The sequence below is a fragment of the Dipteris shenzhenensis genome, chromosome 24 (assembly GCF_047967505.1).
Source record: "Dipteris shenzhenensis isolate YYH24624 ecotype China chromosome 24, Dip_SZ_1.0, whole genome shotgun sequence".
NCBI classification, from domain to species: domain Eukaryota; kingdom Viridiplantae; phylum Streptophyta; class Polypodiopsida; order Gleicheniales; family Dipteridaceae; genus Dipteris; species Dipteris shenzhenensis.
In genome coordinates this window covers 18607983-18680071 of record NC_141619.1, presented here as the reverse complement: position 1 = coordinate 18680071, position 72089 = coordinate 18607983, and the positions used below count along the sequence as shown (strand labels likewise).

The 72089-nt window shown below is 42.0% G+C and overlaps 1 protein-coding gene across 4 annotated transcripts; it reads left to right on the top strand.

Moving 5' to 3' along the window:
- The first annotated feature begins 46380 nt into the window (after positions 1-46380).
- LOC147886314 (protein kinase STUNTED-like) lies at positions 46381-52867 on the top strand. Of its 4 annotated transcripts, XM_087395744.1 has the most exons (12): positions 47881-47935; positions 48084-48393; positions 48571-48668; positions 48865-48986; positions 49168-49283; positions 49525-50418; positions 50560-50811; positions 50930-51090; positions 51211-51290; positions 51679-51826; positions 51911-52063; positions 52188-52867. In XM_087395744.1, the coding sequence occupies exons 2-12, from the start codon at positions 48279-48281 to the stop codon at positions 52452-52454; spliced, it is 2406 nt and encodes an 801-aa protein (XP_087251870.1). In that variant the 5' UTR covers positions 47881-47935; positions 48084-48278; the 3' UTR covers positions 52455-52867. The 4 variants fall into 4 exon arrangements, with proteins under 4 accessions (XP_087251868.1, XP_087251867.1, XP_087251870.1 ...); XM_087395742.1 differs by lacking the exons at positions 47881-47935; positions 48084-48393 and adding an exon at positions 46381-47079 and having other exon boundaries at positions 50939-51090; XM_087395741.1 differs by lacking the exons at positions 47881-47935; positions 48084-48393 and adding an exon at positions 46381-47079.
- The last annotated feature ends 19222 nt before the right edge of the window (positions 52868-72089 follow it).

Here is a 72089-nt window from a genome sequence, read left to right as displayed (position 1 = left end):
GCCCTGAAAGAGTAAGCCAAGCCACTGATCCCCAGGTCATATAGAAAGGTAGGCGAACAAAAGTGCTGAAAAGTCTTGCAATCCCCTTCCATATGATTCTCGCCTGTCTGTAATCCCATAGGTAGTGCTGTATTGTCTCCAAAGTAGAAAGGCAGCGAGGGCAAGAAGGGTCAGCTCCGAACTTGGATCTCCAATGGTTCATTGCTATCCCACCATGAATAAAAAGCCAAAAGAAGAGAGTGATTTTTCTATTCCGGTGGGATTTCCAGAGCCTCTGCCAAAAAATTCTCTGCAAGTCAGCAGAAATCTGAAAGTTCTCCCAATGAGGAGCTCTGATAGGCTTCCAACCCCTAGAGCTGAGTTGGAATTTCCTGGCATTACTGACCGTGTAACGAAAGAAGGGGATGCCCTTCTCTCGGTGCCCTTCATCTATCCATTCCCATTCCCCAGGGTCCCACTGCAAAAACTTAATTGGGACACCTCCATAGAGCCACAGCCTCCATGAGCCAAGGGCGAGGAGAAGGGGGTCAGGATCCAAGTACCACTATGAAAGAGAGCCATGCTTCATGAAGCCCACTATCCTGACTGGCTGAAACGGTACCTCAAACAAGATATCGTCTATGGATCTGGACAGCCTGCCCCCCCGAAGAAACATCAAATACTAAGGCATCCTCATGTGGGTCAAGAAAAGCAATCACCTGTAAAGGAACTCCCAATCTGGAAAATGCCCCCATCCAGGTGGAGCAAGTAATAGGCATGTCATCTGTGTCCACCCAATCCAAGGGCAAGGCTGCATCAATCTATTGGACTCTCCCTGCACTCCCTCTGAGATTAAGAACCATCTGGGCCTATTGGTCCGTAGGAAGCTTCTTGAAGGCTTTCCATGCTCCCACTGTAGATGCAGGGCCCCTCTCCCATCTTGGCCATTGCATGTAAGGAGAAGCTCCAAGTGGTTTGCCAAGCTCATCCAAAATCCTGTCATTCCACATGATAGGCTGCCTTTCAATCTCTTCATGGGTGGATGGGGGAATCCTGTGAAGAGTACTCCTGAAGCTGGCCCATGCTTTCAGGATAGTAGACCTACATTTCAAGGAAGGGGTGTGCCCAAATTGTATCTTTGATAATTACGAGAAGAAATCAATTCTCTCCTATTTAGAAATGCCAAAGGAAATTCTTTTACCCAACACGAGGATTCAATGGTTGATCATTGACTCCCATAGGACCATGATAGGTGCAACTATTCGCTAGTAATTTCAAAGCCCCATACAGATCCTTACGAGGCCAACCTCATAAAGATAGCATTGATAGAGTCCAACACCCCATGGAAGTTGTCATCTGAGATTGGGAAGATCGTTGCGATTTGAGCTAATGAGCTATAGGAGTTAAAAATTAACTCTTAGGATAGTCAAAATGTTGTGTATAAACGTTCTAATTCAACTGGTGCTACTTGTGGCCACTCCTCAAAAACCAACTCCTTGTAGGTGAGCATTCAATATAATGTTCTTACCTATGCTAAGACAACATTGTAAGAGGGACGAGAACATAGCATAACATGCTTAAGTTTGTTAAGGGCAAAAGCAGCAACAGCAAAGAGGAACTAGGGGGGGAGTCCTTAGATTATTATCATTAATACGTTGTATCTAGTTTATAGTGAGATATGAAAAGACGGAAGTTCTAGGACCAGGCGGAGAACTGAAGAGTCACGGCAACCGTCACAGCAACCGTGAAGGAGTTATGTGTGCCGGTTAGATAAAAGAGAAGAGAGCGATCATTCAGGGGGCTCATTGATGAGGATCGGAGCAAGGATCAGTGTGATCAGAAGAGGAACATTGTTATGTATCAGAGAGTACGGTGTTGTACTGCTCGGAGAAGTGTAATACAGATATTCTATTGCATCTATCTTATTGTTTTATCATGAATGATTCTGTCGATCACTGTTCTACTCTATGAATTTTCATACGCAGTTCTGAAGTTCGATTACGCATGTAAATCTGTCGCAGTAGTGCGTTTCGAGTTAGTCTTCAAAGTAGAGAGGGCTAACAAAGTTGTAAGAGAGATGAGAGTAAGGCTCTAAAGGATACCTTTTCGTATCTAGTGGAAGGATTGTACCTTCATCTATAATCACAAGACATACCCATGGTAGCAGAATATAACTTCACATGCATGTTTTATACATATGTCTTTCTTCAAGCATTAGAATTGAAAAGCCCGTTTCGAATGCCAAATCTTCTACAAAGCAAGGCCACTTATTGCAACAAGGATGGCCATTTCAATGATGGGGATCTGGAATTGAGGACAACAAAAATCAAATGTCGAACACTTGGTTGCAGAAAATTCACCTTATCATGAAAAAATGCCATCAAGAGAGAAAAACACAAGTTTCCTCCTCTTGCAGCAGCTTGTCATAAGTCTTCCAGTTCTTGGACATGCGGTTGCACAAAGTGAGGTAGTGGCTCATATGCCCCTCTAATAAGTGCACATATATTGGAATCTGATACAGCCTTTAGACACAGTCATAAACAGGGGAATTCAACCCGTATTTTTTCTTACTTTATGAAATCGTTCAACGGTCTAAGTTTGTCAAGTGTGTCTCAGTTACACCAAATGTATTTTGCTGTTCAGATTGATGCAGACTACTGCAGGGACTTTTGTATGTCTTTTTCCCAACATTTTAGTTGTGTACGAGATCAATTACTTCTCTTAGCTTGTACAGTTTGTCTCATGTATTTTCTGTTCAGAATTGTGATCCCAACAGATTTTACCTCATCATCAAACACTAAATTTCAGCAAAGTTTCCCCCAAAAAACCCACTTTATTAGACATACAGGAATCATTTAATATTATATTCCAGGTTTACATGTTGCAAAATAGTATTCACTAGATCTGTCAAGTAGCATAGCTGGTCATAAATATATAAAGTTCACTATCTTTCAAAAGCTATAACAAGAGACATCCTGATCATTCTTTGTCTGGTGGCAAACTGAAATGTAGATTATGATCTTTTTGGCCTGCCACGTCTCACAGGGAAGCCTAATTGATCGTGGCCCAGTTTGGAGAAGCGAAACTAATTTCCAATCTTTTTTTAATCCACTCCCCAAATTTCCACGTGATCTCCACCTTTTTCTCACTCTTTTCCTCTCCACGTCCTAGCTTACTATTTCACTTCGTACTTTTCCTCTCTCAACTATTTGTGGATTCCCAACTTACTATTTCACCCATAGTGCAGGCCATTTGAATGACAAAAGTCATTCAACTTGTTTTAATGATTGAGATTATATCTATCACATAAATTATAGCATTTTCTCACAATAGTGTATGCATGCTTTAAGCATTGGGTTCAGCTTGGATCCCAACTCGAAAGGAACTAATAAATCATTGAGGTGCAAAACACACTATATTTTTCTTGCAAGTGTGCAGAAGAGACCTAAAATTTGGAGTATAGATGCTCAAATGTATAAGTATGCCAATAAAGATTATGCACTCAAGGTCTTTGAAGCAATATGGATAGGACTTTACTCCTCCAAGAAAACCCCAAAATCCTTGAGGTTTGGAAAACATAATTAAATACTTCCACTGCCATAGGGCTTTCTTAGTGTTAGACAATAGCTGAAGCAGCTTCCCAAAACATTGAGACTCCATCGCTTCTCCACATTAGTGATATCAAGTGGCACCATGGAAATAGAGCTCATCCAGCTTAGACTAATCAATGAACAATACTACAAAATTGTTGGAGATATCATAGTCAAAGAGTGTGTTGGTGTGTAGTACTAGGTGATCTAGTACTAGTCTATGTGTGTGTGTCTTGTGTGAGTGCCACGTGTCATCATGGTACTTATCCCATATGCACTAGGTGCTAGTGTGTGAGTGAGTAGCCTATATGAGGCTTGTACTTCACTTGTCGTGTCACACTTGATGAATGAATGAAAGCCGCCTTCATGTCTTCATTGAGCATTATTTCCTCACACCCTAACTCTCTCTCTCTCTCCCCCTTCACCATGTTTCTAACATGGTATCAGAGCAGGTCAATCCTGCCCTAGCCCGCCGCCCTACCACGTCATCATCTTCTCCAACAAACCCTAAACCCTAACTCTGCTCAGCCACCTCTCCTATGCAACTTGCTCATTTCTGCCTCTAGCTGCCTCCTTCCCTCAGCCGTTTGCTTCCAATTCTTCCTGCCCGCCTCCATTGCCGCCTTCATATGAGACCTTTTGGAGCTTTGGGCGCTGCTTCACGACCTTTATAGCTTGTTGGTCCGAAGTTCCTGTAAGAGGCGCCTGCACATGTGGTTCCCCAAGGACGTTTTGGAGCTTTCCTTCACCGAAATCAGAGTTTTTGAGCTCCTGCTGCGTAGCTGCCTTCAACAGAGCATGTTCGGAGGTTTTCAACCCCAAGAATAGGCTTTTATTAGTGCTAATGTGTAGTCGGCCACCTGACAGCACTCTCTACAACATTTTGAGTCATTTGAGGGACTTTTTGAGCAGTCTTTTGGCTTCCAGCACATCTACTACAACCGCTTTTCAGACTAGTGTCCTCCTACACATTTCGAAGCTATTCTAGGGAGCTGCCCTGCACATTGGTGACTGTTGAGAGTTCACGCTCAACATCATGTGATCATGTGTGCATAGCACCATCACGTGATCATATGTGCATAGCACTAACCTTATAGAGTGCTATAAAGGAAAGGGTTAGATCCCCTAACCCTAACCCTAAAAGGGTTTGTATATATTCTATTTTTTCAACTAAATCTAGTGTACAGTTAATCATTTGTGGTGTGCTCTCTAGCTGTGCCCTCTCTCCTCATCTCCACTCTTCTCCTCTCCCCTCTTCATATTTTGTCATGGTATCAGAATCCCTCTTCGGTGCTAGTGGAAGGTTGGAAGAAATTCAGCTTGTTCGTCCCACTGGTATCTGAGGTTGATGCACCCTTTGGCATGACCATGGTGTCATCATAGATGCACGCACAATTCATGGACTCTTGCAAAGAAGTGCAATTGTTGTTCTTGACTTGCAATTTATATGAATCAGGTAACCCGTCCACAAGGAATCCCAATAATGTAACGAGATCCATCTTTGTGGCTCTAGTCTATGAATCCTTGAATTTATGGAGATAGAAGGTGAGATTATGTTTAGACATATCTAGGTCTTTGAATTTTCCTACAATATCATAATTCTCCTATTTCTTTAGGAATTCTTTCTTGAAGACTTCTTTACATTTGGTCCAGGTGGGGGGTTTTGGGCCACAATTCCTTCCTCCAGAGTAATGCTTTTTTGAATAAATACCATGCTACAAGTTGAATTTTATTATCATTAAAATAAGGGTGGAATTGGAAGTGCACTTGCCATTGTGCAACCAAGTGTCTACCACTTCCTTCATCCTGGATTTCTAATCTCTAGGATAGGGATCTGGTTTAATATTGGGACCCAACACTGAAGCTAAAGCATCCACGTGGTCAAAAGAGTAGCAAAGTTTGAATTGCTTGAAGTTGTTGCGTCAACTCCAAACGATTCAAAGTAACCAAATCAAACCTTGCATTAACAGTAGTCATGAAGTCATTAAAAGCATCCTTTGTAACCAGATCACCATAGAGGCCGTGGTCATCCCCAACTTGAAAATCCATGACATGCTCACCCTTGGGGATCTTAGGATCCAGTCGCATGAGCCATGAGAGTTTCGGGGTAGAGAAAAGAAGGGCTGATGTTGTATTTGAAATGAAAGATCAGCCTAGAGAAGCGAAGACAATAGGGCGAGGTGGCAACCAAGTGGTGAACTAGGAGCTACTAGAGAGACGAAGAAAGTGGCAAATGAGCATGGCTGATAAAAGAGATGGGGACGAAGTGATTCGGCTATGGAAATCGGTGAAGGAGAGGTTGATCACAAAACACTATTGTGCCAAATATTGGGCGAAATTATGAGGCTGGAGAAGGGTGGGCTAAAAGTTTTATAGGATATGGTAAATCCTTGCTTTTGGAAAGCATGGCTTTCCAGAAACTATCCCAATTTAGCCACCCATTCAATTTTGGAGTGCTCTTGCTCTTAGGGTTGCAAGGCACTCCAAATCTTGGCAAGCTAGGCTTGGATAGCTTCTAGCCTGGTCCTATTGTAGTAATGCTTCCTATTGGGGGGTTTTGAGTCAAGTCCTTTGAATTGTTGAAATCAAAGGTCAAGTCGGAATATCCATAAGCCAAGAGTTGAATTTTGACCCATAGCTTAGGATTTTGATATCCAAGACCTAGTCCTAATAATCAGGTTGAATGTCAAATTGATGCCATCATCGTGTCCCCAAGATGAGATCTGCTACTCGAGTATCCTCCCCTTTCCTTGTAGTGCCTCCCTTCAATCGAGCAGCCAACAAATGTCCTGCCATGGCCAGCCTATCCTAGGGATTTGCAACAGTCCCTACCTCAATCGGACAATCCTCTGCAGACTGTCTCCTCGGTTGGGAGTCTAACTCAGATCCAAACCCCTAATTGTGAGTCTATCTTGCCCTTCTTCTTTAGTGATTCATACATGCATCCTCTTCACAAATTCTCTCCATCCCAATCTTGATGAATTCCTAGGCCTTAGTTGGCGAATTCACAAGCTCCCTGATTTGAGTCATACATAGAAGAAAATACGTCCATACTTTCTCTGTATAGAGATTCGTAACTCAGGAGCTGGCTCTAATACCAACCGACATGAGCCCAATGCTCTAGAGAATCTGGCCCTGCAAACAAGCACAAAGAAACAACCATAGAACAACAATGAGGAATACAGGCATGCTCACCACCCAACCATGACATCTAGGACTAGGATGTCCCCTCCGACCCACAGGTTGAGCTGTTGGCTCTCTAGCACATCACCCGACTAGTTCCCAACCAGCCTGGTGTCCCATACCACCAGGTGGTGCCCTCAAGGGCCTTGGATCTATTGCTGGCCTTGGACTACGCTAGGAAGGAGGTGTGCATCCACAACATGATTTAGGATCCACACTAGCAAGGAAGAGCTAAGCTTGCTCTGACTTGCATGACTAAAAACTAAACCCTTGGGCTCCTTATATAGGCTTGAGCCCAATGCTGCTAAAAAAGCAAAATTCCTAATTCGCCTTGTGCCCTTGCACTCAACAAGAGAATCGCTTGCCTAAGCCTCACTAGGACGTTGTGGCTGTAGGGCCCCCCTTTGGGACACGTTAACATGCCCTTTTAGAGGCTGAGATGGTTCGACCTGCAAGTCTGCCACCTAGGCCCTTAGGTCAGCCTATAGGTTGGGGGGATCAACTCTCTAATATGGTTGAGAGCAGTACTCATGTGGGGCAAGATGCGGCAGCCTAGTTGGCCCGTATTGGGCAGGGGGGAGCCCCCTGTATAGGGTTGTGGGTGGTAGCCCCTATGAATAGTAGGGGTCGGCCCATTTACTGTAGGGGTCGGCCCACCTAATGTCAGGGTCAGCCTGACTACAGTAGGGGTCGGCCCATTTGGTTAGCCGAATAAGGAGGGGGTGGCTGCCTATATATAGGGCCCCCCTTCCCTCACTTGTGGGATCTCTTGTGGAGCAGTTGTGCTTATCTATACAAAAGAGGTTTTCCCTACCATATGTGCCTTCTCAGTTTTTGTGTGTGTGAGATTTTCTCTCTCTCTCTCTCTCTCTCTCTCTCTCTCTCTCTCTCTCTCTCTCTCTCTCCCCCCCCCTCTCTCTCTCTCTCTCCAGTCCTCCACTACACTTATCACAATGGTGACGTATAACACCATAATTCCTGGCCTAGTCCAGTCGAGGGGACCATGCTATTTCCTTCTTCACTCAAATGATAAAGAAAGGTTAAGTCCCAAAACTGCAGCTTGTAAAGCATTGACTGATGGTGGCAATCAAGACAAATGAAGCTTTGGACCTGCTAAAGAAAATGATAAATGGGTGTGATAGTGATACGACCCTAGCACTCCTAAAACCTCTGATCTGCAAGCAAAACTCAAGAACACACAAAATGTAAGGAATCTGAGTAGGCTGCTCACCACCCAACCATGACATCTATGAGATGCGATCTCGAATCAGGAGATGTCCCCTTCGAGCCACGAGCTGAGCTATTGGCATAATCTCCCAACCAGATCCTGACCAGCCTGGTGTCCCATACCACCAAGTGGCACCTAGAGTCCTTGGATCTACTGCTGGTGGGCCTTGGGCTATGCTAAGATGCAGGCCCGCGTCCATGACTCATCAGACCTAGCACCTGGGAATGAGACTTGCTCCCATCGGCTCTCTAAGAAGTAAACCTCTAGTCCCCTTAGACTCGAGCCCAATGTGCCAAAAATACTGAAGACCTCTAACTACTTGGTACCCTTGTACTCAATGTGAGAATCAAGCTTGCCTAGCCCTAAGCCTCCCCAAGCTACCTGAGCTAGTCTTGTGTACCCTAGTACATGTCAAATACCAATCTGTGCACATGATATACTTCCCCTCCTCTAAGAACTCACTTCTGAGTTCACTAAAAAACTCAAGAATGTCCTCTGGAGGTTCGGTAATGTCTCCCATGTTGCATCCTCCTCAACACGATCCTTCAACTTGATCTTGTATTCTGTGATAGTTCTATTACAAATCTGTCTTTCACGAAATTCAAGAATACTCTCAGGCTCGTGTGGAATAAAAGTCAAATGTGTAACTTCTAGTATTTTTTGAGGAGAAACAAGTTGATCGTCCACACCCATTAACTCTTTCAGTCTACTGACATGAAACACTAGATGTACTTTAACATCAGGAGGCAATTCTAGGTTTTTTTTTTCTAGAGAAAATATCTTCTATTGATGCTTGTAAAAAACGATCATACAAGTTGGAAAATACCATAAAGGTGCCAACCATGAAAATCAACGAAAAATTAAATGCTGGCTATTAGAAAGACACTCCTACTGTTAGAGATCATAGCTCATTGCCTAGGGATTCTTTGTAACAGGGGCTAACAATCAGGGTGGCAGACTATACAACCATCTGATCCCTCTCGGGGTAATGTTGTAGAAAATACCTACAAGCCAAGCGTTGCAGAAAAGTCCCTATCATGCAATGGTGGAACATGGAGAGCCTTGATCCCAAATGGCGCAAAGCGTGAAGATGATGTCCTGCCAGATGGCTACCAAGGTGGCTCACAGTGGAACATGGTGCTGGCCCATAACCCAGTTGCAACGAGAAGCTCCATGCCGTAATGTTGGCTACTATCTCCCACACGCTATCCTTCGACGAAGGGAGAGGTCGATGACTAGTGGGAGGGGTTGCCTCATGAAACTCAATGTTGTGAATGCACATGCCCTGTATGATGTAAGTTGGAGACACCACTTCAATGGGAAAGGCATGGCCACCCTCTGATAACCAAGCAGCCATGCCCCACATGAAGTCCCTTTGCATGCCTTGAAGCCTTGCCATGATCCAAAGTGCTCCTCATCATACACTCTGTGTTATTGGGCAGCTCCAAAGGTAGTGGGGGATCATCTCTAAAGTCCCAATTGTGCATCTATGGCAGTTGCCATCCACCCGCATCTGCTCCCAACCAAGGGCCAACAGGAAAACCTCCATGCACTATCATCCAGAAAAAGTAGGAGATCTTCCACGGTCAGAGATTGGCATGTCCAGGACTTGGATCTCACTGTTGAGATATCGAGCTTCACTCATGATATGCCAGCGTGACCGTTGTGTATCTATGTCACCGACTTGTTAGTTGCAGATACAGTTGGTACACCGCCCATGAATAATAGCTAGACGACAGCTATCCTTATCTACTCTAGTTCGTGGCTCAGTTAGTATGCCACCTTAGTTAGCTGAGTTTGGTTTGAAACCCACATATAGGGTTCTTCTATTTCTTTGTACTAGATTTCTTTTGGCTTACACAACTAAGAAGAGGAAAACTGTTTTCAGCTTCCACCTTTGTGTGTATTCCCCCATTGTGTATGTGAGAAAGCCGCAAGTGAGCTTCCTTCCTTCTCTCCCACTATCTTCACATGGTATTAGAGCCTGGTTCGTGGTAAGGAGCTCAAGAAAGCAAACCAAGTTCGCAATGTCTTGGTAAGAGGACCAGTGTTGCTTTCCTTTTTCGAGTTTGGGAGAAAATCTTTGCAGGTAGCACAGCCGGAAGTGCAAGAGTGCACTGTCTCAAATTGAGACGCCCTTCGCGGTGTGGCAAGAGGGTAGTATATGCTACGAGAGTGGGCGAAACCCTTGGCGACTTTATTTTTCTGATTCGAGGCCATTTTGATGCTCGTTTAAAAGGCGGAAGTTCTTCACAGGCACTCAAAAAAAGGTCCTGTTTTTGCTGTGCGACCACTGCTCTGCAGGTCAATGAAAAGTTGCTGCAAAAATTGCATTATATGCCTGTACGCAGAGATATTGGGAGTTACAGAATCATTCTTTTTGCCTGTTCATGCAAAATCGTCACTAGGAAGTGACTGTGTGGTCAAATACCACTTTCGTCAGTTTTGCAAATTTGCCTATGTGAGGCAGAAGCTGTGTTTTTTGCAGTGATAGAGTTTTTTTCAGTGTTTTGTAATGGCGTCTGATTCTCTTTCATAGATTGTCACTGAAAAGCTTGACAAGAACAACTTCCAAGCATGGAAGTTTAGAATGACAAATTTCCTTATGGGAAAAGGCTATTGGGAGTTCATTACAGGAAATGAAGAAGAACCAATTCTTCCTAATGTTCCCAATCAACAGGAAATGTAGGCATTTAAAGGATGGCATGAGAGAGCCAGAAAAGTTATATATTGGCTGTCTATCAGTATTTTGGATTCTATGATTGTGCATATTCAGGATGCAAGTACGCCAAAGGAGGCATGGGATACTTTGGCAAAAATGCAGCACAAATACGCAAGCCAGGAAAATGTAGCTCAAGCAGGAGTTGCACAATGTGCAGAGAGAAAATATGAGCATCAATGACTACCACATGAAGGTGAAGAAAATTGCAGATGCACTTGCTTCCATTGGGTCGCCAGTGGAAGATGATGATCTAGTTTCTCTGACCTTGAATGGTTTAGGAAAGGATTATGCACAGTTCCGGACATCCATTGCAGTCCGTGGAAAATTTCCTGATTTTGAGGAGTTGTTTGCTCTTTTAATTTCTAAAGAGCAGAGAAATGGTGGTGCATCTTCTTCAGGAGGAACTTCAAAAGAAACTATCTTCTACTCAAATGCTGGAAGAGGTAGAGGCAGAGGTAGAGGAGGCCGACCGTAGTAGAAATCAAAATGTGCAGCAAACTCAAGAAAACTAGTCCTATGGAGGAGGACATGGTAACTCTAGAGGCAGGGGAGCCAAAGAGGCTGTGGTGGATGGTAGAGAGGTCAAAATGCAAACAACAATGTTGAATGCTACTATTGTGGTAAAATGGGTCATATGGCTTAAGACTTCTACAAAAAGCAGAATGACATTATGAATGGAAAATTGCAGCAAGGCAATTATGCATCCTCTAGTAGACAGGGTGATGACAGAAATGAGCATCTGTTTATGGTGCAGCACATGACCAATTCTATGACAAGTACAGAAGAAAGAAATGATGTGTGGTATGTTGGCTCAGGTGCGTCAAACCACATGACAGGTCATGCAGAATGGATGCAGGATGCAAGGAAAATGGAAAGACTAGAATATGTGGAGACTGGTGATGATACTGCACATCCTATTGTGCGAATTGGTAAAATTCCTTTGTCTATGCAAGATGGGAAAAAGAAATACATGTCTGATGTATTTCATGTCCCAAACATCACCAAGAACCTAGTTTTTATTGGTCAAATGGTTGAGCAAGTCTTGCAGGTTAGATTTAATCCTCATGGATGCTTTGTTGAGGATATGAAAAATAATGGTCGCTTGATAGCAAAAGGAAAGAAGAAGGGTAGGATGTTTACGTTGGATGTGGACGTGCTTGAATTGAGTGCAGCAATGTTTGCACATGGGACTAGTGTAGTTGCAGATATTGATATATGGCATAAATGCATTGGTCATGTTAATGTACAGTGACTTAAATCAATGCAGGCCCAAAATATTGTTGCAGGATTGCCTAAATTCAAGGTTGCAGAAATGCATAAGGTATGTGAAGCCTGTCAATTTGGAAAATAGGCAAGGAAACCATTTCCTAGGCATGTTCAAGAGAGTAAGAAGCCATTGGAATTAATCCACTCTGATGTGTGGACTACTAAAGCTGCATCTATTGGAGGGTGTCATTATTTTGTCACTTTCATTGATGACTATAGCAGAAAAGTTTGGGTGTATTTTATAAAAAAGAAAAGTGAAGTCTTTGGGCATTTCAAAGCTTTTAAAGCTATGGTTGAAAAAGAAACAGGCCTGCAAATAAAATGCTTAAGGTCAGATGGAGGGGGAGGGTACCTCTCAAATGAGTTTGCAAGGTTCCTACAGGAGCATGGCATAAAGCAACAATATTCATGCAGTCATACCCCACAGCAAAATGGACTTGCAGAAAGGAAAAACAGGCATATTGGAGAGGTATCTCGTGCCATGCTAAATGAAAAAGACCTACCAGATTATTATTGGGCTGAAGCAGTTGCTATAGTAGTTTACATAATGAACAAGACTCCCACTGTAGCAATACATGGCATGACGCCAGAGGAGATGTATACTGGTAGGAAACGAGATATTTCTCATTTGAAAATTTTTTGTTGCATTGCCTAAGTTCATGTGCCAGATGAGTTGAGGTCCAAGTTGGATCCAAAAGCTGAGAAGTGCATCTTTATTGGTTATTCTCTGCAGTAGAAAGGGTATAGATGCTATAACCCTTCTACTCGTAAGTTTACAATGAGCAGAGATGTTGTTTTTGATGAGATGAGCAGCTGGTATAAACTAGTAAATGTGATTGATGATGTAGATGCACAAAATGGTAATGCTGCATAGAATTCACAACAGCATTCACAAAATATTAGTGGACCTATAGTGTCCTCTAGTAGTGGTTCACATACTTCACCATGGACAGGCAGATTGAGATCAGGAGATCTCCTCAAAGCAATGCAGATAGTGGTACATAGGTATCACGAAAAGGAAAAGAGAAGGTAGATCAGCCCATGTTTGATGTGAATGTAGGTCACTCTTATGTGGATGGTGAATCCAGTGGCTTAGAACAGAGCATTGATGATAAGTTGGGTATTCCTTCTGTTGTTACACCTGGAGTAAGGAAGACCAAGGATGTTTTGAGAGCACCTGGAAGTGAGCCTATTTTGCGTAGGTCTACCAGAGCTAGGTATCCTGTGGATAGGCTGAAATATGATGGATTTACAGCCATTCACTATGCCTATATGATCAAAGTTATACAGGAACCAGAACCCACTTCTTTTGAGCAAGCCATGGGAAAAGAAAAATGGGAGAAAGCTATGGATGAAGAAATGGATGCCTTGGAAGCAAATGCTACATGGGAATTGGTGCCTTTGCCTAAAGACAAGAATGCAAATGGCTGTAAGTGGGTTTATAAGGTCAAGCATAATGCAAATGGTTCTATGAACAGATACAAGGCAAGATTAGCTGTCAAGGGGTATGCACAGACATATGGCATTGATTATGAAGAAACATTCAGTCCGGTTGCAAGGATGGCAACCATAAGAGCAGTCATTGCTATGGCTGCATCAAAGGGATGGTCTTTACATCAGATGGATGTAAAGAATGCCTTCTTGCATGGTGATTTGAAAGAAGAGGTCTTTATGGAGCAACCACCAGGTTATATTCATGCTGTTCATCCTGAGTTTGTTTGTAGGTTGAAGAAAGCCTTGTATGGCTTGAAGCAAGCACCTAGAGCATGGTTTGACAAGATAGGACAGTATCCTGTCATTGTTGGCTTTCAGATTTCCAAGGCAGATTTCTCACTTTATGTGAGAAAAACAGAGAAAGGTATTATGCTGCTTGTCATTTATGTTGATGATTTAATCATCACAGGTGATAGTGATAAAGATATCCTTCATGTGAAAATGCTATTGAAGATAAGTTTGAGATGAAGGATTTGGGAGAGCTGTGTTTTTTCTTAGGCATTGAGGTGATTAGATCACCAAGTGGGATACAGCTCTTGCAGAGGTAGTATGGATTGGACATGCTGTCCAAATATGGGATGACAGGCTGTAAGCCTATATTTCAGTTTCTTTGGAGTAGAATGTGAAGATGAGCGCAGATGCAAGTGAGCTTTTGGAAGACTCTACTATGTATAGACGCAGTGTAGGAAGTTTGATTTATATGACTATTACCAGGCCAGATTTGAGCTATGCTGTTGGATTGGTAAGTCAATTTATGCAAGCTCCAAGGAAACCACATTTGGATGCGGCTAGACGCATACTCAAGTATGTGAAGTCCACATTGTAATATGGACTATTTTATGAGGCTGGGGTTCAGATATAGTTGCATGGATACACTGATGCTGATTAGGCTGGTAGTATTTCTGATAGACGATCTACCAGTGGATATGTGTTCTCTTTTGGGACTGCTGCAGTCACTTAAAGCAGCAAGAAACAGCCTACAGTTGCCTTGTCGAGCACAGAGGCTGAGTACAGGGGTGCAGCAATGGTTGCATGTGAGGTAGCTTAGTTGCATAAGCTACTCTATGATATGCATCAGTCTACAGATGGTCCAGTTGTCATTTATTGTGACAACATGAGTAGTATACACTTAGCACAAATAAACCAGTCTATCATGCTAGAACAAAGCACATTGAGGTGCATTATCACTATGTGCAGGAGAAGGTTTTACTAGGTGTTATTGATCTAGTTTATGTCAGCACAGAGGATCAGGTAGCTGACATATTCATGAAGGCATTGGGTGCAGAGAAGCTGCGCAAGTTCAAAGACCTGCTTGGTGTGTAGGAATTGGGATTGAGCTCGAGGGGGAGTGTTGAGATATCGAGCTCAACTCGTGATATGCCAGGGTGACCGTTGTGCATTTATGTCATCGACTTGTTAGCTGCAGATGCGGTTGGTACACCGCCCATGAATAATAGCTGGATGACAGCTATCCTTATCTACTCTAGTGGCTCAGTTAGTATGCCACCTTAGTTAGCTGAGTTTGGTTTGAAACCCACATATAGGGTTCTTCTATTTCTTTGTGCTAGAGTTCTTTTGGCTTACACAACTAAGAAGAGGAAAATTGTTTTCAGCCTCCACCTTTGTGTGTATTCCCCCATTGTGTATGTGAGAAAGCCGCAAGTGAGCTTCCTTCCTTCTCTTCCACTATCTTCACACTCACCTCTCGAGGTACCTACTGTGCTGCCCAATGCCTCTCTCTCGTTGATGAAGTCTAAGCTATTGCCTCCAACTGCAAGTGGTGTCCTATGCATGTAGTATAAGAGAAGAAGGGCACCTCCAATCTCTCTGAGTGGCCTACTCTAGATGTCCAGAACCACTCGTTTGGGTCCCATTGTACCTCACTAAGGGGACGTCCCTCCCATAACCATAAGCACCAGCGAGTTGCATCCAGATCTGAGATGCGAGAGGGGTCGATCGACCACTCCTTGCCTAGATGACCCACTACTCTGACCCTCTACCACCCTAACTGAGATCCAAGGCTCCATCCATCTTTGGATCTCCATCCGTCAAAGACTGCAGGAGTCCACCTGGACCCACACTGTAGAATCGGGCTCGATTGAGAATGGGAGGGAGGGGGCATAGTTGAATCTGAAGAGGTACCCCTGTCCCTGAGAACTGGCCCAACCACTATGCTGGTGTGAAACTCTAAAGTCTTGCTAACATCCACAGAGTACAGCCGCCAAATGTAGGGTAATCAGTGAGAGTAAAGGTGTCCAGGCTGAATGATCTACTTCAAATGGACAAGCTCAAGGGAGTTTGACACCCAAATACACTAAGGTCAATGATTACAAGCAATGTGCACATGGAAGGAGTATAGCTCAAACTTAGGGAGTTTGATCTCCAAATACCCAAAGTCTGCTCCAAAGTCCAGGGATTCAACGATTCCAGGCACAGGCTATATGTTCTAGCTACCACCACCAGGAACAAGGAGATGCACACTAGGAACAAGGAGATGCACACTTCAAGTCCACATCCATGGAAGTGCAAGGAGCATTCTTCCTCACATGAAACCACATTGCAACAAAGTGGAGGCGGCCTGCGTGACACTTGCAGATGACTCGTGCTATACATTGCTCCCAGGAGTAGCTAGGAGTGGAGACTCCATCGGCATATCTTCAACAACCCCATGACACGTGAGTCACCACCGAGATCCACTATATTTTTGGTGCCACTGACGGGGATAAAAGTTATGCTTTTGCATTTGCACTTGTCTTCCTTTGATATATTCCCATTGCACAACTCACCTTGGAGCTTGTTAGTGGAGTTGTAGGAGAGAAGAGAGGTGGAAAGTGAGAGAGAGGATGTAAATCTATTTTTTCTTATAGGAAAGCCATTTGTGAGCATGGGAATCTTGTCTTTGATGCTTTTTGGTATTTCAAGTTGATAGGAACTTAGTAGGCTTGATTGCTAAGGTGTGTGTAAGGTAAAAAACACCTCTGAAACAAATAAAAACAAGGAATTTTGCCAAGTTTTGAAGTAGTTTTGTATCCTTATAACTCACCTTTTTGGAGTTTTTGCATTTTGGCTTTCAAAAAGTGTTTTGTTTTTAAGTTTTTTTCATTGAGTAGGTAGATTAGGTAGTGTAGCATCCCCCCATCACAAAAAATCATGAGCAAAAACGGTAAAATCTTCAAAAATCATCAAGTCTCAGTCGGTGACACTGTGAGTGACTATCCTGCCGAGTCAGCGCTGTTGCCTTATCGCACTGACCAGATATCCCATCGATCGGTGCGCTAGTTATATCCCACCGATCAAATTGCATTGACCTGATGCCGTATTTCTATCCTATCGACCTAACCTCCTCTGCGATCTTCTTGCCCATAGCCTCCCCATCGACAACCGCATCCATAATCTAAATAACCAGATTGTCTTCAACCCCGACGTTGGGCCGACCCAGTTCCAGGACCTCTGCCTCTACCTCTACGTCTGCAAAATCTCCACGAGCATCACGTCCAAACTTACGAGGATATACATGCCACACATTTTTGGAAGTACCGCATGTACCTCACTCACCTCATGTCATGACAGCTGGACCACTATGCCATCCTCTAGTCAATCCTCACCACCAACCTCCTCTAGTGCGGCTGACCCAAGGGGATGGATCAGCAACAGGAAAGGGGGCATGTTAACATCCACATAGTACACCCGTCAAATGCAAGGTAATCAGTGAGTAAAGGTGTCCAGGCCAAATGATCTACTTCAAACGGACAAGCAAAAAAGGTCAGTGAGATTACAAGCAATGTGCACACATGAAAGGGAGTTTGATACCCAAACACACCAAGATCAGTGATTACAAGCAATGTGCACACAAAAGGGAGTTTGATACCCAAATACACCAAGGTTAGTGATTACAAGCAATGCGCACACGAAAGGAGTATAGCACAAACTCAAGGAGTTTGATCCCCAAATACCCAAAGTCCGCTCCAAAGTCCAAGGATTCTAGGAACAGGCTGTACGTTCCAACTACCACTGCTAGGAATAAGGAGATGCACACCAGGAACAAGGAGATGCACACTTTAGGTCCACATTCACGGAAGTGCAAGGAGCGCAAGCGATGTGCACTTTTCAATTTCACATCCATGGAAATAGCCACGTCAATGAAAATAGCCATGAAAGGAGTATAGCTCAAACTCAGGGAGTTTGATCCCCAAATATTCCGAAGCAAAGGCTTCCAGGCAACGTGCAAGGTTGTCATGGGTTGTCTTGCAAAAGTTGAGCCTCGACACTCCAAGTTTTGAGCCTAGTCCATGGGGTTAAAACCACAAATAGGTGAAGGTGTGAGGGCGTTGAAGGAGATTGAGCCCTAAATCACCTAAGCCTAGGAGGCGCGAGGCTAACACAAGTGCTATTTGGGAGCCAATTAGGAACTCCTCCTAATGCCAGGCTTGTCCCAAGTGCTTTAATATGGTTAACACAAGCGCTATTTCCATTAGTAGGGAGAGACGGTAAGAATAGCAATATGCCTTGGAACCCTATGGGCCCAAGATCCCTTGATTGTAAAGTGAGGGAGAGTGCTAAAAAGGAAAAGGGTTGTCCCTCCCTTCAAAATATGACTTGTATAAAAGGCCAAATGGTTGACTTTGGTCTTCATTGTTGTTTGCACCAAGTTGAATACAAGCTCCCTCTTCTCTTCTAAGAGAGTGTTTTGGGTGTTCTCTTGTTTCCTTCATAGTGCCTTTATGGTCTCACTCTATCCCCCTTCACTCCCTTCCCTTCTTCCCTTCCCCCTCCCTCCTTCTCCCTTCCTCTTGCTCTCCCCTTCCCTCTTCCTCTTCCCTCTTCCTCTCGTGAAACCACATTGCAACAATCCGGAGGCTACTTTTGTGACACTTGCGGATGACTCATGCTATACATTGCTCCTAGGAGTAGCTAGGAGTGGAGACTCTGTTGGCATATCTTTAACAACCCCATGACAAGTGAGTCACCACAGAGACCCACTACAAGGCCCACCCACCAAGACTCTAGATAGTTGCCTCAATCTTTGCCATCCTTGGGCCCACACCCCGAAGTTGTGAGAGGGTCTCCAATCATACCTCTATGTCAGCTAGTAGTCTCGCCCATGTCCTGAAAGATCAAGCTGAACCATTGTCCCACTATGCCCAATCAATGTGTAACCTCTATCCCAACATGCCACCATAATGATGTTGGACCTCCGGGTGCCATATTAGAGGATGTCGTGCAAATGCCTCAAAAGACTGAGGATTAGCTCGGATAAGATCCTCTACCAATCGCTAGAAAACTTTGAAGAGACTCAGGATCAAGGAGAGCCCTTCCTTATAAGGGGGCCTCTGAGAAGAGCCATCTCTGTGACTGCTGCCACTGACCACCTAGGGGGGTTCTGAAGGAGACTGCACTGTAGAAGAAGCTTCCAGGGGTACTTGGAGTGAGGCCTCTCACTACCAACTTGCCCAGCAATGCTCTGATCTGCATCTCTAGATCAATGATGCCCAATCCTCCCTGGGCCTGGGGTAGGATCACTCAGGCTACCTTGGCTCGGGTGTTACGTGTGCCATTCAATCCTGCTCATAGTAAATTGTGCACCAAGTGTCTCAGTTGTCCCATGCATCCCCTGTGAAAACACCAGCACGAGGCTATGTACCAAGCGGTAGCAAAGAGGACCTGATTAGCCACCAACGCCCTTCCTATAAGAGAGAGTTTGGCCGAGCTCCGGTACAAAAGCTTGCGCTAAAAACTCTCTAGGACTGGGGAGATCTGTTGCTCTACTGAAATATCAATGCCAACCTGGCAGCCAAGGTATCTCACTATCTACCCCCTCGGAATCCACCAGAAGCCTAGTGCTGAGCCCCAATCCTAGATCTCATGAACTGCCTCTATCACTACAAGAAAGCCAACTAATTTGGTCCAGTTGAACCTGGAGTTTGAGGCTAGACAATACACTACCAATGCCTCCCCAACTGCATCCAAGCTCCGAGCTGAGCCCTCTACAAAAAGGGCTGTGTCCTTTGCAAACTCTGAGTCCAAAAGCTCCTCCTCCTGTCGAATCAGGAGCCTCACCCCCATGAGTCTCTCCGACTGAGACCTTAGAAAATACCCTAGGGCCTTGGCCACAAAGAGGAATAAGAAAGGGGCAATTCATAAATTGCAAAATTTATTTGTAATTTTAGCTGGGTGATATGCAATAAAGTCAGCGTACCAATGCAAAAAGAGGAAAATTTTAAGTTGTTCAATGTTAATTATTGGTTTCCAGATCTAGGTTGCACCAATTCTATGCTTTTGGAGGCTATGTTGAGCTCAAGGTTGCGCCAAGTTCATGTTCTACGAGTTTATATTGAAAACAAGGATTTTCAAAAATCAGGGTTTTGGGCCCTATATAAAGGAATTGGGTCTCATTTTCATTTCATTGTTTTAAAAGTTCTCCCCTCCCACACTCCAACACCCCCTCCCACTTGCCCCTAATCCCCCATCCCCCTCTCTCACTGTCGCACCCTCTCTCCCTCTTTGTCCATCCCCCATGGCCAGGACAAAGCATAAGGCGAAGAAGCTCACTGCTCCAGTAGTTTCCTCTTCCGATTGGAGCTCCTCTAGTGATGACGATTCAACCCCCCTCTTAGAACATCCCCGTTAGAAGCTTCCAGTGTGGAAGCCACATAAGCCCCAAGAAGATACAGAGGAGACAGAATCAGAGAATGAAGAGACGCAAAAAAGACGTGAGGAGCAGAGGTCAAAGAAGCACGCAGAGCAGCAGCCACCTTGCCTTCCAGTCCCAAGGAGAGCATAATAGCCACAATGCCATCCAGCCCCAGGGAGAGGACAACATCCACCAGTACATCCAGGCCAAAGAGGTCCTCCTCTAGCGAAGAGATATAGGTTTAAACCAAGCATCATGGCACTTCGGGAGATACAAAAGTACCAAAAGTCTATGGAGCTCCTCATCCCAAAGGCGATCTTTGCAAGGGTAGCGCGTGAGGTCATACAGGACCTCAACCAGAGCGCAATGTCTAGGTGGTATAGGGCAGGGATAGTGGAGGCCCCTTGGCATATTTCGGTAGATGCCCTTCTTGGTTTGTAGCACACAGCTGAGGCCTACTTGACAGACCTCATGGATGATACCCAGTTGGATGCCATCCACAAGAAGAGGGTCATCGTGTCTAACAAAGATATGCAGTTCATCATATGCCTTAGGAAATCCAAGGGTACTTAGGGTTGTTTTATTTACTACACCTTGGGTGATGGCTAGAGATGTTGTATGTATTGCACCTTGGGCGATCAAATTCTCAATGTTGTATTTTGCTCCTATGAAAATAATAAAGTTTCCTTTTTTATATTCTTTGTAGTCTATGTCTTTTTCATTGCAATCTCCAATTTCTTTACATGCAATATGAAACAAATAATAATATTTTGTCTTTCTCTATTTAACTTACATACAATTCAAAGAAAGGAAATAATAACAAAGAAAGAAATCAATTGAAAATTGTAGTGTTTATTAATTCAGAAAGACTTTACAAGGATCTGCCCTTTAGGGAATGCTTCACTCTAGGGCACGCTTTATTAATTCAGAAAGAGTTTACAAGGATCAGCCCTTTAGGGCACGCTTCACTTTAGCCTACGCTTCTTTTTGCTAGGTTTTGCACCCTCTTTGGCTTGTCTAAGAAGAGTGGGTTGAACGATTTCTTTATCAATATCTTGGGGATCACTGACACCCGCTACTTCTACAATGGCTATGATGCTATAGAGGGGTCCAGATCGTGTGTCTGAGAACAAAAACAAAGCAACACTACACTTTATCAAAACAACACGATCTGCTGTGTGATGGATAGGCTTCATCTTTACCATCCGACTAAGGACCCTGAACTTCATAATATTCAATTTTCCTTCGAGCAATAATTGTCGATGAAAGATAAAAATGTGCTTTCAAACTTGGTTAATATAGTGACCAATTGAAGTCAATCCTCCTGCAGAAGGTTCTCTGCTTCCACCCTTGTGCCCTGCATATTCATCAACCACAAAATATCATGGAATAAACATATCACATCAATAACCTAAACCTTGATTTGTGATTACATGAAAACATATTTATGGCAGGATAAATCCTAGTTTGAAAAATCACCTAAAAATTTTAGGGTTTGAACAGATCATTTCTTTTTTGGATTTCATGGGACCCCATGTACTCCAAATGACCCCAAACTTCACCATATGACTTATCATGCCCAGAAGGACCTTGGAAGCACAGAATCTAACATCGTGCGTGCAACCAAGGCCAACTTTTTCATTTCTTTTTTGGATTTTATGGGACCCCATGTACTCCAAATGACCCCAAACTTCACCATATGACTAATCATGCCCAGAAGGACCCTAGAAGCACAAAATCCAACATCATGCGACTAGGGCCAACTTTTCATATGGTGAAGTTTGGGGTCATTTGGAGTACATGGGGTCCCATAAAATCCCAAAAAGAAATGATATGTTCAAACCCTAAAATTTTCAAGTGGGAATATTATCTTGTATTTTTGGACCTAAAAACTCACAATATGCTTCAGATGTTTTGAATGATCACATAGATTTAAAAGAATAAATTTTTGATAAACCCTAAATCCTAGTTTGATTCCCTGATGAACATTGGTTTTTTTGCATGTTTTTTTATCAATATTGCACAAATACCCTAAACACTCATGCACTCTATATGCTGGAAGAATATTATCGTGGAAAACTAGAAGAGAATAAGTGATATGAATCAAATAATGAAAATAAACCCTAAACCCTAAGCTATTAAAAGTACATACCTTTTCTGCCTCATCGCAAAGGGTATCAGCCATAGTGTCCAACTGGAATCCCTTTTGTGGTTTGTCTTGCACTTCATCTTTACTTGAGGTGCGAGCTTCTTCCTCTTTGTCCCCGAACAACTTTCTTTGCAAATCTAGGAATTCTTCATCGGACATCTAGTACTCTGGCTTGGCATCCTCAATCTCTTTTTGTGTGAGACGGGTTGCCTCTAAATCGCTAAGGCTGGAGTCATCATAGCATGCGATCTCATTGGCCTTGGCCTTTGGATCGATGGGAGCACTGAAGTCAATGGAATCATCAGAGCCATCATTTGCAAGTTGGTATAGCACCTCATCCTCACGAAGACCAGTTTCTTCCATCAATTCTAAGAGGGTAAGGTATTCCTCACCCTCGATAGAGATTGGATTGACCGATGTGAGGTGTGGCTTAGTTTGCTGCCTCATTAGGATTATATGTGGAGGCTAGGTATGCACGATTTGGATAAGCTGATAGGATGACCTGTCTCTCAGCTTGCTCTTCTACTAGGTCTATTGCATGCTTCTCATGTTCTATGTCTAGGTTCACCTCATCTGCTCCACCACTTGTGGATGGACCTGCTCCACCACTTGTGGATGCATAAGGACCCTATCCTCATCAAACTTGCAAGTTGTGAGGAGAATGGTAATGGGTGCATCTCTCTCTATCATATCATTAGGAGAATCCAAAGCATCCCCAAGGGGAAAAGCATACTCATAGAGAGAGAGAGAGAGGGACATTCTCCATGCAGACCTAGCAAGAGTCTTCTTGAAGTTAGGGCTTTCATCAAGAGACCTCAGAATGTCCAATGGGACCCATTGGTGAGGGGAGGTAGCAATCATGACAAATTGCCCATGGAGAAGTCTATCTATAAACTCAAGAGAGGGATAATTGGCAGGAAGGGAAGATCTCAAGTGTGATTCGAGATCGAGTGGCTTGCAAAAGATTGGGTAAATTTGGTCTGCTAAGGCATGAGAATGAGTAGATGAAATCCAATGGTCATAGGCTTCTCTAGGGGAACCCATGAGTGTGGGAGGATGCTTAGGAAGATGAAAAAGAAGCATGTGGAAAAAGAAGGATGCTTGGGAAGACAAAAAAGCAGACTATGAGAAATAGGATCATGAACAATGAATGTGAAAATGACATTTAGTAATGCACTTTATATAAAAGGTGCCATTGCCCTAAAAATAAAAACAATAAAAATAATTTGCTCCCCTTTGCTCTCTTTGCCCGGCCCCTTCCTCTCTCTTTTTGTATGTACTGTTAATTTCACGGCACAACAGAACAAAAATGAACAAAGAATAGAGAGTACACAGCAAACTGGAGATGAAAAAAAATTTCCTTCAATACTGAAATCTTTGTTTTTCTCAATTGCTTACAACCAGCAAAGAAATCAACAAAACATGGAAATGGAAGAAATCAATTGAGCCTAGCATTTCTTCCACCTGTAGTTGGCTTCATAGCATTTCTCACATCATTGAACATTCTATTTCTATATGATTCAATGATCTCTATGCTTGGAAGTGGCCACTCTGGACTATCAAAAGAAGGCAAGGAAGCAATTCTAATCGTCCATACTGGCCTTTTTGATTCGGCACTATGAACATTGAGTCATAAAAGAAGGTCCCATCCTTCTTCAATTTTGATGGTGTGACCTTCGTATTGAAGACTCCCAATCTCAGCATGGAGGACATGGAAATACTCCGTCTACCCTCAGTGTCGTAAGTCAAGGGATGCCTTCCCACACTTGCATGTAGCCTAGTTGGCGGTGTGCCAACTCTATTTGAAGCCGTCCAGCCATCAGACCACACATGGCCCCCATCTGGTGTCCAAACCAGGACCTACCGCGGATAACCGAGCTACTCAGATGCCTTCTCCTCATATGGAGGGCTTACAAGTAGAGTTAGCTGGTTCTTGCGTAGTTACACGAGAGTGGAGCATTGATATCTAACACCCCCCCTCCATGTCCACCCGCAAGTGAACTTACTTTTTCGGCCCAATGCCAAGTCGATGAAGATGCCTCTCCAGCAAGTCTCTTCCAAGAGCCTTCATGAAGATGTCCGCAGCATTCTCTGTAGTCGGACAGTACACCAAGTCGACCTCTCCATCCATGATGAGCTCGCGTACAGAGTGATATTGAATCTCAATGTGTTTTGTGCAAGCGTGGAACGCCGGGTTCTTTGCAATCACCATGCAACTCTGATTGTCACATGATAACTGCGTAGGCTTGTTCTGCACTGCACCCATGTCCCCCAAAATCCTCCTCAACCACACTGCCTCGCAAGAAGCAAAGCATACAGATTTGTACTCGACCTCAGTAGAAGAAAGAGCAACTGTAGGTTGCTTCTTGCTGACCCATGACACAACTCCAGATCCAAGTGAGAAATAGTACCCTGTCACTGATCTCATGCTGTCCACGTCTCCTGCCCAATCCAAGTCACAGAATCCGGTCAAGATGTTGCCCTTGATATAGGTGATGCCATAGTCAAGTGTGCCTTTGATGTATTTAGCATCTGCATCCCTGCAATGGTTCTCCCGGGGCTTATTGGAAAACCTGCTTAGTACACCAGTCGCAAAATTGATGTCCGGCCATGTGTTGCACAGGTAAATCAAGCTACCCACAAGCCTTCTGTACTTCGCTTCATCCACCAGTGGTGATGAATCCTCGTTTGAGAGCTTCACGTCAACCTACATAGGGGTACCGACTGTCAGCCATGCCAAATGCCTTCAGTATCTCTCTAGCATACTTCAGTTGTGAAATGAAGATCTGTTTCGGCTCCTACCAAACTTCAATCCCCAAATAGAAATGCATCAGTCCGAGGTCTGTTATTTCAAACTCTCTTCCTAGCAAATGCTTCGTCTCGAGATCTTCTCTTCATGGTTCCCTGTTATGACAAGGTCGTCCACATAAAGGACCATGATCATACACTTGCTTCCTTCTCTGAAGATATACAAATTTGCATCAAATGGGCTCCTCCTGAACCCGTTTTGCAGAAAGTAGGCATCAACTCACTGGTACCACGCTCGTGGGGCCTGTTTCAGCCCGTAAAGTGCCTTCTTTAGTTTGCAGTTTTTACCTTTTGAATCAGGGATCTCAAAACCTGGTGGTTGTTCCACGTATACCTCCTCCTTGAGATCTCCATTGAGAAAGGTGGATTTCACATCCATCTGAAACATGGGCCAACTTCCCTGGGAGCTAAAGCCAAAACACTACGAATTGTGGTTAGTCGAGCTGTGGGAGCAAAAGTATCTTGATAATCAAAACCATGTACCTGTGCAAATCCTTTTTCCACGAGTTGAGCCTTGTACTTATCCACCAACGTGCCATCAGACTTGTACTTGGTCGTGTACACCCACTTGGTTCCGATTACCTTGCATTTTGGTGGTCGATCCACAAGGTCCCAAGTGTTGTTCTTCATTATGGAGCCATACTCTAACTACATAGCCTCCATCCACCTATCATCGCCCTGTGCCTCTTCAAGACACTTGGGTTCATCAGCACGGATCACTTCTATCATCAAAGCATAGTTGACCAAGTGTTCCTACGCCCTTCTTTGCTCCTCTAATCTCTTGGACCGGTGGTGTTCGGATGGTTCCTCCTTAATGGCTGGAGGTTCTCTGCCATCCAAAAGCTACCTGTAGAACTGATACAATAGATGGCGCTGCCTCCCAACCATGCGCTCCTGTGAAAGAAGCTTCGATGGCGTGCTGGAAACAGTAGAAGACGGAGGTTGGATGCTAAGGAATCAGGGTTGCTGTAGCTAGTAATAAAATGGGCTTCACAAACTTACTCTTATATAGCCACGAGTCGTAGTCGGTTAGGCTCAATTGGGTGACCGACCCAGTCCGCCCAAAACGGTCGACTGGGGGTTGGAACCGGTGCGCAAAATTGAGCAACTGACCTACGTTCACCGTTCAGCCCAGATCCATCCGGGATCATCTAAGGCTCCAAACGGGCCCTACAACCCGAGAGTGGGTTGCCCCGGGAAATGCTCCATCTACCCTCAGTGCGGTCAGTCAAGGGATGCCTTCTCGCACTTGCATGTAGCCTAGTTGGCGGTGTGCCAACTCTATCTGAAGCCATCCAGCCATCAGGCCACACATGGCCCCCATCTAGTGTCCAAACTAGGACCTATCGGATAACCGAGCTACTCAAATGCCTTCTCCTCATATGAGGGGCTTACAAGTAGAGTTAGCTGGTTCCCGCGTAGTTACACGCGAGAGTGGAGCATTGATATCTAACAAGTTGGTTTGGAAGTCAAAGTTTGTTGAACTAGAAGGAAAACGTGAGCATAGTTCTAATTGGGGTCTAGTTTGGATGGGAGGAAAACAAGGAGGCCTAACATGGTCAGGCCCATGTCAAGCCAAACCTACCATGGGCAATATTTGATTGGAAGAACCAATGATGTTTTTTGAGTTATTTTGAAAAAAAGATGGAATTTCCCCTATAATTGAGGTTACAGAGAAGCCCACATGGCATAATCTCCTTGATGGATTCCATATTCCCTTATCCAAGCCTCTAATATTTTAATGATTCTCTAAAGGGCCTTTTTTTAGTCTAAATTTTTTGTAATCTGACGATCTGACTGGCTGGCCCGATGCTAGGGAGCCCTCTGCCTTGGCCTGGGCTGAGGGGGAGCCCTCTGCTCCTACCTAGACTGAGGAGGATCCCTACCCTAGCCTCTCATGCAGTCTCAAGCTTAGTGTCCCATATGTATGCATTGGAGGGAGTGGCCTAAAAGCCTAGAGACCTCAACTCTCTGATGTAGTTCACCTCCATCCAAGGTCTCTAGAAGGATCTCCTCAAGAAGCATCTCGAGGGTGTCCACAATCACTCTAAGCCTGGGGACCCATCATCTCTTACCACTATGGTTGCCAAGGGAGGAGGAGAATCCAGCACTGTATCAAAACATCCTCCAATAGACTGGAGAATGGATCTATACTCCTTCAAGAGCCCCAGGAAGATGAGCATCACCGGGAAGCGAGGCAATCTTGTGCCCTAAGTAAATGATCTCCTTCATAAAGAAGTCACATTTACTCATCTTGGCATAGAGCCTATGCTGTCTTAGAATAACTAAGACACAATCTTGAGGTGTCCAATGTGATTCTCGAGCATTCGACTATATACCAAGATGTAATCTAAGAACACGACCATCAACTTGCCCAAAAAATCTCGAAACAAATCGTTCATCATTTGCTAGAATGTAGTAGGAGCATTGGTCAAACAAAAAGGTAATACGAGAAACTTGTAGTGGCCATATCTAGTTCGGAATGCGGTTCTATCTATGTGTTTAGAATAGATACGGATTGGTGATAACCCGTATGCAAATCAATCTTAGAGAAGTACTTCGCTCCAACCAAACGGTCTATCAAATCATTGAAACGAGGAAGAGGGTATCTATTCTTAATTGTCACTTTATTTAGTTGTTTATAATCTACACACATTCTCCATGAACCATCTTTCTTCTTTCTTAAGAGGACAAGTGCACCCCATGGTGATTTACTTGGGTGAGTATAGCCCATATTTAGATAATCTTGTAGCTGTGAAGCTAAATCATCCTCCTCAAGCTAGCTCATCCTATAAGGTGGGATACTAATAGGTTGAGCCCCAGGTACTAAATCTATGCGATGATCGGCTGCTAGAACCTTCCGACAATTGAGCAGGGAATACATCCATGAAATCATCTAACAACATTCCCAATTCATGATGTTCAAACATGATTAAATCATTTTTGTTATCATGTGATCATGTGTGCATAGCACCATCATGTGATCATATGTGCATAGCACTAACCTTATAGAGTGCTATAAAGGAAAGGGTTAGATCCTCTATCCCTAACCCTAAAAGGGTTTGTATATATTCTATTTTTTCAACTAAATCTAGTGTACAGTTAGTCATTTGTGGTGTGCTCTATAGCTGTGCCCTCTCTCCTCATCTCCACTCTTCTCCTCTCCCCTCTTCATATTTTGTCACCTCCTCCTTCTTCAAAAACTCTTTCCTAAAGGCTTTTTCAAATTCGATCCAGGTTGCAGAATTCGGTCAAAGTTCCTTCCACCACAATAAAGCCTTGCTTGACAAATACCCTACTGCAAGTTGCATCTTTTTTTCATCGAGGTAAGGGTGAAACTGGAAGTGTACTTGCCACTTGTGCAACCAAGTGTCAACCACCTCCTTGGGTTCTGGATTTCCGATCTCTGGGATAAGGATCTAGAGTGATATTTGGACCAACACTGAAGCCAAAGCATCCACATGCGTGAGTACTTGAACAGTGCTAGTCAAAAGTGAGATTGAAGTCTCAATCCCTTGGAGTTGTTGTGTGAACCCTGTTTGATTCACATTACCCACTCAAACTTTTCATCAAAAGCAGTGGTGAATTCATTGAAAGCAGTCTTTGTAATCAAATCATCGTAGAGTCCCTGGCCATCCTCTACATGGTTATTCATATCTTGATCACCCATAGTGAGCCCGGGGTCTACTGAATCAACCATAACTGAAATTGAATCTTTGAAGATAGTAGTCTAGAGAAGAGAAGCAACAAGTGGGCTCAGAGCTAGGAGACTGGAATGGAGTGGAAGGACATAGCGAAGGAAGAGCAAATTTGGCTAAGAAGAAGAGAGGCTGAGTCAAAGCTAACGATCAGCCAAATTGGCGAATTACGGAACCCTACTTTCTCCCAATCTTGGTTGTGTCGTATGGTCGTCTGTAGCAGGCCATACCAAATGATGTAATCTGTGAGAGGGGCATGGAGAGGTCTTCACGTCGGGCTTCCAACTATCAAGTACATTGAAGAAAGAGGGATTCGATTACGATTCAAGATGAAATACCAATCTCTACTCAGGCGATTTAATGGAAAGAGGGATCCGATTACGATTCAAGATGAAATACCAATCACGCACGAAACTGAGAATTATACCACTATGGTAGGGTTGCGATTTGGCCAGGTTATAAGGTGGGTGGCCCAATCTTTTAGAAAGCTCAGCTTTCTAACAAAGCCCACCCTCCTAACTTGGAGGGGTGGTGCTTTTTTTAGCTTTCAGGCCCCCCCAAAATAGCTCAGCCCAATTGTGGCTATGCTCCAGCCTACGGTGCACTTCTCCACACTTCCTTTCATGGTACCATCATGATCTCGCATCTCTCCTCCGATCCTCACTGCTCCCTCCTAACTACACCTCTCTCTCTCTCTCTCTCTCTCTCTCTCTCTCTCTCTCTCTCTCTCTCTCTCTTTCTCTCTCTCTCTCATAGACCCTCAGATTAGCATCGAATTCACCATTCTCACACTCTCTCTCCTTCCTTCTTTCCCAATCCCGGCAACCACAAACCTTAAACGATGAGCCAACAAGCACTTGTAGGGCATGAACATGAATTTCGAATTTGAGGCATACCTAGAGAAAATCACATCCAAATTTACTCGTAACAGATATTCCTACCTCAAGAGTTGGCTCTGATACCAATTGACATGACCCCAACACTCCTAAAACCTCTGATCTGAAAGCAAAGCTAAAGAACACACTAAATGTGAGGAATCTGAGCAAGTTCCTGACCACCCAACTATGACATCTACAAGATGCAATCTTGAATTAGGAGATGTCACCTCCGAGCCACAAGCTGAGCTCCTAGCACAAACACCTAGCCAGATCATGACCAGCCTAGTGGCCCATACCACTAAGTGGCACCTAAAGGCTTGGATCTACTGTTGGGCCTTGCTCTATGCTAAGATGTAGGCGTGCAACCTCGACAAAACCTAGCACCTGTGAATGAGACTTGCTCCCATCGGCTCTCTGAGAACTGAACCTCTGGGCCCCTTATATAGACTCGAGTCCAATGTGCCAAAAATAGCAAAGACCTTTAATTGGTTTGTACCCTTGCCACTCAACCCGAGAATCATGCCTGCCTAGCCCTAAGCCTCCCCAAGCTACCTAAGCTAGTATTGTGTACCCCAGTACATGTCAGGTACCAATCTGTGCACATGACAGATAGGCTAAAGATAGGCCATGGGACATTTTCGTTTGAAATTTAGATGGAATGATTGAGAACTCTAGAACTGCTGCATAAAATCACAAACAAGCTAGACCAGTAGGGTCCTTTTTACCTTTGCTCATGATGGAGAAATTGTACAGATTCAATAGACTCATTGAATACAATGCTTTGGTTGCGAATAGGTAGATTTGACTAAGGCCTTTCTGTGCACACTGAAATGATGTATCTTTAGAACACTTGGGAACTTTAAAAGCTAGAGTTTTGAGACCAACTATATTTAATGCCTTTTCGAGGGGTGGACCTACTTTTTTGCAAGGACTTCTACCAAGTAAGCCCCATTAAATACTTGTGGGTGTTCTCCCAACTACCGGCACATAGTTCATTGCTAGGGTCATGCTGGAGAACAAGAATACAATACTATAAACTAAAACAACCAATGAGACAAAATGCCTCGTTCCTCCAAATGCTAAATCGTTGGTTCACAAACCAATGAGGAACTCGAGCCAACCAATGAGACAAAATGCCTCGTTCCTCCAAATGCTAAACAAATTCCTCGTTGGTTCACAAACCAACGAGGAACTCGAGCATTTTAACAATGAGTGCGTTCAACCTATTCCAAGAAAGAGCGAGATGCCACACCTTTTTTACACAAATGCAGCCAAAGCTGAGCACAACAACTAGGTGTTTGAAGCATTCGAGGGGGAGGCACACATTCTGACAGTGATCGACCATAAACACAGAACATCCAGCAAGAGGATCAACATCACTATAGACCCAAGAAAAACAGGAGCCTTGTACAAAAAACTGGCCCTGAAAGCTAGCATGATTGTGGAAATTTGTTCAGGGAATTTTGACATCAAGGATGGGATAGTAAATGATGTGGATGCAGTGTTCAAAGGGTCAAATGCAGATAGCAAACTGCCAATTGCATGGGATTGAACTATTTGACAAGACAACTAGAGAAAAAGCACGTGCAATGATAAAAAACATAGGGTTGGACGGTGCTCCAAAAATATGGACACCGGTACTACAAATAATGAGGGAGTTCCAAATAGGCAACAACCGCTTGAACAGTGCAACCAGGACACAGTTTCCTATACAATTGGCATCAACAAGAATGATTCACCATTGTGGTAGGGGTTGATGATAAATAGGGTGGTGTTCGACCCAACTGACATAAAGACACATGTGCTTGTATACACGGGTTTGTCTAGGGTGAGGGATCTAGAGAACCTTTACCTACCCGCACCTATAAAATAAGAAAATGTAAAGGTAGACTAAAGGGTCCTGCAAGAAATCAAACGTCTATAGAGTGAATGCCTATGGGCGCTCAACAATCAAATATGGAGCAATGATATTGCAGGAGTGAACATGGTTAGCTTAAGCACAAGGGGGATCCCTAGCCACAAAGATGACATATTGTAGTGCCCATACATAAAAAATGCAACAATTGTATGTTTGCAAGAAACACACACAAAATGCATCGACGAGATTGAATTGCTGAACATGGAGCACATTGCGTTGACAAAAGGAATGGGACTTGTCACATACTATGATAGGTCTTCGAAACTTAAATACACAGAAATCTTTTACGAAAACGGAATGGAATGCATACTCACAATCCTTGAAATGAAGCATGGAAAAGAACACACAATCCTGGATGTGTACAAGTCCCCACATGCAACAGATAAAAGCCTCATGGAGATGCTTTAAAAAAATCAAGAAAAAAAGAGCTTCCAAACTAAAGGTGCATTGTCAGTGACTTTAACATTGACTACAAAGTGACAGCAGTATAAGTAAAAGGGTGTGCGAGTACATGGCAAGAAACAAGATGGAGCAACTTATCCTTCAACCAACAACAATCCATGGAACAAACTTGGACCACATTTGGTCAACATCACTAGCATGGCATATGCACACAAGCACTAAATTTATTTACTGGTTGGACCATTCGCTAACACACAAAACATTTCGATGAGTAAAGGGGTTTCACAACATAAGGCAGGCCATATGAATCTTGTTCAGCCTTGTTTTTGTATTTATTTTATTTTCAAGCGAGTACTTGGAAGTTCCACCATTTTCTCCCACTTCTTCTCATCTCTCTCTCTCTCTCTTTCTCTCTCTCTCTCTCTCTCTCTCTCTCTCTCTCTCTCTCTCTCTCTCTCTCTCTCTCTCTCTCGATTCTCCCTCCCACTCTCGATCTCCAAGCCCAGATTATCGTGATGTAGCCTAGAAGCTGCACCCTTGCTCCAACTCCTTTTGGGCAGGCCTTATGAATGACAAAAGTCATTCAAGTTGTTTAAAAATTATTTTAACTTAGTCCAAATTTAAACATATTCCAATGCAACTACATGCAACATAACCTCTCTCTCTCTCTCTCTCTCTCTCTCTCTCTCTCTCTCTCTCTCTCTTTCTCTCTCTCTCTCTCTCTCTCTCTCTCTCTCTCTCTGCACTTTCCATCCTCTTTTCCACATTGCACTTCTCAGGCACACCTTATAAATGATTTATGAGCATTCACCTTGTTTTCAAGGGATGGTTACATTAACAGTTGGAGTTGATACATGGTCAAAATTTGAGCTACTCAATAACATTCGAAGATGAAAAGATGTGCGATGAAAACTAGAAATCGAGTACCACTGGACCATGTCAAGTATGAGAGAGAGAAGAAGAAGAAGAAGATTTTTTTAAACATTAGGCCACAAGGTAAGGCCCTCACAAGGTCATCAAATGTCGATCCTAAGAGAGAGGGAAGAAATATAAATAACACGTATGGGTTTTCCCACTTTAGACGTGCAAAATGAATCGTTTGTAGGCAATGTTAACAAAACACGAATTTTGGCTGTTTGAGAGATGGTTTGTCTTTTGTTCCAAAGGGCTTTCCATGTTTTTGGTGGGAGTGCCTCCTTAGCTATATTATTGGCCTGGAGTTTAGGAAAATTCTTAGTGATCGTTATTTTGAAAGCTAACATTATGTGGTATTTTATTTCATCCATTCATAGTGAAAACTAAAATAGAGGATTCCTTTAGATGTTTGTAACGTTAGGCACTTCCTTTACACGTTTCAGGGTAGGCCTGATGAATACATTCATCTTTTTTCCCTTGTATGTTTTATTTAGAGAGACGGATTTTTTTTTGTGAGGCACTTACACCCAATGGAGAACTCTTTCCCCCACCTTATGTATTCGGCACCACCTCAAGTGCTATTCTTTTTTAATTTTTAGTTGGTAAATTTTTTTAAAGGATTCATTGTGTTGCATTGCTTCTTGTGGAGATATAAAATTTCCTTTTAATATCCCCACACACAAAAAAACTTTTTTGCTTCCTCTTTGCATCCAAAAGCACTGCTTACCACTCTCTTAGGAGGCAATGCCCGCACACGCTTGTGTACTCTTGTTTGTATTTGATCAAGCTAACTTTGTTAAGGAGGTCACTAGTGTTTTAAATGACTTTAAAATGTTAAGTTAGCTTAGTCTTCTTCCCATCCATCTACTCTTACTGGTTTTTGGTCATACTGACTTTGTTAAGGAGTTCATTAGTGTTTTAAATTACTTTAAAGTGTTAAGTTTGCTTAGTCTTTTTGCTATCCATCCACTCTTCCTCGCATGAAAAGAAAGGCCTTAGTGGTTTTATCGCCTTATTTTATCTTGTTATTTTCTTCTTCTTCTTTTGAGGGGGGGCAACCCAGGGAAAAAAAGTTTTGGACATGTACATGAGAGGACAATGGAGGGGATCTCCTCTCTTAGGAATCCTCATGATTCTCATGATTGGCCTTAGGAATCAATTGTAAGAGGAGAAATATTTTTGGCACCTGCCCAACATAGGTATCGTCTACTTATCTATAATGGAGGACTCTAAGGGGGTTGCCACATTGGCAAAGCAATAATGTTTTAACCATGGTTAAAAAAGTACTTTCTACCACTCATGTAACTAAACAAAAAAGGACTACCTTCTTATCAGCATCTCACATCTAATAAAGATAATAGTTAACAACATAATGAGCTCGATCATCCTTTTTTAGCATTACTAAGACCAGGCCAAGATCTTTGGACTTGGAATGATATATCAGTTCAGTAGCTCTAAATGTTCATATCACACCAAAGGCCAAACAACTTGTCTTGAGGACGAGAAAGTCCACCATCCCCAAGGGGAGCCATGCTCCTTGTAATATATATATATATATATGGTCATGTAGCATGACCCATGCCTTCTCTAGCCACCTTTATGTTTAAATACATATCTAGCAAGGTAAATATCAATTCTAGAAGAGATGGAGAATAGATTCAATCATTGCATGACACGTAGCACACTTCACTTGCTATTAGACTAAAAAGAACGAGAATCAAGGAATAATTTTTTATTCTCTTATAATCATTGGAACTCCAAGTACAATTAAAGAGGAACCCCAGTAGCCTGCCCAATTTGTCATATGGGCTGCAAAAGTATGGACATAGCTTTTGAAAACATATCCTATTGCAAGGACTACACATAATACAAATATTGCAAAAGCTAATGAGATCAACCATGAATAGGTTAAGAAACCAGATTCTCCTCCTGTGGAAATGGTTTATGCAAATTGCATTTTGAATATTCTAAGAAATCCCAAAAGGAAAGCAATTTCAAAGATTTTAATAGAATATTCATGATCTTACAAAGTCATTGTGAATGCATGCAAATGATTTCTTATTAAGCATGTGATATGGCAAGGACACAACGAAAGATGCATTGCAATTTAGCAAATCATAAGAGGTGTCTTAAAATCTAAGGGATACTTTTCACAACCCTACCAATCTACTATTTGATACAAAAAGGTTAGAAAAATATGAAATTAATTTATCATTTCTCTAGCATGAACATTCCTATGTATATTTTGACTTGAACTAATGATCATAGTATTCTCGTGCAAAATAATTTTTTGAACAAATATTCACAAATAAGTAGAAGATGCATGATTGCTTAAGATACATGAGAAAAATATTATTTAAACTTGGAAATAGTACAAAGAGAAATGGTGAGGTGTTACAAGATTTCTACTAAATGTAAGGCCAAATATCAAAATTCAATATATCTTTCAAAAAATTTACTAAGGGTAAGGACAAATGTTGATAGTGAATATTTCAAGGAGATTTTTCCTTCAAAAAGTGTCATATTTGAAGTTAATCTCCCTTCATGACACTTTGTAGAATGTTGTGAAAATTTGGCATTTATTATCAATATAGATGAGAGAGGAATTAATCTAGTCAAAAGATTGAGATAGTTGGCATTGAACAAGGATTTGCATCTAATATCAAAGAAGATAATCATCCTTTCATGTGCAATTAGAGATTGCACTTGGTAACTTGCAATCTTTTAGATTTTAAAGAAAGATCACAATGTTTTAAGCTGTCTTTTTCAAAAGCGCATATGAAAAATGCACCATATCCACTCTTATCAAGGATACGGGAAAATTCTTACATTTAAAGAACATTTGAAAATTTTTAAATGAATAGCATTTAGTAATAGACCTAAAGATCCTCTAAATCATTAGTGGGTGCCAACATGATCCAAATAGTCATCTATCCATTCACTTGGTTAAGAAAGAACACATACAACAATAAAATAGTTATAGAGGAAAAATAATATTCTTTGTGTAAAGAATAATCTAAATTGCACTATTTTAGAGTATTCTAGAGAGGTCTATGAAGGGCATTAGGACAAACCCTAAACCTAGCCCTAAGGTTGAAGTTGTATATATTTATCTTCTTATTTGTTATAATGTAGTGTATAGCTTGTATGTGTGTGGATTCCTCTCCTCTCACTCCATCCCATTTTCTTGGACATGGTATGAGATCCCATGACTACTTACATGTGCACCTACCTCAGTTATTATGTTTCCTGGCTTGTATGCTTTTCAAGCCTTGAGTAGAGCTCTCTAGCTCAAGATATCATTGCTTAAAGCTTCAACTTCTTTTGTGTTCATAGACTTCCATTTTATTCATCGTAGTTTGTTTCAAATTCTCAATTTGATCACTTGGGCAAAGCTCCAAAATCAGTCAATGATGATGTGTAGTATGGAGTAAGTGCTTATAAAAGAGTCATTCAAAATTTTGAGAAAGTGATAACTTGTGAATCATGGGCACATTTTTTCATGCTCATGATCAAATCACGGCTGCTCTAAAAGCTTTCATAGATCTTAACATGGTGAATCAGATGATCATGTGGTACTATTTCTATTTTTTTCTTCTTTAACCTTTTTTTTTGTTAGTTATTTTTTTGTGGCGATTTTGAATAGAATCTTACTTGTAGGACTAAATCCAACATCCATGGGTACAAACTTGATCAACTTTCTTGGGCATGTGAGTTTGCAACGATTGGTTTTCACTCTCAATCTGGATTAAGAGCTCAAGGGACATATAGCTTTTCCATGAAACCAACTTGTACAAATAATTTGTGTTTGAGAGACTAGCAAAACATTCAAGCATACAAGTGGTGAACTAATAGGCATATTTAATACTTATCAAAAGCCTCAACTTTTGATGATAGATTTAATTAATCTTCTTTCAATTAAGGGAGAGTGGATAATAAAATTGTCTGTCGTGATAGACACCACAATTGTTAGTACTCTAAAGAAGGGAACAAATGTTGTCGTTGTTCAGTGTGACTCCTTGTAGGTACAATTTATTGAATAGATAGTGACATCAATATGAGAGTTGCTAGATGAGTACCAAGAATTGGGAATGAGGACTACAAAATTAGATCCAAGGTTTTTTAATGCTTTTGGAGAGCCTCAACCTCCCATTGGTGACCAAGCGGTTGGGGAGATTGTAGATCTAATTGATTATGAACTAGATGCTCATAATGAGGAGGAAAGGGTAACCAATACTCTTGAGTAAGAAGAGGGAGAGACACACCAAGAAGAAGAAGAACTTCCAATGATAGAATAGGATTTCTGGCGTTTTTTTCCATTACTCATGCTACTCAAAAACATTTGTGCTACCGATGAGCCTCATTAGGATAGAATTTCTCTATTTCTTGTCCATTACTGATGTTACTATTAAAAAAATATGTTATTCATGGGTCTCATTATTTTCTTTACAAGATGTTGTCACTATCTTTTTATGAAATGTGAGTAATATTTTATTTTGATAGGTCATTTCTTATAGAAGAAAAAACATGTGTTTGTGATTATAATAGATGAATGTATTATACATTACATAGACATGCATATCACAGTGCACTCTCAGGGACGTGCGGGAACACCTATTAGTCATGGAGGATGGCATGTCTGAGTCCTTTCACTTTACCTTAAATGGTGAAAAGGTAGGAAAGCATGCAGAGAAGCTCGTGCATAGTGCCACTTTTATCCCTCCTGCAATATTGAAGATTGTCTAGAAAATGTGGAGTGGAACAATTGTGGATTTTGACATTTTCCAATTAATAGTGGTGCAATTAATTTTGATGTTTTGAATGGTTTTGTTTCATGTCAATGTCAAGTTTTTCCCAAAAAATTTATAGTTCTTTTTATTTTTTATATTTGGAACATTGGGTATATATAGGTTATAAAGTTACTTTAGTTTCAAAGTTTCACTATCATAGCCATAGTTCTCCTAGCTACCAAACTACCATGGATTCTGCTAGGTCTACCTTCCACGATTTCATCTCCCGTACTCCATTAATTGATAGAGAGGAGGAGTTATTTCCAGTCTTTGATAAGAGCATAGATGTCCTAGGCACCTATTTGGGAGCCCGAGATGATTTTGAAGACCTCATCAAGTATATGCAAGACTACATCGCGAGTTTTGCATATCAACTTGATGAGTCTACAAAAATATGGGTCCTAATTGATTATTTGAAGTACTTGTTCAATCAAGAACCCAGGTTCATGAAGTGTTTAGATCGCTTTCGAGCCTAGTTCACACCCCTAGGGTTTAGGGAGGTGGACACTGATGACCTCCTAGCATGTGGAGTCATTGGAAACACAGGAAATAGGTTCCTATCTTGGGAAATGACCTTTATTTTCCTTCTCTAGGAGGGATAAATGGAAGAGGAGGCCTTGACCTTAAGCCCTGAGCCTGCCCCTGCCCTTTCCGATCCTCTTATTTCTATAGATGAGCCCAATATCTACAGTGAAGAGCCCAAAGATGAAGAAGCTGAGGAGCGGGAAGCTGCATTGGCCCTGGAAGTGCTCTAGCAACCTCCTCAACCCCATTCTACTTCTCAAATTCCATCCACCTCGGGCACCACCTCTATTGACCCTGCAACAATGATATGGTTTCTTGCTCCCCTTCTTGTCGATGGAGAACAATACCTCTTTCTCCATGACATAGAGGTTATGTTTGGTCTCCGGGAGGATGAAGCTCTTGGTATTCTGTGTGGATATGAGGTGGACACGACTATGCAAGAACCTGGGTTTTTGGGAGCAGATGATTCACTAGAAGAGGTTCTTGCTTTAACATTGGCCCAAATCAAAGATGCAGAGACATCAATCTACTCCGACCTACCTGATGTTCCAAAAGAAGCATCCACATCTCACTCTAGATAGCAGGAGGCCTCTGGATCCATCCTCATTGACAAAAAGGAAGGGATTGAGCATGATGACTCCATAGTGGTAAGAAACTATGAGCTTTGAATTTATTCTCTCTTGGTATACTTTTGCTTTAATGGAATTCTAATGTAATGTTGGATTGTTGCAGGAGGCATTTGAGGTCGACCTATTCTCATCTCAGCAATGCCTTGTTCATAGTAGCTTCGGCCGAGATCACTCACTGGCACATTACCTTGGCCAAGCAAAAGGGCGCTTTGTGGTTATCCACAAAAAGTTTTCTCCACATGGCACTGATGACCTCCTAAAGTGCAAGGCCTTGTCAAGAGTCATTGGTCATGTTGACATCAATCGCAATGCTGACAAGGTCATTTTGGTGAACCGCATGGCTGCCCTCAATGCCTTTGGAACCAATTTTCAAGGTATGGCATTGACGGCAGCAGCCATGTCCCTAGCCAGCAACGACAATAGCATTGACTCTCTATTGACTAGGTTTAGAGCTAGGAGTGTATTTGGGAATTCAAAGCCCGATGTTCTCAGTGTTTTAGAGAAGAGAGAAAGGCTCTGAAGCCTTATTGTATAGAAATTTTATTTTATATGAATACAGCTATACTTTTTATACAGTGCCCCATTTTGTGTTCTTTTACAAAATTTAGTTTATACTGTCATTGTATTTTGTAACTTTAATTGTTGTTGGCATTAATATTTTCATTCACTATTCTATTCAAAAGCATGCGATCAGATAAATATTTGCGCTATAATGGCCATTTTTTAGCAATCCAGTAAGAATATCACCACGCGACAAAAGGCAAATGTGTTCGGCATTGCGCGGGGAGCCCAAAAATGGCAAAACCCGCTACCAAGTCAAACAAGCCCCATATGCACCATAGCGGGTTTTGCCATTTTTGGGCTCCTCACGTGATGCCGAACACATTTGCCTTCTGCATCACGATGAAAAAACATCATTTGACCACTCAAATTCACACTGAACATGCATAAACTGATGGAAAGCATCACATAACATGTATAATAACATGGGAACAGTAATAGAACATAAAATAATCTTTTATTCATTGGCCTCAAAGGGCAAAGATTTACAAAATGATTCAGGTTACACCAAATGAACCTAAACAACATCTAGGGCCTAAGGGAGGGATTCGGAGTGGATGCGCTTGGTGAGTGCAAGGTTCTTGTCCATCACTGTTACTCTTTTGGCATGGATAGCACATAAGTTCACGTCTCCAAAAAGACCTACTGTCATCTGCTCCGTTGCCTCCTGAATTGCTCCCATAGCACCTGAAGTGAAATGCACATCACTCTTGTAATGCTGTGCTATCACACGTACAACACGCTAGAAGGGTGCACGGGGAGTGAAATTGTCCACAATGGTTTGGAACTTGCGGATCTCCTGAAGTGCCTTCACTCCTGATTTTTTGCGCCTCTTAATCTTTGGGGGACCCTGCACTAGCCTTTGGACATGGCTCCATGGCCGCTTGTCCGCTTTGAACTCCTTTCGCCTCTCCTCCCTTGCAACCACCTCTTCAGACTCCTCTTCCTGTGTCTGCTGGGTCATTTGAGGTGGCCTCTCACGCCTAGGGGTTTGCTTTGTCCTTGGTCTCTTTTCCTTTTCACGAGGCTGTGAGATAGCAGGCTGAGGCTCTTGCTCAGCTCGTACTAGAGGCTCCTCATATCTGATAATCTCAAGGCACAAAGGGTTGATGGTGCTCTTTCATGCGGTCTGCTTGGTTGGAGGATTGGGGCCAAGGTTCATTATATCTGCGAGCCCACCAAATACTTCCTCTTGTTGTGGCCCCTGTAATCTCTCCATCTCCTCTCTTTGCCTTTCTTGCTCCCCTTGTTGGTCTAGATCTCGTCTAGATGCTCCATGCCACGACCCCACAGAGGAGGGAGGGGAAATTGATCATGATTGTGTGGAAGGACTGAGAGGACCCCTCATCGTGCTTAGATCCTTCATCATGCTGTGATTCCTCATGGTGCTGAGATCCATGGGATCCCCCCTGAGAGTCGGATGGTGGGGACTCGCGTTGCTTGGACTCATGATGATGAGAACCACCTTTAGATCCCTGGTGATCATTACCCTCTTGGCCACTCGGGCTTGCAGTGTGTTTGAAGGGTGTTTGAAGGCCACGGCGTTGTGAGGACAACGGGTATAGCGTTTAAACGGCATCTAGTGGGTCTAACAATTCGTTTAACTCGTGCCATAGAAATGAGGGGTTTTAGGGTTTTGAAGTGCTTTATATAGTCTTTTTTAAAGCACTTTAGGGTTTTTCTTTTAAATTAGGGTTTTTTGAGTGCACCTCCTCCCCCCCCAGTCTTTTGTCACCAGTTCGATAATACTTAATCTTCACCACCCTCCCTCCCAACCCACTCACCCCTCCGCCTTGCCATGTCGCACAGCAATTCTGCAATTTCCAAACAAAGTTGTGAATTTTGGAATCTATAATTGACTCAAAATAGTGTTAACTTTATTCATCAAACATTTTACATTTGGGGCGCTTGTCCACAGTTTTGCTCTCAAAGTAGCAATTTGCAGATGTGAAGCTTGATTTGTGGTGCACTCACACAAATCTTTCTAGTACTCCCAACCTAGGGTGCTTTGAGCCAATGTATGTTTTTCTTTATCAGCATTATGGTTGGACAAGAACCTCCTTGCCTTTCCTCTACCCATGGACACTTTAGCAGGAAGATTTTGTGTCTTTCTTGATTGTTTCTTGTCCTGCTTAAGCTTCACATTGTCTCCATGAAGTCCCATTAGTAAGAGTAGTTCTTCAGCTTTTCCAATGCATTGTGCAGATACTTGCTGTGGCCTCAAATTCCAAGCATAAACTATATGGAGATAGAGTAACTTATCAAGTATACGCAGTTTAGCATGCAAAGTACACACGTGTACCCGCTCCAATGGAATTGGTATAATGGGGTCCCACTTAGTATCCTTTTTGTGATGATCAGGGGCTGCACTTTGGTTACAAAAGAAAGGATGCCATTTTCCCACTGTAGGCTTCCCTTTTGCATCTTCTGAGAGTGGGTGCAATACAAGCATGTCCATTTTGCATATGCACTTGTATCACAACCATACAAGCACTTGAGGGTCTTCAAATCACCAGCTAGATGCCATTCAACTTGAAACTTTCCATGCGCATCCACAATTAATGTTTGCCCTGCCTCTTGTCTTCGAATAATCGACGGGATGCCGCTTCTCTCCAAAACCCGCTTCAATGTCTCATGGTACTCCTTTGGGGTCTCAAAGGCTGCAAGCCACCATATGTCCTTCTTAGATTGGACTGAGAAACCCTGCTCAACTTCCTGATCCCCTTGAGCAAAATGCAAGGGGTCGTTCATAATACAAATGCTCACCCTCTCTAGCTTGTGCTCTTTTACCAACTGAGCTTCATCCATTTTTATAACAAATACTAGCTTGCCATCTGTACAATGAAAAGAGAAATTCAGTAAGGATATAGAAATTAGACGAAATAAAGTTGAATGTGAAGAGGGAATTTCTCTTACCTTCTTCTCTCATCCCATAGAATTTGACCATGGCTCTCTGCAAATTCTCTACATCCACGTAAACATTATTGAAAGCATTCATCTCAAGTATTTGGATGCCAGATTTCTTTTAACTCTTCCAAGTCATTGTGCCACTTACACAATGGTATCCTCCAAGCTTTTCTCTAGCACATTGGTTTGTTTCTTGATGTGCAAGCCTTACAAACCACGGTGTTGGCAATGGCATTGTAGATATCTTATACTTTTCCTCCATAGTAGACTTGAAAATTTTCAAAACAGAGTTGTAAGCTTCATGACTTACACCAGCAGCATCACAAGCTCCAAGCACCTCCTTTGCTTGGACGAGGCCCTTGAAATCCTTCATTACCTCTCTAGCAACTTGTTTACGTAGCCCTTTTTGTCTAGGGTCCTTCAACACTTCCATGACATCACTTGGCTTTATTAAACTTCTTAGAACATATGAAGGATCACTATCATCCATTTCCATTGTTCCCATCACATCCTCCATGAAATTCCTAAAGTAGAGTACAAATGAGTCTTAGTGGAAAGAATGCAACACCACAAATATTTTGGAGTAAGAAATTTCATTGAAAATTTGGGGAACTAACCTTGCAGCCCGTATTCTCCTCTTTCGGGCACCACTATGGGTTGACAATGGATCCATAGATTGTAATTGTCTTTTCCTCTCCTTCAGTCCCAAAGGTGCTCCCTTCAACTTTTGTACTCGTTCTATCGACTTCTCTCGTTCCTTCTCCATAGCACATTGAACTTGGCCATAGATAGACCTTTCCAAATCTTGTTTGCTTTCAGCAAGCTTCTGGATTGATTCTTCCAATTCATGTCACTCCAAGTCCAGTGCATGTGCTTTGTCATTGAGTTCTTTGTTTTGCAATCGGAGATCCTGCATACTATTATGCATTGCCACAATAGTAATATTTCCCAAATGTGCAAGTTCTTCTGCTGGGGCTCTCTGCACCTCGTTTGCTTGCATAGCCAATGTTTGAGAATGATTCAATCGATTGCAATAACCGAGCAATCCAACATGTCCCTTGCCAACAAACCAAACAACATCATGCACTGTATGAAAAGGAGGACTCTTTTGGGTGGCAGGGTCTAAAGGATACAAGTTTCCATCCACCCAAAGGTCAAGATGCTTCTTCCCTTGCAATCGAAGACTGTGGAGCACACTTTGAGGAGTTCCACTATATCCCAAAGAACATGTGCTTGCATATTCTACCTCCAGTTGTAGGTTCACATGGTACTTGTTGGATATGTCCTCGAATGGTGCCATGAGTACTTAAAGAGAGGTATCAGTGATGCAGGCTAAAATGTAGGGGAGAGCTGGCAAAGATGGAGCAGTGAGAGGGAGAGAGTAGCAAGGAAGAGGGAGGAAGAGAAGCAGATGAGGGCAAGAGGAAGAGGAGGAGAAGAGTAGGGCGACAGGTGTAGAAGGGAGGGAAGGAACTGCTGTAGAAGGGAGGAGGAGGGGAGATGCTACAGGAGGGAGGAGGAGGGGAGAGATTCTGTAGGAGGGAGGAGCAGAGGAGAGGGATCCTGGGCAGCTGGAGAAGGAGGGAGAGGAAGGAGGGAGGAGGAGCCAGAAGGAGGAGGAGGGGAGAGGAAGGAGGAGGAGCAAGATGGAGGAGGGGAGAGGAGGAGGGAGGGGGAGGGAGGGAGAGGGAGAGGGAGAGGGAGGAGGAGGAGGGAGGGAGGGAGGGAGGGAGAGAGAGGGAGGGAGGGAGGGAGAGAGAGAGGGAGGGAGGGAGATTCAAAATTTGAAATTAAAATTTCAAAAAGTGGCCCCCTCCCCTCATTGATGGGGGGAGAGGTGGGCTCAAATGTGGGCTTAACCCACCTAGGTTAGGCCTCTTTGGGACCCTCCAAGCCCCTTACATTAGCCCACTAAGCATTCCCTAATCCATTCCTTATGAGGCCCTTTTGAGACCCCAATTCTCCCCTAATGTATTTTTGAATCATGTTTTTACAAGGGTATCATTTTTTTTGTGTGGAAAAGGTGACAGATTTATATTGGAAAATTTTGTCTTTTAATCATACAAAACTCACAGCTATGGATTTAAAAAGTAGGCCTTAAATAGTAATAGATGTGGTATACAAATAGTGACTCCCCCAAGAAGATTTTGCTTTGGGTAGAAAAGCACCAAAATTGTTCTATCTTACCTTGATTTTTCCCTTCAATGACTTTGAAATTAAAGCTTTAGTGTGAGCTTTAGCTATACTAATATAATTTGATGTAAGCAAGTTAGAAGATTATTACTTACTGATCATTAATGTTTTTCAAATCTATAATAGACTAATAGTAGAAAGAAACCCTTATAAAACGTTTCTTCATTCCTTTGAGAACGTGTGCAAAACACACAATGCATTAGCCAACCATGGCATAGCCAAGACTTAGCTACGAGAAAGTATTTTTTACCGAGGTGCCTAAAAATCATTCATCATTGTAGTAACAAATACCACAATTCAAATGTAAATAGCAACAAGTAGCCTATTAATACTTAGCTAGCACTTTGAAGACCATTGAAAAATCTCTACTCTCCTCAGATCTTGTAATAATGGTTTTTGTGGTAAGCTGAAGTAGAGAGGATGCTTAAGAGTGATCAGAAGGTGGGCACCCAAAGTTGTCATGTTGCAAGAGGTAAAATGCGGGTCCACGGATGGAGTTTGGAATACATGCATGAAAATGGAGTTTGATGTTTTTGTTAATTGCCTCAATAGAGGGAGAGGGGGGACAGCGGTGCTGGTTCATAGATCCCTTAAGGCCTCAGAAAAGTTCTGGGATCACGTCGGGTGTGTTGTAGCGATCGAGGCCATGGTCAATTCAGCTGGCGAGTGTCTACACTCCCAACTCGTCCTTGGAAAGGTTTGACCGCTAGAAAAGCCTACAAGAAAAACTTGATGGGGATCACTAGCTCATAGGAGGGGACTTGAATTTTACAGAAGGCCTTCAAGACAGGTCGCATGCTTCACCTCCTCTATCAACCCAAGAGCGTGATTCTTGGGAAAATCTTTCGCTCATCAAGGGGCTAGTAGATTTCATAGATTTTGACCATGATGTCCTAGAAGGGTTTACGTGGGCAAATGGGAGATTAGGGTCGGAGTTCAGATCGGGCAGGCTGGACCGCTTCTATGCCTCCGACGAAGGGTGGTGGATGCATGCACCAATGAAAGGAGAATACCTAACCCAAACGAGTCTGTTTGACCACATCTCGATCTCCTAGTCTTTTTGCATGCCTTCTATAAAGAAGAAACCGTTCGATGTTCTTTTTTCCTTGAATAAAGTGCACTTGGCCTCTCAGAATTTTTGCAAAAAGATTTGTAATAAATGGAAGGAGAGTGGCAAGAGCTTGCATTTGTGTGCCTGGTGGGACGGAGCCATACGGAGAATACATGTTGCTGCTAAAGCCTAGGAGTGTGACTACAGAGGATTGATAACTAAAATATGTACATAAAAATTTACAGTGCGACCGGGATTTACAACTAAAATATGGAAATCGTATCCCCGGAAAGTAAAAAGGCAGAGCTTCAATTCGGACGGGGATGTTTCGATGTCAACTTGGGAATGTTGGATGGTGAACCGGGGTTAGTGAGCCGGGGAGGTTTGGATGGGAACCGGGGATGTGGAATGCTCAACCGAAGGCGATGTGGACATGATAGGAGATGGCACAAAATCTAGAGGCACGAATGGATTGATTGATAGAAAACTGTAATTATTGCGTAAGGAAAAGGGAAAGATAAGAGAAAAAGAGAGGCGGCGCAATGCTCGTGAACGAAAATTTAGCAGTTATTACTTTCCCGTCGTCACCTTCCAAGTGCCCACGACGTAGACCACCGCACTGTTCCTCCCTTGCTCTTACGCCATCGCCAACTTTCTCATCCCCAACACTACGTTATCACTTCACTCCATCACCACCACTCTACCCTTCTCGCCGCCGTTACCCAGCGCCCTCTTCTACATTCCCTCTTGACGTAATCTTCACGATTTGACAACACACGCACAGAAGCACAGACGAACAACGCAGTCGCCAAGACAAATTAGCTCACACACAAACAAGAAACTGTAGCCGCCCGCCGACCACGACCACAACTACGACGACGACCAAGAACAACAAGCACCACCGCGACCACCACGACGAAGAACACGCACCACCACCATCTCTCACATCCACTGTTTCGACTTCCCATCCTATCTACAGCACCTTCTCCCGACTTCCCACCCAATCCTTCCATTGCTTGCTCGCCATTCCATCCCTCCTCAGATTTGATCACTGTCGCCCACAAGCTCCCACCTCGCATTCAATACCTTCCCTTCACCCGTCCCTCGCCTTGTCCCTCAAGCCTTCCTCCACTTCGCCATCCGTAATCGTATCCTTCGTCCGGCCATCCATGGCTTTCTCATCACGTCGCAGCTGGTTCCTGCAGCTCTCTACTTGGCGAGCAACCCGCTCGCCTTGCGGCGCCATAGGTTCGCACATCGCCATTGCGATGCTTCCGCTCAATGCCAAACTTTAGCGGCATCGCTTCAGTTAAATCCATCACCGGAGCACTCGCACAATCCCCTCGCTGTCTACTGATCCTCAACAAGAATCTGCTCATTTCCAGCTTAGGTTACGATGACAGGAGAAAGAAGGAAATGTACAAGGAAGGGCGATGTCGTGATTGTTGGGGTGAAGCTCGACGCGACCAGTCGAGAGCTCCTCACATGGACGCTGGCCAAGTTCACGAATCCCGGCGATCATGTGCTAGCTCTTCACATTGCATCTTCTCCCACGGAATCAGGCACGCCTTTTGGCCGATCATACTTTTTCAATGCCGAAAACACTTCTTGTGTGATTCGTGATCACAACAAAATTTCCTGCCCGATTCTTGGGCGAGATTGAATCGTCAGTTCAAATTCAGTTTTTGCACTCGTTCTTGAAGTTGTTGCGCATACGGGCTCTTTCAATATTACTAGAAAGTTAGTGCAATCATCTATCTGGGCATTTTCAACCATGATCGTAAAGAATCTTGCTTTCAGGGCTGGCGATCATAAGTGTAATTTTTTCAGAGTGCGGTTCTTGTGTGAAGACTTAATGAATCTTCTCGAGATGAGCTTTGCAAGGACACCAGGCGCTAGCTATAAACTTAAACGTGGCTGGACGCCGGAATCTCCGCGAGTCATATAATATTTGCGTCGGATGCTTTTTTTGATAAACGTAATGATTCTAAATCGGTATGTCGGAGCGTCCGGAACTCGAATAGTTAAGAAAGGCGTTTGCATGTATCGGCGTTTAATGGGGAGGTTGCAAGCTTGTTCGTTTTCCCGCTAGTAGCGCTCCGAGTGCTCAAGTGTGCAGGAATCCGCTTCCTTTGTCGCCCAAGACCTACATTTCTCTATCAGTGTGTGTGCCAGTCTGATAGGGAGGACGGATCCAAAGTATGGGTCTCAGGGATGAACTTCGAAGTACAGAAGTTTCAGCTTTACTATGGCCTTTTCGAAACCAATCGGAAGTGTTAGAATTCGCATCAGCCGCTGTTCGAATCCTATTGATCTAGTTCCCATCTTGAGGAAGTTTGATCCGGAACGCCCGAGTCCCGGTGGTTATAACCATTCGGAAGGTCGACCTCAATGAATGCGGAAGCAAGGCAAACAAAAGTAAGGAAAGCCGGAACTAAGATATCGATCAACGAGAATGCCAGGCTAGTGGTTTGTGAATTAATTCTGGATATTGGATGGATGATGCGTTGGTGCTTAACATCCTCTAAATCTTTGTCCTTGTTCCCAAAATCCGCTGGATCAACAGAATTGGGTCTTGCAGTAGCGCGAAAGCCATAGGTTTGTTGCTTGACCAAGCAACTCATTGGAAGCTGGTAAGCCGATTGTACTGAGACCAAGCAACTCATTGGAAGCTAGCAAGCCCATTAAGCCGATTGCGCTGAGAGTAAGAACCTGCTAGACAAGTAATGCCAAAATCCTTTGTTCCATAGAGCTGTAAGTAATGTTTCACCCCTATTCGACCTTCTTCTGTAACCTTCAGTGGCATTGGGCAGCTTCCCGCGGGGTGGGTAATGGGTTGATCTCGCCGCGGTGGAAACATGTTCCGATTAACTGGGGTAATGGTTGATCTTCCCGCTCGTTACATGTCTTGTATGAACTGCTGTTACTGATAAGTGTTGGTAACGACTTGAGAGAGATGGGTGTTGTCTTTCTAGGCGAGCTTCTGGCGAATTCTGTGTAAGGGATTTCCTTTCTCAGAGAGGCATCACTAATGGCACGTTAATCCTATACAGATGAGCTGTGGAACAAGTCACATCCTGCAAATGGACAGGTGGATGGCATCTTTGATTCAGTTATTGGGATTTACGAAGCTTTCTGCTCCATCAAGCATGTAAGTGTTCTGTCAGACAGAGCTTCACACGACTATTGTAGAAGACCGTCTAGCTATAAACTTGTATAGAGTTCCGTTGCTCTAAACTGCAAATCGACAGTCACACATAGTGTCTCAAGTTTGTTTAGTCTGCAAGTCTTTTGTAAGCATCCTCAGTTGACACGGATGCTAATCTTAACCGTCTTTCCTGCTGTAGATAGACCTGCAGTTGAAAGTAACAAGTGGGACATCTTTGAGGGAAGCACTGATCGAGGAGGCTAGAAATAATAATGCTTCCAGATTGATACTGGGTAGTACCAGCAAACAGCTACCCTTAGGGTACGTGATTTAAACGCACATGGTCTCTCTTGTACATATCTAACTTCTTTCTAAAATCTTGTGCAGATTAGTTGTCACCATCAATGTCTGTTATTTCATGTTCTTAAGTTTTTCAGTAATTTAATTGCGCATACAACTATTGGGACCAGAGTTTGAATTCCTGATTGTATGATCTGCCTAGATCCTCTTTTTCTCTGGCAAAATATTGTTCAAAGCATCTCCCATTTAGGTGTTCAGTCCTCGTTATTCAGCATGGACGAGTTGTATTTGAAAAGGGAGGCTCTCTGAAACTTTTGGGTAAGTATTGCAATATCTTACTTTATCTATTTAAGTACGATGTTTACAACAAATGGAACAGTAATACCACTCATTGGCGTCGTGCTTTGTAGGTGGAAGGGGAGAGAGAGAGAGATAGAGAGAGAGATAGAGAGAGCCCTAGGTATCAATGCTAGTAAATGTCTGTTGATGTTAGGTGCATTTGGAATTATATAATTCCAAAAAATTGGCATGCTATATTAAACATACGTTTTTAATTCAGGTAATAGGCCAGGCATGCTAAATACAATAGAACAAACGACAAGAAGACGTTCCAGCAGAAAAACATGTCAAATGCCGGAATGCAAAAGGGCTAGTGGGTCAGAACGGCCACGTGATGTGGAACGTAACTTGGGTGATTTTGACAATGCTTTTCATAGCAGCTCTCTTTCGAGCAGAACTATGGATTCACAAACTAGTGTTCTTCATATTTATAAGTATGTCCCCCCTCAAGTGCGAGTCTTGAGCAGATCACGAGATGTGGCACAACCAAATTCAAATTCAGTTTCTCCTTCAGATACATTGGGATTACGAAATGTAGAAGGTAACAAGATGTTACACCCAAGCATGCTGAGGATCAACTCTGGGAGTCGTTCCTCCTTAATCAAATTCCCTAGGGATTGGACAGGCCAGGAAACAGCAGGTCCACCATCTAATCTACCACAATCTAAAATATACGTTAAAGAATTTGCACAGCTACAACAGAAAGGTTTTCGTGAAGGTAGTTCTCCTGCAAGTGCAGTGCATGAAAAGTCTGGTAATCAAATGCTCAGCGAAGAACCGAAAAAACCACCATGGGATATGTTCAAAGGCAGGACACCATGGGATCAGTCCGAAGGTAGTACAGCCCCAGGCTGGCCCCTGCTGCACAGATCAATGCCTATGGCCAAATTGGACAACCTTCCCCCAAAGGCTCGCAGGCTGTCAGTGGTGGAGTGGGCTCTGCAATTGCCAGATAGGCCAAAAGAAGTTTTGAAGTCATACCCAGAGTCTCGGTTAAGCCACATCGACAGAACGGCCTCAAAAATTGAGTGTCATGATGTGGTCTGTCAAAGCAAGTCTTGTATGAGGTTTCAATTCTCGGAGCTGCAAGCAGCGACACATAACTTCTCTGAGGGTTTGTTCTTTTAACTTGATAAATATGTGGCTTCATGGCTTGCATTTTCTTGTTTTTTTCCTCCCATGCAGGAAACATTTCTCTGACCTGCCACTCGTGGTAAATAAACTACCTGATTTGAATATTCATTTTTGCTTACAGGGAATTTAATAGGCACAGGTGGCTGTAGCCGAGTGTATAAAGGAGTTCTTTCAGGTGGCAGCATAGTTGCTGTAAAATGCTTAAACACATCAACACCAGATGCCAAGCAAGAGTTTCTCACAGAAATTGAGATAGTTAGTGGTTTCCACCACAGCCATATTGTTCATCTAATTGGATATTGTGTTGACAGTCACCATTATTTGTTAGTATACGAGTTTGCACCTGAAGGAAACCTAGAACAAAAACTTCATGGTAAGTTGCTTCTCCTCCTATATTGGAGGCATGACAGGGTATGCTTGTGATTGTTTCGAGTTGGAAGTTCTCTTAAGTAGGCAAAGTAAAGTTTGTGGCTCATGTGGCTTATCACTAGCTGGTAAAGGCAAGGCTGTACTCCCATGGGACATACGAGTCAAAGTGGCTGTTGGAGTTGCGGAGGCCCTGAAGTACTTACATGATGGCTGTGCTCGGTCAGTTATTCACAGAGATGTGAAGTCTTCAAATATTCTTCTTTCATCAGATCTTGAACCACAGGTAGGTTTGCGTGTCTTCCATATCTTGTGTTTTGTTCTCAGGGGACATAATATGCACAGCTTTATACTATATTATATAATAGTACAGCCAGGCTAACTTCCTTTTGCTGTGTCTTGTTAGTTAACAGACTTTGGGCTTGCAAAATGGGGTCCGACAAATTCAGCATATATTACTTGTAGTGATGTTGTTGGCACTTTCGGGTATGTGCTTATGATCTCCATTATCTGGGCAATATTGTTTCGTACTGCTATAATTTCCGTGTAAAATAATGTCCTGGCAACAGCCCCAGAAGGAGAATGGCCCAACTACAATGCTGAGCCACAAAGAAAGGTGACTTTTTTAGCTGCAAACAGGCCATGATGTTCAAGCCCCATCGCATTTTCACACCCCTTTGACTCCCTGCTCTGTCCCTGCAAGCTCAGCTTCATTTCTTGGTGCCATCCTGCAAACAAAATTTGAATTATGCCAAAACGATTGGAACATCATCTTTTATTGACGCAAAGGGATTTTCCGGGAGGGGGGGGAGAGAGAGAGAGAGAGAGAGAGAGATTATGGAAGTGACATCTTTGTGTCTTTGAAAAATTTCAGGTATCTTGCGCCAGAGTACTTCATGTATGGAAAAGTGAATGAGAAAACAGATGTATACTCCTTTGGAGTAGTGCTACTTGAGCTGATCACTGGGAAGCATCCTATTGACAATGCAAAACCAAAAGGACAGGAAAATCTGGTTGTGTGGGTACGTTTTATAGGTCCTTATTTTGTGCTTGTGGGTGAAGTTTAACTTCGTAGTCTAAAGTTTTGAATTGATATGTACTAATAGGCCAGACCGCTATTGGAAGATGAATCAAAATCTGTTCAGCTCATAGATCCAAAGCTGCAGGGAGCCTATAATGTAGGCCAGCTCAAAATTATGATGCTTGCTGCATCTCTGTGCCTTCGACAGGCACCTCAATCAAGACCTCGCATGAGTCGGGTAGGTACTATGACTCAAGGCCTTCCTAGAGCAATGATCGCTACCTGAATAGGTCTCCTTTTATTTTATAAAGTTCGGAAGCAATGATATCTGCATATTTCATGACTAAAGAATATTATTGCAGATTTTGGAGTTACTTACTGGGAAAGCAGAGGATCTGGAATATGTTGCGAGGCAAGGCCCTATTTGCAAAGAAATAGATGAGGGATATGATATGCCCAACTATCCAGACTCTCACATTCGTTCTCATTTGACACTTGCACTACTCGGCCTAGATGATGATGTGGCATCTCAAGCCAGCACTGAACATAGTGTGGACTTGGAACATTCAAATAAGTTTCTGGAGGAATATCTAAGAGGCCGTTACAGCCGCTCAAGCAGCTTTGAATAAAATTACGGACAGCATTCTGCTACTTGTATGCATCTGCTAGCACTGTTTAATTGATTATGACTGTTGTAGCTGGGATTGTCGTGCAGAGCATTGTACTTTACATCCCATTTATTCTCTCCCCTGGTAAAGGCTTTTATTGAAGCCATTCGAAAATTCAAAAGGGATAACGATGACAAACTATAGGCATAAGAGAAATTGGGCACGATGAGTGCTTGAGAGATGATATCTCAGGTAATGGTGAACGTGTGCTCAACTTATGGTACAGGAAAATGAGAGACCACAAAATTCACTCCAATCAGAAAGTCTTGTTTATAGCATTCAATGGAAATGCAAATGATGGCTGGGAAGCCCTCCCCGGAATTGTATATGTTCGTTTTAGGAATGCATTGCAATACTCATTCAAAGATATACTGAAGTTTTCACCTAGTTGTTTATTTGCGCACTTTCATCTCCTTTTTTCGTGTGGACTAAAAAGTAAAGATGTCTCTCCGTTCCATACGATGTCTCTCCGTTCATCTAGGCTGTATTCAGTGTGGAAATAGATGTTCTAGGAGGCAGAACGCGTAGGCAAAGAGTCAGATCAAGGACGTGTATTAGAATTACAGTAGTCAAGTCGAGGGACAAGAAAGCATATCAAATGCATACAACAGACTATTATATAGTTACATCACTACGCTAAAGAAACATGAAAGCATTCATTCTCAAGCTGTACTCACCTGCAATCCAGAAGTTAAGTCGAAGGCTAACTCAGTTTGATTTCTCAAATCTGACTTTATTTTCAATATCTGCATTTCTAAACAATATATTATTTTGCTCATACAAAATGTGAACTCTTTTTGGATTCTATTTATAACGGTCTATTCTCTAGAAGTGTCAACGAGGAACTCTGTGAGGCAGATGGTCGTGGGTTCGATTCCTGGGTGGGAGTAAAAGATTAGTTCAAAATATTAGAGTTTAAATGTCCCCCTTTCAAACTTTGGATGTGTGATCATCGGCCCATGTGCGGACCGTTGATCAACTGAATCTTTAAGCAATCAAATGATCTTGAGGGTAGGTAAGAGCTGAGGCGTATCCCATGTGAGGGTGGTGGAAAGGTATGTGAATTGATGCATAGCTATTTATTTTTTGAAGATTTTTTTTAAATCGGAAAATTTTTTATTGAGCATGTTGCCTTGACACTAAGATGGTGAGTACATGGTCCATACACCAATCATAATTTCAAGTGACTTGGAAGATCAGGAAAATTTTTGATTGAACATGTTGCCTTGACACTAAGATGGTGAGTACATGGTCCATACACCAATTGCCAAGAGAAATGTATTTTCATTTTCAAAATCACATTACTTTGCTCTCACATTAAGGTGGGGAGGGGGGGTTACATACGCAATAAAATATTCTAACCCATAATCTCCTCTTCCCTAGATGTAAGCGAGCATCTTGCTATAATTGAAGAGAACCAAACAACTTATTAAAAAGGGATTTTGGTATCCACACACCTTCATAAATGTTCCTTCCCCTATTTCTCCTCATGGTATTCCCCCCTTTAATATAAAACCCAACACCGCTCCCCCCCCCCCTTCCCTCCCCCCAAACCCCCCCTCAATACACACCTACCTCCCTCGCCCTCCTTGGACAATTGCACCCTCCTCTTCACCCCTCTGCTCTCTCCCTTCCAACTAATTTAATGGAACAATCATGTTTTCTTTAGTAGGGAGACATAATCAAAGGAGCACAATGTATATTTTGTTCAGTAGGGGACAATAATCAAAGGAATACAATATATATTCTTTTCATAGAACTAGTAGCTTTAGGGCCCCTAATTTACTTTTTATAGAAGTCACATCCCATTTCTTCCTTAGAAATTGGTGTGGAAGGTAATCGTTGACAACATATGCCATATACCATTGCACTAGTAGCTTGGGGCCCATGCAACCCCAACAGTCCTTATAGAAGTCACACCCCATTTTCAAAATCTTGCAATTACTAACCATACAAGCAATTGAATCCTCAAGATCCTTAAGAATAAGAAAAAATTCACGTTGTGTGATGTCAAATTGTCTAAGGATTCAAATCTCTCACCCAATTAGACTTGTCCATTACATTAATAGTTGGCCAACACATTAAATACTCTCGATGTGCCCAATAGTTGCATGAACTCGTTGTGTATTAGTAGCATTTTTGTTTGTCCCTAACAATGTTGGCAAGATATCCCAATTTCCTTCATGAGGAGTAAAAGTTGGCATGCTTTAGCGTAATTAGTCTCTAATTTCCTTCATAATTTAGTGAGGATATTTATAACTCGTTCTTGTATAAAAACATGAATAAGATCAATCTCACCACTAAGAACTTCCTCAAAAAATGAATTGATAATTCACTTCAATATGTTCTGGTCTAAATACTACTCATGTTTTAAAATTAGAGTGCTGTAGGGCCAACCAATAAAATCTTGAGTTTGCAGGGTAACCTCCTAAACGAAGTTGCTTCACAAGAAACATTAGTAGAGCCTCTGATTTTAGTAGTTGATTAAGCTATAAGTCGCAGCTTATTGCTTTGCCACACAAGGTTGTTGAGCCAAGAATGAAGGAGAAACAACTTATATCATCCACATTACCATCCTAATCTACGCCAGTAGAATTGTAACGATATAAGTCTATGGATCTATTGTCTCTGAGCCCAATCCCATGTATCACAAAGATGCCTTAGAATCTTCTAGCTACATATAAGGGAGACACTTTGCGATTCTAAATGATTCCCTACATGAATAAGATAGTATTCAACAAACAAACCTAGGGACTATTTGAAAGTATATACCACTAGGGATTATGTTAGCCTTGCGAAGACTCCCTTGTTGAGAGTTCACGCTCAACATCATGTGATCATGTGTGCATAGCACCATCATGTGATCATATGTGCATAGCACTAACCTTATAGAGTGCTATAAAGGAAAGGGTTAGATCCCCCTATTCCTAACCCTAAATGGGTTTGTATATATTCTATTTTTTCAACTAAATCTAGTGTACAACTAGTCATTTGTGGTGTGCTCTCACACTGTGCCCTCTCTCCTCATCTCCACTCTTCTCCTCTCTCCTCTTCATATTTTTTCATGGTATCAGAGCTCCCTTGCCTTCCGCTGAGGCATTGCGATTCTTGAGAGTGTGAGAGAGACTGTGAGATTGAGAGTTCTCGAGTGTTCTTGTGAGAGTTCACTTCCGTAGAGAATTTCCGTTCATTGGAAAAATTTCCATCCATAGGATTTCTGTTCATCTCTTTCGACAGTTTGTGAGAGATCTATTCAACGAGAGAGAAATTTTCGTTCATTGCTTGAGTTCTTTGTGAGGATTTCCATTGTGAGATAGATTGAGAGTTGTCCATTGAAAGCAATAGAGATAGATCTTTGGAGGTTCTTAGAAAATTCAGTGAGAAAGAGAGATTTAGAAGTTCCGTTCAAATTTATTCAGTGAGTGACAGAGATTCCGCTCTTAGGCTTCCTGATAGTGTTTTCTCTCAAAGTGAGAGAGAGAGAGAGGCTAAGTGCAATAGTAGCTCCAGCTCTAGATCATGCCTCAAAGCTATACAAACAGAGAGAAACATAGAGACAAACAACCGACGGGTTGTGACTTCAACAACACTTGAAGGCAGCCATCTTGAATAAGCTCCTTGTTGCAATCAACGACCTTACGAGCTACTCACTAGTATGACGACTTATAGCCCCAATGACCTTACGTGCCACAAGCTGCTCACAGCCACCACCACTCCATCAACAAGCTCCCTATGCACGCCTCCCCAACGAGTCCCTCTCCATGCCATATCTCTTATGAAGCTGCACCTCCAGCAACCCAGCCTCCATGGACAGAGTGACAGCACCTCTCCTAATGCTGCGCCATTAACAAGCGGCCTCACAAAGCTTCCATTGACACATGTACTCCAAAGTCTCCAACAAGAGCGGCTCAGTAGCTCCTCTGCAACTGGCTTCAATAAAACTGAAAGCCCATGCTCCATAGCTAACGGGTCGCTGCTTGCAGCACTGCATCGATTGGCCAATTGATTGGTTGCTCCATACAATCCATTATCGCACCATATCCAACAAAGCCTTCTACAAGCATCGACTCCACGAGCAATGGGCAACCTCCTTTGCCTCTACAGCGCCACGGCCAACCTTCTACAGTGCCTCGGCTCCACGCTCGACTGCCTAAATGGAACTCTCTAAGGTCTCCATGCCCGACTGCCTCTTCCATGCCTCCCGAAAGCTCTCGAAAGCTTTAGCAAGCTTCTTTAGCAACGGACGTCCCTAATGAAACCTACAAGGCTGCTATTGACCAGCGACAGAGCGCTTCAGCACATGGAGACGCTCAGCCCTCTGACGGAATCAGCATCTGCACCAGAATCTCTAAAAGATTCTGGTAGCCCTCCTATTGACACATGGAACCTACCCTATCTCTAGGGTCACCACACCAGAAGGCAACATGTGGCTTGTGTGCCACATCACCTTATCTGCCACGTGGTAGATAAGGTTGTCTCTACTATTGACACATGGCACAAACATCTTCATCCACGTGGCACCCCGTAGGCCACATGAACACCTTGGTCCTTTTGCCACATCACCACCGATAGGCCACGTCACCTTGCCAGCTCATCAACCACATCATCACTGACATGTCATCAGTCAGCTGTCAATTGTCACGTCATCCCTATCTGCCACATCAGCAATCCATGTCAACACTTCCACATCATCTGCCATATCATTAGTACCATGTCATTAGTACCACGTCATCATTGCCACGTCACCTTTATTCGAATACAGATCAGATTGCCACAAGCCTTGTAAAGTAATACAGATCAGATTTTATATATTGCAGTTCTATCTTCACCGACGGTTTAGAGATTTCACTTCGCACAGTTAGTGTATTTGTAGTTGATTCATACATAGATTTTCACGACACTTTTGAGTACATTTCTTGCACCATGTCTACGACTAGCAACCTCAATCTGGAGGCATCTGCTAAGTTAGACAACTCCAATTATGGTATATGGAAATACCAAATGGAGACCATTCGTGTACTTCAGGACAAATGGGAGTATGTCGATGGGTCTACACCTAGACCATTGGACGATCCAGCCACTAGTAGCTCTACTCCACCTATTGTCATAGCACCAGCAACTGGATCTACAGCTACACAAACAGTTTTCGCACCTGTAGCAAATCCTACCATTGCTCAAGCTCACGCAGAATGCTCAGGCAGAATGTAATAAGAAAGACAAGTACACATATCATCTAATGAAGTAGAATGTGCAAGATGTCATGCTAGGATAGCTCAACACATTCAAGACATCGAAAGAAGCATGGGATATGTTCGTAGCTCTCTACGAGTCCAAGAACACATCCAGGATTATCACACTGAGAAACCAGATCAACCAGAGTTTTCAAAATAGCTGTGAAATCGGTCATGCTTATGTACTCCGGATAAAAGACTACAACAATCAACTCGCAGCAGTAGGAGAGGCTATGAACCCCACATAAATGGTTCAAGTAATCCTGAATGGACTAGGAGAGGGATATGAGAATCTAGTCTAGAGTATTGCCATCCAACGGCAAATTCTGACACTGGAATTACTTCAGTCAGTCCTGCTTGGTGAAGAAGTCAGATTCAAGCATGTAAAGGTCAGTCTAATGATCAGGCATTCATAGCTTCAGATAGAAGCAGAGGCAGAGGTAGAGGTAGAGGTAGATCATTCTAGAAAAGTGGTCATCATCAGCAACAACATCATCAGCAAAGTCAGAATCAGCATCAGCAACATCAGAATCAACAAAGAGGAAATCATTCCAACCGAGGAAGATTCCAAGGACGAGGGAATGCATCCACCAATGGGTCAAACATTCAGTGCAACTACAGTCACAAGTTTGGACACAATGAAAGATATTGCCGCAAGAAGCAGTACAATCAAGGCAGTCAATCCAGCAGTAATTGAGGGAATTTTCAAGGCAGAGGAAATCATCGTGGTGGACATTCTAGTCACCTTCATTTTGCAAATGAGCATGGAAATATGTTTCTTGCAAGCAAGGAAATGCATCAGACTGATACAGTGTACCTAGACACTGATTTCAATCCCAAAGAGGATTTGAGCTATCAAGTCAACCAAGTAGAACAGGATCCTTGGTACATCGACAGCAGTGCATCATCTCACATGACAAATTAGGAATGGTTCACAGAAATGAAGCCATTAGAAGGACAGAAAAATGTCATCCACATAGCAGACAATACACCGAATCTAGTTCAAGGGACAGGTGTTATCCCTATGAACAATTTTACTAGTACGAAAGGATTGGTGAAAGATGTGCTCTATGTTCCGAAGCTCAGCAAGAACCTCTTGTTAGTAGGTCAAATGACGGAACACAATTATCGAGTCATCTTCGATGGAGATGAGTGCACTATACGAGACAAATCTAAAAGATGTCAGCTAGTAGCAAAAGGTGTCAAGGAAGGACGCTTATACATAATGCTAGATACAATACCAGATAAGCATGCCATGTTAGCTCAACCGCAACAGATGCCACTATCTGCAAAATGGCACAAGAGATATGGTCATGTCAACTTCAAGTACCTGTTAGATCTCAGGAATCAGAATATGGCAATCAGGATTCCGAAGCTACAGTTTCGTGGAAAAGTTTGCGAAGCATGCTGCTTCAGCAAACAAAAGTGAACCAACTTTAGTAGAAGTACCTCTCGTGCACGAGGTATTCTTGTTTTAATTCATACAAATGTATTGGGTTATGCCCAGACCCGTAGCATCAATGGTTCACTTTATTGCTTCACTTTCATTGACGACTATGGCAGATATTGTTGGGTCTACTTTCTAAAAGAGAAATCTGAAGTGTTTTCTAGATTTCAAGAATTCAAAGGTATGGTAGAAAACCAGATAGGTAGAAAGATCAAGGTCATGAGATCAGATAGAGGAGATGAATACATGTCTTCAGCATTCATGAATTTTTGCAAAAATCACGGCATTCAAAGACAATTCACATGTGCAAATACTCCTTAGCAGAATGCAAGAGCTGAAAGGAAGAATGGGACTTTAGCAGACAGTGTTAGAGCAATGCTTAGTGAAAAGCATCTTCTGAATCAGTATTGGGCACAAGCAATAGCCATTGTAAACTATTTGCTTAATTGGCTTCCTACCGAACCGATACAGGGTATGACTCCTTATGAAGCGTTCACTGGACACAAGCCACACATTGGGCATGTCTGCATATTTGGTTGCATAGCATATGCCCACATACATGATGATCATCGCAGGAAATTCGATGCGAAGTCACGCAAATGCATCATGGTTGGCTACAGTGAAGAAATCAAAGCATACAAGTTTTATGATCCCATCAACTGCAAAGTCATTATCTCTAGAGATGTAATCTTTGATTGAGGAATCAGAATGGAAAACCTCACCTACACAGGAGATGGAAGCATCGACTTCATAGTCATCTACAGAACAGGTTGATGAAGAAGAGCAAGAATTGCTAGCAACACCCCAAGTAGAGCCACAGTAGCTCAGACGGTCTACAAGGGAAAGAAGACCTCCATCCAGATTGACATATGCTCAAAAAGGCAAAGAAATTCAGGTGGAAACCATCAACTATTCTCTTATGACTACCATCATGGCTACAGAAGAGCTAGTGTACTTTGAAGACGCAATAGACAAGCTAGAATGGCAAACTGCTATGAATGAAGAAATGGATGCTTTGTATAAGAATAATACTTGGGAATTATGCGACCTTCCACCAGGAAAGAAGGCCATAGAAAACAAATGGGTATACAAAGTGAAGTACAATCCAGATGGAAGTATTTAGAGATACAAAGCTAGACTAGTTTTGCAAAAGGATTTGCACAGCAATATGGTCAAGACTATGATGAGACTTATGCTCCAGTAGCAAATATGGATTCCATATGGTTTTTGATATCCCTAGTGACACTTAATAGATGGAATATGTATTAGCTCGATGTCAAGAATGCATTTCTCAATGGTTATCTAGATGAGGAAGTCCACATGCAACAACCAGTAGGTTATGTTGAACCAAGAGAGGAGAATAAGGTTTGCCATCTCAAGAAAAGTCTCTATGGCTTCAAGCAAGCACCCAGAAGTTGGTACAGTAGAATTGACAAGTATTTTGCTAATCTGGGATACATGAAGTCCAATGCAGATCATACTCTCTACTACAAAGTTCGAGGGGAAGACATTACTATTGCACTTTTGTATGTAGATGATTTGATTGTGACAGGAAGCAAGGATAGCTTCATCGAAAAACTAAAACAAGATTGATCTACAGATTTTGACATGAAAGATCTTGGACTTATGCATTATTGTCTTGGAATTGAGTTCTGGAGAGATTTAGATAGCACATTCATGAGTCAACTCAAGTATGTTGACAGTCTCTTGAAGAAGTTTCATATGGCAGATTGCAAGATTGGAGCCACTCCCATGGAACAGAGTTTGAAACTTACTAAAGATTTAGAAAATCCTACAGTCAATGACGGATAATACAGGCAGCTCATTGGATCTCTTATATATCTGACTATGACTCGGCCATATATTTGTTATGCAGTAAGCTCACTTGCATAGTTTATGGCAAATCCAAAATAGTCTCATTGGAATGCAGCCAAAAGAGTCTCGAGATACATCAAAGGTACAAGACAGTTTGGAATACAGAGGAAGTCATCCACGGTTGCATGGATATTGTGATAGTGACTATGTCGAAGATCATGAGACTAGGGACACAAGGATATGCATTTTTCCTTGATCAAGGTGCTATATCATAGTTGTCAAACAAACAGCCAACTGTTTCTTTGTCTTCGATTGAAGCATAATATAGAGCACTCACTATAGGTGCATGTGAGGCTATATGGCTCAAAATACTATTGTCAGAAACAGATTACTTTGATGAGTCAAAGTCAACAACAATATACTGTGATAATTAATCAACTCAAGCATTGGCCAAGAATCCAGTATATCACTCCAGGACAAAGCACATTGATGTCAGAGAGCACTTCATCAAAGAAAGAGTGTTACTTGGTGACATCACACCGTAGCATTGTGATAGAAAAGAGTATGTCACAGACATTTTTACCAAACCACTCGGTAAGAGCTATTCGAGAAACACCGACTAGCTCTTGGTTTGATGCAGAGGAAGGAGATTCCCATTAAAGGGGTGTGATGGAATGTAATGCTCAGTCCTTCTTTGATTCCCTAGAATCATCATCTTGAGGGAAGGCCTACTTCATGATGTTGATCTTGAGGGAATGTGTTGAGAGTTCACACTCAACATTGCGTGATCACGTGTGCATAGCACCATCATGTGATCATATGTGCATAGCACTAACCTTATAGAGTGCTATAAAGGAAAGGGTTAGATCTCCTAACCCTAACTCTAAATGGGTTTGTATATATTCTATTTTTTCAACTAAATCTAGTGTACAGTTAGTCATTTGTGGTGTGCTCTATAGCTGTGCCCTCTCTCCTCATCTCCACTCTTCTCCTCTCTCCTCTTGATATTTTGTCATCCCCCTTCTATGAATCCATATCACATGAAATGAAGTCTTTGCACTCTAGGGATGTATTTGCATATTCCATGACTACTAGGCACCACTCTATGATTGAGCTTAGCCTAGAGCCCCAATTGATGCTTATGATGATGAATAGGTCATTGAATTGTAATCCTCTCATCATGATTGACACATTATAGATCATATATTTCAAAGTAATGAAAATTAATGATCATTAAGTTTTTCAAATGAAATTTATTTGACTCCTTTGTGAGATCAAGGATCAAGGCTCTTAAAAGATCCTTTTGGTAAAGCTTAGGGGATGCACGGTGTGTGCCCCTAGGCTGTAAATTGTGACAAAATCAAATGAAGATTAGAAAAGATCACATTCTGCCCATAAGGATTCCCCATGGCTCCTTTGCATTTTTCTATTGCAGTAGATGCCATAGGTATGATGAATCATGATTCACACCAAATTGACTCACAAAAACCTCAAGGATATTCAATTTCTGAGAGACGATATTTGTAACTTAGCCATCTAGGGAAAGGGTTCAAAACTAAGGAATAAAAGTTCTTTTTAAAAACAAAATCAATCACATATCTATATGTATAATATGCTAAAAGAACATATTTTTGAAGAAGCACTCCATATGCAAAAGAGTATTATTAAGGTCCAGGTAACAAGGGGCCCTATTGTGAAAAAGAATCCATTAAGAAACTGATGATAAAAGTCTCATGCCCAAACATACAAATCAAGATATCAAGTGAGAAAATATTTAGACATTTATGTGAAATTCCAATGATTGCTTGAGGTTTTGGCAACACTTTTGAGGTCCTTCAAGAGAAAAAATGGATACTTCTGAGGAGGAGGAAGAGGAAGAGGTTGTCCCTACTACACAATTCTTCGAAAATAGATTGAAGAAGCAGACCAAGTCAATGTAGATAATGAAGAGCCATTCACACTGGTCAATAGTAAAAGAGGTAGTAAATCAAAATAGAAAACTCCCCCAGTAACAAGAACACGCCCAAGGAGAGGGCTAGTTTAAGAGAGGTCACAAACTTGGAGTCAAGAGAGAAAAGAAGGTTCCCAAGGGGTTCTTCTACTCCATTAGCAAGACCTTTTAATTCAAGAAGAAGAAGAAAAGCAATAGTTGAATAGGTCAAATAACAATCTAGATAGGTTTAGCTTCTTAAGCATTAATGTTCAAGGATTGACTGATAACCTTAGACTAGTCACATTGAGGAGATGGTTGAAATGTCTAAATGTTAGACCGAACTTCTTAGCCTTACAAGAAGTTACAGTTGGGGGAGACCAACTTAGGTGGTAGTTACATCAAGTAGTCCCGTTGAGGAGATGGTTAAGAGGTATAGATGTTAGATTGGACTTATTAGCCTTACAGATAGTAGAAGGAAATGGTTCTTTTCTAACCATGAGGGAGGAAAAGGAGGTCTAGTTTTAGGTGTTGCAACTCACTTGGAAAAAGGATACTTCCAATTCCTGGGGCAAATGGAGTAGGCATTGAATTTACGCACAACAAGATCGTGTGTGAAATTTTTCGAGTTTTCGCCCCTAACACCATTATAGACAAAACACTCCTCTAAGATTCTATTCTTTTAAGGATGCATCCATAGTGATGGGGGATTTTAACATGGTAGAAAACAAAGCACATAGATGGAAAGGTCTCTAGGCATTGTAATACAAGGAAGAGAACTTGATGCCTTGTCAAGACTTAAGGAAGAGGTAGGACTAATATACATTTCAAAATATACCTCATTTACATGGACAAATAACCAACTTGAAGAAGCACATAGAAGAGCTAGAATAGATAGATTATATTTCTCTAAGTCACTTAGTAACCCGGGGGATTCACTCTTCATTAAAGGGAGACGTCACCTGCATGCATGAACTTCAAGAAAACCCCCTATTTAAGATCCATGTAGGATGATAAAACACCCCTATTTAAGCTTATAAGATACCACCAAAATTATATTATGTCCCCCCCTTTCCTTAAATTTACGTTCTCTGTCAATTATTTAGATTACACAACAAGCAAATTTAGATTACTTTCCCTATGACTATTTAAAACCATACACAAAACCAAACTTGTTCGGACTAGTTACCCAAGGTAGCCTATACTATGTCCCCCCCTCTTAAATATGGCATGGCCCCCCTAACTTAAATTCAATATTGGGAAAAAATAAAAAGGGCCCCCACCCCTAATGTATAAGCTTACACCTCATTTCAAAAAGCCCCCCTATTGTACACTCACGTGATATCATAAGTTCCCCCCTGTGAATCCCTCGGGCTTAGTAATGATTCTCTGGTATGCAGATATCAAAGTATGAAGTCTCTCCCTTTTTCTGATTATAATCGTATTCAATTATAAATGGATAGACAAACTTCTACAATTTTGTGGAAGTGTACTGAAAGAAGCTACAACTAAGATAGAGATAAATGGGTTGACCTCCTCTTTTCTCACTTAAGATTGGATGTGGATGTTCCATTACTAGAACAAATGGGTTGTAAGAAGATTATATTTGCCAAGTTTAATAGCTATTAGGATCCATACGGGCTTTAACGTTTCATTCTTCTTTAGTGACAGAATCCGATGAAGAAGAATATACATGGATAGTCTTGTAGAAAGATGAGAGCTTGAATAAATAAAAGAAAATTCCTCGTGAATGCTTCCAAATCCCTAAACCATTAACTAGTAAGATAGAGAAGGCGTATATTGTTTATAAAAATATGAGTGGTTACTTGATCTTAATTGGATTCCTATGATTGGGTAAATACTACTAACTAGGACTAATGATTAAGATAAATCCAAAGGAGAAGATGTAAAACCCTTGCTTACATTGCCCTAGATCCCCATCTCCTTTATTACCCTATACTTGGCTACTTAGAATTATTTCTTTTGAGACTTGGGACATAGTCTAATCGTAGTTGGCAACGCTATCTCATATAAAGATACTAGCAAAGTTCATAGATATGCATGTGGAAGAAGAATTGGAAAGGAAAGCATGATTGCCCAAGTACACGAGGTCCCACATAAAACATTCTTGATTGCCAAATTCAAAAGATGTTTTTCGTGAATATATACGTAAATTTGCAAGCCTATTTAACCAAATGGAAAGAGAGTCAAGAGGTTCCCTTCTCAAGATGGAGACTCTGCCATCTAAAAACCACTGTTGGGTGAAAACAAAGATATTGTACTCTAGTTATAAAGAGAAGATGAAGATAAAAAGAGTTTGTTTTGCCATACAAATGGAATACATACGAGGTGCAAGGAACATCTACATAATATTGCAGTGCCATCTTATTCGTTGCTGTTTGGACAGACGCTTCCTGCTAAAGCAACATTCCACTTGACGTCGTAACGCTCATCGTGTGCAGTACCGATATTTCCAAGCACCAATGGACGATCAAACTGTCGCACTGTTCTCAACACACAAATCACGATCCTGCTTTACTGTGGTTCATCTTTCCCATATAAAAATGTAAAGCTGACTTATGAAAGGAGTGAAAGCGCCATCAAAGCTCCTCAAGTGCGCACGGCATCTCTTGGGCATGTCTGTCAACTATCTCAATCGCTTTTCTCTCCCGCATGGGCCGCATCTCCTTCGAAGTTCAGAGCCTCCAATTCTTTGCAGCTAAAGCTTTTGTCACGACTCACGAAGTTTCGGTTGCAGCGCTCGTTCTAATGCTCGATCACCAATCGTTCTCGCCTGCGGCTCTCGAATCTTTTCAGCTGACAACATTTTTCTTGTTATGCTTTCTTTTAACGTAAATTACAAGTGAATAGTATTTTCAACAACTTTTCATGAGCGCACTTTCGACTAAGACATTGACCTCTCCCGTCCAAGATTGCTAATTGCCAAAATCTTTTTGTATTTGCTTAGCCAGATAAATATACTTTCCCTTGGAGGTATTTCACAATTTCTTGGCAGTATTTCACTATCGAAAATAAAAATAACATATTTTTAAAACGGACATAAAAATTTAATTCGATCTTGCCTAAATGCAAGATCCAAATCACTATCACCCTTGACAATTAATGTAGAATTAATTTCTCTAGAAAAAAAAGTAATGTAGAATTAATTAAGTTTGCCTTCACAATTTCTTGGTGCTATTTCACTATTAGCCTTGGGAAGTAAATATAAATTAAAATATTTAACAAGTTGAATACATTCAAGAGGCCTGTCCGAGATGGTGCACATGAGAGAGAGAGAGAGAGAGAGAGAGAGAGAGAGAGAGAGAGAGAGATTTCAAGGGATACAAATAGCAAGATGCAAGATTTCAAGAAAGTGCATCAATTGCATGAGGACGAAATTGCAACACACTTTAATCTGTAAAAGGTAGATTTTTCCCTTTCACAAAGTACAAACGATTACTAAGATCACCTACCCTACAAGGGTAGGCCAAAAACTATAGATACAAAACTAATAAGGTCACCAGGTTTGAGATGCATTTTGTGTAGGATCCTTTGATTGTAAAGTTGGTGATTACAAATCTCAAATATAAATCATATGTGCAAAAAACAAGGAATACCACATTTTCAATATTTTTAGGCAAGGGACATAGTGGTGTTATTTTGCTTCTTCCATCCCTCTCTCTCTCTCTCTCTCTCTCTCTCTTTGCTTGCACATGTGAATGTGTGTGCATTTTTCTATGCATGTGTGGCATTATATTTTTTCCATGCCGTTTATGTGGCCATATTCTTCTTTGTCTCACAATGTTAAGAGTAGCATGACATGTCAATGTTGGGGGGTGGGAGAGAAAAGACGCATCATGGCAAGAAGGAGTGAGAACGCAAATGCACTAAAGAGTGTGTACTCTATTGATTTGAGAGAGAAGCCTCTCTTTTATAGAAGGAGAGAGAGGGTGGCATAAATCATAGGCACATCTCCTACATCAAAGGAGATAACTCCCACATGCTAGGGACTCCTATATCATAGGCACCTCCCCAAGTGGGCGCCTTGCATTACATCATCACCTATGTCATGGTCCATAGCACTAAGTGTGCTTCTCTACACACACACACACACACACACACAAAATCAAATATGACTACTACTAGAGCAAGCCCTTGATCACACATATTTGAACATACCCCCCCTCAGGGTTTTGTCTCATGCTATGTTAAGGATACTTCTAGTCACATAGTTTCACATGCCATCGCATGGTGGTCAAGGATAAATCTTTGGCTAGGATCTCATGCTAGCAAAGGTACCCAAGAGTGAAGGTTTACAAAATGGGATAAACCCCCCCAAATGTTGATCTCCCTTGAATGTACAAGGATTAATCTTAGGCCTTTGTGTGGACCTAGTTTCTCATGTCTACAAGAGGTACCATGGAGGCAAAGACATATCACATGGCATAAATCATATGGTGATCAGAGGTGATTTTCAGTAGACTATAAGGACTAAAACACATAACCATGATAACATTCTTTTTGGAGTACTACTCTAGGCAAGAACCTCGAAATTGACTACATGACCAAGTGTTGACAAAAGTTCAAAGATGTTGGACTTTAGAAGGTCCAATCTTTATCTTCCTATTCATTTGCTGATGCTACCACAAAATTTGTTACTTCATTTGCTAATGGAGTTCTTTCTTCAACCATGTTTGCCTTTACTTTCTTCTTCTCATTGCAAGACTTCTCAAAGTGATTGTTTTTGCCACAATAAGTGCATGGATCGATCCTATAGCAATCTTTTTCAAGATGATTGGTCTTTCCACAATACTTGCATGAGAGCTAGCACCAAATAACACATCTAATTTATGTCAAGCCTTAGAAGGAGATTCCAAATCTGAAATATGATGCACGTTATCATCTCCCAAACCTAATGCAATAAATGCATAGGCTTTCTCTAGCCTTTTAGCATCTAGTGGTGTTGTTGAACTAGAGTCACTTGCCATCCCCTTTCCTTTGGTTGTGATGGATTCACCCTCTTGTGATGATCAATTCCCTGGCTTGATTAGATCCAACAAATTCTCCTTCATAAGCACAAATTTAAATTTCATTTGCCAAGTATGGAAGCCTTGGCCATTGAATTTGTCTATCTTAAAGGTAGCCATGAGAGGGCCCTCTTACCTTCATGTTTAGGCAGTGTCTGCTTCTTACAAATGGCTATAAATCTCAACCATACAAGTGCATATTGCAAGCCATAAAATTAAAGAATCTTAGTCTTTTTGCATCAAAATAATAATATGGCTAATATGGCATATCTAGGTGCTTGTTTCTTCTCTTTTGCTTTCACATATGACGCATTGGAAGAGTAACAAGAGCTCAACAAGAGCTAGGCATTTTGAATAAGCATTACTAATTAAAAATTTTACTAATAGTAAAACACCCTCAATACCCACATGAACTGAATTTTAACATCAAATGTCAAAAACTACCAAACTAGCTTGCAAAACACTAGAGCAAAGTGGGGGGTTGAATTCATACAGCTGGGAGAGATATTGAGAGGGATTTTAATGCAAAAGTACAGCTTATATACCAAAGAAGAGCCAGTAGAGAGCATTGGTGGAATTGTACGCTATGACATTGGAGAGAAGAGTGCTAACTCCGACTATTGTTTTTGTGAATTATCTTGATTCTTGCAAGCATTTGAGCTCAAATTTGAACATGAGGTATCTTATGGTCTCACCCACTTGTGGCTAGAAGCAATTGACGAATGGTTGAGGCTACTCAATGTAGAATTATACAATAAGTCATCGGATGAAGTAGTTGTTGGCATGGGCGAAAGGGGAAAGGAATTTATAATTCCACTAGGCCAGAGTGTCACCCCAGGATGAAGATGCTTGTAATAGGTAGAGATTAGATCCCAAAATCTACCTATTAGTAAACATATGGTATCTTCATGAATATATTCAAAGCTTCCGAAAGAGAATACACCAATTCAAGATTTAATACCATAAAGATGATCAATTGAAGTGAACAACTATATATTTCTTATATTGCAAATGCTTCTGTAACAACAGCATATACAGTAAGCATAGAACTAGGCAAAACAGAGTCCGATGAACAACACCATATCCGTATACAAAATACTGTGTGACAGATTCATGAGTCAAAAGCTAACTAACCACATATGGTAGTTGCTTGCTAACTTGCAGATGCGCCTCATCAGTGGTTGCACAACTAACTCCCATTTAGGTAAATAGTTCTTAAATATGTTTAGGCTACACTCGCCCACACTGGCACACCTGGTGGAACAATCAATTTTGTGCCACAAAATTATTGAGACTCAAACCCACTCTTTATCCGCTGTAGTGGACCCATTACAATGGTCTACTGATTCTAAACTAGTTGGAATCAATTCATGATCCACATCATAATCTTCATGCTAAACTCCCATAAGCTACTCTTCATTTTGTTCTTCTATTTGGTCTTCAAACTGTTCCTCTTCATCCTGTACCTATTTCTTTGGATCAATAGTGGTCATATCCTCCTCTTTCTTTTGTACTTCATTGAATAGAACTTCTGAATGGTGGTTGGACATTAGTGTATCCGAGTTTCTAGCAGTCAAATAATTGACCACTTTAAAAGCTTGAAGTACTTCTGGTCGTACCAACTCCTCTTGAAAATCTTTCTTCAGCTCGACTCGACTGCTACTTTGATTGCTTGGCCTTGGTGCTATATCTTTAGGTACCTGCATAGATAAAAGCTTAGAAAAAATTTCTGCAGAATTAGTACCCTGTAGTGTTGCTGAGGTCACATGGGACTGTTGCTGAAACTACAACAGTTGTTGCTTCAATTCTTGAATCTGCTTCTCTTGTTCTTGAACCCTATCCTTCAAAATATTTTTTGTATATTCCTCAGAAGCAAAAGCTTCATAAGGTCTCTGAGCCAAAATAATCAGGCTCTCCTTTAAATTATCCCACACACCCTGAGATATAACTACCAACTCATTTTTAAGATTATCTACAGCATCTGCTACCACAAATACCCCATCCAACTCTGTCTCTTCTGAAATGTCTTTTAGCTGCTACTCCAAATTCTGCAATGCCTCCAGTCTTGCTTGCAACCACAAGTTATTGGTTTGCAACTCCGTATTGCATTTAGACACCTCCTCCAAAATAGTAAAAAACTGATCTTGCATCTCCTTTAGCCATTTAGTAATAATAGGAAGACATGGTGGCTCTCACATGGCTACTATTTTTCTATCTGTTGCATGAGTTTCTGTTGATCATTTTCCTTCTTCTCTTTATACACCTGAACTTTTTTCTATAACTGTGCCAAGTCTTGTTTAATCTTCTGCATCTCAGTGCTTTCCTGGACTTGTTGCAATAATTTACGATTTTCTATCTATAGATAAAAAATGTCAGTAGCAACCTGACACTAGGCTGCCTACATCTTATTTCCAAAACTTTGTACAATTTCAATTGCATGGGTGAATTGCTCGAATGAAATAGCAAACACCGAATTCTTACTGATGAGCGGTGTATCCATTGCATCTACACCCTCCATGCTCGGGTCCTGAGACATGGCTAGTCTTTTCTTCAAATCCATCATAGCTCCCTTTCTTACTAGAATTTTCGACTTCATAACAGGTTGATCTTTATGTAGCAGCCTCTCCTTGCTCACAATAGGTGTATTCCATAAAGCTGAAGATAGTGATTTACCAATCACCATCTCTACTGACTGCTGATAAGTGTATCTAGCTTGCACCAAATCATCAATTGTATTATTGACAAGCTCATCTACATCACCAAACAACTGCTTGCCCTTCTCCTTACGAGATAGAGTTTTTCCCTTTTTAGGAGTAACATGACTGAATAAGGCTGTGACATAAGGACCGATTCTCAAAAATTGATTCGGAGTGCAAACCTGCTTCCTATAAATTTCTTGCAATAGTTTTGTGCACAACAGTGTAGCCCATGACACCTTCTCTCCTTATTTTGCTGCCGCCAAATAAGCATAATTTTCCTTTGCCATATATGGCCTTGCGAACCAATAGAACCACTCGCTCCACGAACCAAGCTAATTGTTGTTTCCTGACATGATCTCGTACCTTGCTGATCATATAGGAATTCTTAGATGAGTAAGGATTCTCAAACTCTGCCATCATCACCTCATCCGAACACTTGCCCAATTGAATCTCTTCCTCATAGTAAGGCAGACAAAAAACTATAGCTATCAACTTTGGTGTTATTCTAACTCCCAAAGCAATCTCTCCTGCTATGCACTGTACCGTCTGGAACTGACTCAAAACTTCAGGATTATTCTACCACAGCTCCCACGGTAAGCATGCAAATTCATACAACTTGATCTTCTTCAGCCACGCTTTATTCATCGTCAAATTGAGAAATACCTTGGATTGCTAAAAAACCGATGGACTCTCAAGTATCTGATGCTTCTTCAATGTTTGCTTCTTCGGTGGTTCATCCGACTCCATTTCCGAATCTTCTGAAACATCTAGCAAATCCTCCTTTGGCAATTTCTCCTCCATTTTCACCCTCTTGCTGTGTCGCACAAGTGCTACTTTCAATTTTGGGGCCATCTGTTCACTTGCTACGGCTGACAGTAGGTCAAGCTCTGCACACGACCTCAGAAGTTCTTCATCTCGTTATGAAAATCCACATTCACTAAGGAAATCCTCCAAAAAATACTAGCTTGAATATAACTTCGAATAGAAGTAAGAGCAAACTGATTCTAGCAGGGATAAAAATAGCTAAACCTCACTCACATCAATTCAAACTGAAGAGAATTTTTATAATGATGAGATGTTACCAATCCTAATCGGACTAGACAAGTCTCTCGCCTTGGGCATGAAGAAGCATCAACATACGTGAAACATCACCATTAGTACGACTAGTACAACCAATGGATTCAGAACTTCAAATCTTCGGAACCAGAATCACAATTCCGCATTCGGATCTTGCATCGCTTCGGAACCTACAAGCAGCCACTGAAGACAACTTTGCTACCATGCACTGCACCACCAAAACCTCTACTACAACCTCCACATAAAGTGTTGGAGCATGATATGGCTTCAACCAATACCCATTCACTGGTTTCAGTATTGCATTCCCATACTTATCCTCCAATTTGAACGTTCCCTCTCCTAAGACCTCAACAATCTTGTAGGGACCATT

Bases quoted from the DNA above. Each gene is read 5' to 3' on its own strand.
- LOC147886314 (XM_087395741.1), top strand. From the start codon at position 46,914: ATGACAGGAGAAAGAAGGAAATGTACAAGGAAGGGCGATGTCGTGATT. The intron at 47,080-48,570 runs GCACGCCTTTTG...AATCCTATACAG, and splicing joins ATCTTCTCCCACGGAATCAG to ATGAGCTGTGGAACAAGTCA. The intron at 51,091-51,210 runs GTAGGTTTGCGT...GTGTCTTGTTAG, and splicing joins CATCAGATCTTGAACCACAG to TTAACAGACTTTGGGCTTGC.